General features: G+C 38.9%; 2 protein-coding genes and 1 long non-coding RNA gene across 7 annotated transcripts; 2 read left to right on the forward strand and 1 right to left on the reverse strand.

The window, feature by feature from the left end:
* Positions 1-2,924: 2,924 nt before the first annotated feature.
* C7H4orf17 (chromosome 7 C4orf17 homolog) lies at positions 2,925-32,056 on the forward strand. 2 transcript variants are annotated; one of them, XM_072624214.1, is made up of 9 exons: positions 2,925-3,189; positions 9,626-9,854; positions 13,040-13,228; positions 14,302-14,366; positions 16,207-16,344; positions 24,440-24,521; positions 26,630-26,789; positions 29,500-29,543; positions 31,774-32,056. In XM_072624214.1, exons 2-9 carry the CDS (start codon positions 9,728-9,730, stop codon positions 31,971-31,973), a joined length of 1,005 nt encoding a protein of 334 aa, XP_072480315.1. In that variant the 5' UTR covers positions 2,925-3,189; positions 9,626-9,727; the 3' UTR covers positions 31,974-32,056. The 2 variants fall into 2 exon arrangements, with proteins under 2 accessions (XP_072480315.1, XP_072480316.1); XM_072624215.1 differs by lacking the exon at positions 13,040-13,228.
* Positions 32,057-40,921: 8,865 nt separating this feature from the next.
* On the reverse strand, positions 40,922-54,556 carry TRMT10A (tRNA methyltransferase 10A). Of its 4 annotated transcripts, none has more exons than XM_072624216.1 (8): positions 54,296-54,556; positions 51,653-51,893; positions 50,141-50,303; positions 48,835-48,906; positions 48,107-48,181; positions 43,886-44,035; positions 42,172-42,277; positions 40,922-41,550 (listed from the first exon to the last, which is right to left on the reverse strand). In XM_072624216.1, the coding sequence occupies exons 2-8, from the start codon at positions 51,886-51,888 to the stop codon at positions 41,330-41,332; spliced, it is 1,023 nt and encodes a 340-aa protein (XP_072480317.1). In that variant the 5' UTR covers positions 51,889-51,893; positions 54,296-54,556; the 3' UTR covers positions 40,922-41,329. The 4 variants fall into 4 exon arrangements, with proteins under 4 accessions (XP_072480317.1, XP_072480319.1, XP_072480318.1 ...); XM_072624218.1 differs by lacking the exon at positions 54,296-54,556 and adding an exon at positions 53,651-54,067; XM_072624217.1 differs by lacking the exon at positions 54,296-54,556 and adding an exon at positions 53,480-54,067.
* On the forward strand, positions 54,370-59,755 carry LOC140514138 (uncharacterized). The gene is made up of 4 exons (XR_011970449.1): positions 54,370-54,454; positions 55,787-55,881; positions 58,240-58,464; positions 58,751-59,755. It is a non-coding gene; the product is annotated as an uncharacterized lncRNA (long non-coding RNA).
* The last annotated feature ends 1,193 nt before the right edge of the window (positions 59,756-60,948 follow it).

Below are 60,948 nucleotides of genomic sequence, written 5' to 3' on the forward strand. Positions count from 1 at the left end.
GAAGATCAAAACCTACACATATCTATTCCTACTCTCATCTATATCCTCCCAAAAGTTCACTTCTGCAGATCTAAGCTTTTCTTATTTTCTCCCAACATCACAAGAGTACCGGTGGGGCTATCTACATCATCCTTTCTTATTGACAACTGTCAAATTCATTCAGAGATGTTCAGGAGGCGTTTGACCTCCTGTCGTAGATATCACAGAACAATGCAGAATGATGCCAAAGGCTGGATTCTGGCTCTAAAAGGGTATACCAAGGGGTATGCTGGAGCCAGCTCATAGATTGTTCAATTTTCTCTGTGAGCATTTATACCTTGGAAATTGGCAAACACTACAAATCAGGACTGGATTTATTGTTTTGTGGGTTGTCTAGACTTCATGTGATGGAGACATATTAATAATGTGCATTAAACTTGAAAATGGGTCCTACATTCTTTTTTTTTTAAGAGTCACTTGTTAACATTTATTAGCACACTCCTGGATATATATCCTTATTTAAAAATGTTGCCCTGAAGGTATGAGCTCCCCAGGAAAAAAAGTACTCCAAGTTCCAGGTCAGCTGTGGGTGGGTAACCACTCAAACAATAGCTTATAATTCTATAAGTCCCTGTATTCTGAACAACTACGAACCTCAGACAGTCTCTCTGCTCATGGTCAATGAGCTATGCCTATTTTTTTTTTTTACTAGCCAGTCTAAGGATTAGCAAATAACTTGTCAAGAGAAAATTCCTCCCATGCCTACCCAAGGTATACTCTGCCACCACTAGTGGGTGGATTCTAGTTTCTAAGCTGTTCTGATATCTGGTTCTCATGCAGAAAGCTCACATGACCAGGAAAAATGTATTGAGAACATATGCATGAGAACACATGTAATAGAAGACCTCATAATATCTTTCTGTGTGTTTTTTCCATACAAAAATTCTTTCTTAAAAAAATTCTAGCTCTAGCTAACTAAAATATGTAATCTGGGTTTATTTTCTCTAGCTAAAATATATAATCAGGGTTTACGTAGTTTCATATAGCAGTAATTCGAATGAAGAGAAGACAACTAGTGCTGGACCTGCAATACCTAGAGTTAAGTACTGCCTTTGATACTTACTAGCTATGTGATTGTGGCCATGTCACTCAACCTTGGTTTCTTCATCTGCAAAATGGGGATAATATTATTACCTCCCTTGTTGACCTAGGCCTTAGCTAATGAGCTGTGTTAGATTCACTGGAATACCAGAAGTTGAATCAAAAAAAAAAAGAAGTTGAATCTCCACAGATAGGTAGGGTAAGGTATTAGATTCACAGTTCTATAGAGTTTCTTTAGCAGATTTCCCTTAAAACGAATGTAAGGGCATAAGATCCCCACTGAGGGATTAAGCAGGAAGTCAAGTAAACATTCTAGTCCTAAGCTAAAGAAGGATTTCTGAGACACAGGCCTGAATGTCCAGGAAATACAGTGATAAAAATAGAATTAAACCCGAAAGTACCAAAGAAATAATGCCTGGGACAAAGAATTTAGCTCCATTGCTAAGGAAGGAAGGAAGGAAGGAAGGAAGGAAGGAAGGAAGGAAGGAAGGAAGGAAGGAAGGAAGGAAGGAAGGAAGGAAGGAAGGAAGGAAGGGAGAGAGGGAGGGAGGGAGGAAGGAAGGAAGGAAGGAAGGAAGGAAGGAAGGAAGGAAGGAAGGAAGGAAGGAAGGAAGGAAGGAAGGAAGGAAGGAAGGAAGGAAGGAAGAAAGGAAGGAAGGAAGGAAGGGAGGGAGGAAGAAGGAAGGGAGGGAGGTAGGGAGGAAGGAAGGGAGGGAGGGAGGAAGGAAGAGCAATGACCTGTTGTGACTTCCTCAGCAGCAATCATCAACGGTACCGCATACCCAAGCTGCTAGAGTCTAAAAGCCTAGGTTTCTGAAGTCAAGAAATGATTTTAATACAAACTTTATATAATCCAGTTCAGAAGTTAAGACCTGTCCCGTGCAGGAAATCTTAAAGCTTTTCTTCCTTCTGGATCCCTTTGTGATCTCCCCTAAATCCAGCCCAGCCCAGCCCAGGGCTGTTCTCTGTCTTCTCTTTCCTGCTTCCACTTGTATTCCCAGATACAGTCCCTTCTCATTCCCTTGATTATTGAGCTCTTACTGAGAGGTTCTCTTGGTTTCATTCTCTTATTTCTGTCCTTGTTCAGGCAGAATAATCTCTGGACCCTCCTTTCTCCAGATCTCTGCTCCTGGTTCCTTGTCCTGCTAAGTGATCCATCACTTCATTTCTCCATTATATTCTCACCATATACTTTCATGACTCTAGCCCCTCTGACTCTATTCTGCTTTTATTATTTATCACTAGGAGTAAACTAGGATTAAAATTTGGTTTTTATTCATCCCAATGGCAAGCCTCTTGAAGGCTTCCCCATCTCTAAGGGGATGGGGGGGAGTGGATTAAATGATCCCTAATGTCTATCTGTTTCAACTTTAACATTCTGTGACCTTACGAAATGTTGTAGCTGATAGTGATGGTAGATCTGCTGGGTAGACTGTATTAATTGGGGGAAGGAGGAGGATGCTATTTGTCACTCCTCAATCAACAATCTCTCCACTTGTCTTCCATGAATTCACTAAGGATAATGGAGTGACTGCCATCTATTCAAAAGTATGATTATATTGCTGGGAATGAGTTCCAAGGGAGCTGACACAAAAGACCTCTTGTTCCAGGTGTCCAGGCTAAGGCACCTGGACACCAGAGCCATGGGGACTACCTTTGCTGTGCTCACCCATCAGGTCCTCCCCTGGCCATTTCCCAGGACCATCTTTAGGGAAGACCCAGTAGGTCACACTGTTTATCTATCATGTTCCATGTCTCAAGTGACAAAGGGTTCTCAGAATGTCGAGTGATAGAGAGTTCTCAGAACGTCAAGTAAACAGGTTCTAAGTGTCCTCCCCCAAGAATGTTAGCTTGTTGCTAAGGTATCCTCTCAACTACAGAGCCAAACAGGCTTTATGCAGTGAGAGCCAAGAGGGTAACTTGGAAGAAACAGTTCATTGAGAGACACCTATATTTCTCTGGAAGCAGCTGCCTCTGGGCTGTCCCTACTATTTAAAGAGCCTGAACTCTGAGAGACATAAAGATTTATGAATCTCAGGCTATTTTCATAGAGTGACCAGAAGAAAAGTGCAAGCTGGGATTCCCATCTGCTTTAAGGATTGTCCTCAGGTACTTTTTGAAACTCCTTTCCCATTAAAACTTGTTTTGGAAATTGTTTAGATGCAGTTAAGTGGCTGATCTAAAGGGACAGATTTTATTCCAACAGAAGAGGGAGGAAAGTGAAATAATTTCATTATAAGAAGGTAAGAGGTGGTCTCCATAAAAATTCACCTTTAGAAAGAACATACTTTACTGGAAGGTGATTACGTTGGAGGGAAAGAGAATTCATTCTGTAGGAAGAATATTTTCGTACCCATTCTCTGTACAAGAAATTTGTTTTTACATTCCTGAGTATTCCCAATATCATCCACTTATCATTTTAAACTATTTAGAATTACATTATACATGAGTGGGGAAGAGTAATGCAGGAAATCCCCTCTGCACAAACTTTGGGTTGTGGTCCAAAAGGCTATTTAAGATTGAGTTGCTTGGAATACAGAATGTATTTTCCTATAGAAAGAATGTCATAAATAGCCAATTCACAAAAGATTTTTGTCCATAAGAAATTGGAAACAGAGAACCATTTATAGTGTTTGAAGGAAGATTAACCACTATTTCTGACATTTCTATGGAGAAATGAATTTGAAGTTCCATCACAACTCTCCCCCCACACCCATATACACACATCTGTCCCATTTACAGTAGTAGCAGGTTCTGTTTCAGCATAGCAGAGATGGAATATGCTGTGAGCAGGGGAGAGAAAAAGGTAGCATGAGTACTTCTGGGCACCAATAACCTATTAAACTCTCCATGTTTGCATAAGAGAATATCTAAGTCAATCACTCCCTAAGTGTTCTGAATTGGAATCAATCTGCAGTTACAGGTGGGGGACAAGGAAGTAGGGAAAGTGATGAGAAATTGAAGGTTGCCTTTCCTGTCCCCTCTTTATATATATGCGTATGTATATACATAATATACATATGTATGTATATATATTCATTCATTCATTTATTTATATTTATATGTGTGCATATGTATATATACTTATATGGGTGTATTATATATACACATATATATATATTTTTATATTTGTGTGTATGTATATACACATATATGTATATATATTTATATGTGTGTATATATATGCATATATACATATATATGCTTTCATAAGGTGGGGACTACAGCTACCACCTTCTAACACCTTCCATTTAATGAGTAGTCTTCATAAAACATCAAGTTCAAAGAGAGATATTAGATATTACAGATGTATCATCACCCCACTTTGGGCTCACTCCCCCAATCCACATTTGTATCGATAGGTTGGACCTCCATAAGGGTAATTGTTCCTTCAGGTTCTCAGGATGACTCCTAATGCTACTACCACTGGGTGTCCCATTAACTCTCCTACAAAAACATAAGAGTTGGTGGGAATAAGAGAGTTCCTCTCAGACCCTCATTTAAGGAGTGGTCATCTCTTCATTTCCCACTCAGCTGAACACCTCTGAACTTCATAATGCTCTCTGGAGTCTCATCATCCTAATCCTACAAGATAAAATCAACTATATTTCCTGGGTACCCCCTGTCCCTGGTCCATCTACTTCCCTCTGATTGGAGAAGATAGACAGTGAAGAGTTCCCCCTAGATCTTCCATTGAAGAAGAATATTGAGGATAAACAGCTCTTCATTTCCCAACTGGCTTCATTCTTCTGGACTTCATCATCACCCCCCCAGAAGATGTCCCTTCCTAGCCCTCACTCTCACTTTTCAGTTTCTTATTACATACTGCCTTTCCCCCCTTGTGAGCTCCTCAAGGGTGAGGACTATCTTTTGCTTTTGTGTCTCTAGCATTTAGTGCCTGGCACATAGTAGGCACTTAATAAATATTCGTTGACTGACTGAGGGGAGAATAGGTACAAATAAAATATAGATGTAGTAGGTGCATGTGACCAAAACAACTCATAACTCTGGAAATTCATGATTTCTTCTTTCCCCAGAGAAGATGAGTAGCCCTGTGTTTTTCCTGATGAATTATACATTGGGTCACTGGTCAAATGGTCCCAATACTTCTACCAAGATCTCCTGAGCTTGTGAATAGGTGGCAATATAATAATAACCTATAGCACCAATTCTGAGCTTGTAGATGACCCAGGCTGGCTATCATAGTCTCCTGTGGGAGGGAATAGTCTCCATTACCTTTGGAGGTTCTACAATGAGGTTATGGAAAGTATTGCCTCTGGGTTTGGTTCTCTCTCATCATCCTGCAGAGAAGTTCCCATGTGACTGGAATACACTTGAGTTTCCTGACCCTTTGGTGGGTACCAATATCCAGCCCTCCCTCACTTAAATCCAATTCACTTGCATGTAATGGTGTCACCTTCCTGATGTCATGGTCCTCTTCTAGAACAGAGAACAAACAACCACCAATATCCTACTCTATCCTTATTACAATTAATATCTCCTGAGCTATTTTTATTTCCTTCCTAGGCAGCTAGGTGACACTGGGTCTTGAGTTAGGAAAAACTGAATTTGGATCCTGCCTCAGACACTTAATAACTGTGTGACCTGAGCAAGTCACTTAACCTTTGTTTGCCTTAGTTTCCTCAACTATAAAATTGGGATAGTACTAGCACCTACTATGCAGTGTTGTTGGGAGTACTGAATGAAATATTTGTGAAGTACTTAGCATAGTATCTCACGTATAGTAAGAGTTTCATAAATGCTTGTTTTCTTCCTATCTACCTCTGTCAATCCCTCTGCAACAGATAAGTAGGCCCATTTTCTCAGTCTTATTACCTGATTCTTTGTCATTACTTTTCCCTTTCTCATCAAGAAGCTAACTCCCCAACAGCAGATAGATGGTTCTGGTGTGTTATCCTTTGTAGGGAAGGTCCTGATCATTTTCTGAGTCTACTTTGTAAAGGAAAAATTGCTCAGGGATCTGTCTGTCTCTTTCTCTTTTAAGTGAATCTGGACCAAGATCACACAGCTAGTAAGTTTCTGAAGTCACATTTGAACTCAGGTTCTCCTGACTCCAGGGCCAGTGCTCTATCTACTGTGCCACCTAACTTTCCCCTCTGCTAAGGGACATCTGTCTCTTTATGTCCTTCTTCTATCCTCCTGGTCTGAACTCAGCAGGCTCCTGACTCAGGCTGGGGTCTGTTGGTTGGTGTGTGGTTGTGTTTCAGCAGATTGCTGCTGAACTCAATCAATCTTAGCTCACTGGGAGGTCCTTAGGATTCAGAATGATTGAGTGGCTGACTCTCCTTTGTCCTTGGTCTCCTGCCCTGGTAATTCCATGTGGGAGGCTAAAGGTTGGAACCAAGCTGCCACTCTGCTCCTGGACGCAGATCTAATCAGCAAAGTTTCTGGAACTTGATCCTTGCTGTGTACACAGTTATGGGAGAGGATGCTCAGAGCTGAGACAGCTTCTCTCCGTCCTGGATCTGTCACCTGAGAGACAAAGCTACTAGATGGCCCTTGTAATGATTACCCACCCTAGTGCTGTCCTCCCTTGTGCTGTCCCTCTGTGCCAGAATGTTCCCCAACCCCACCCCAGTCTGATTAGCTCTCCTGATAAGAGTTCAAAGGAGATAAAGATCTCCTTTATAGGAATTTGTAGGAGAACATGGACAACAGCAATCCAGGATAAGGCATGGATTGGTTCTAGCCTGCTCTGTTGGAAGGGGCATCTGCTTGGCTGAGGCCACAAATTTATTAACATATCAGAGTAATAACTAAAATACTTCAAGCAGTGTTCAAATATTGTTTGGTGAGTTTGAAAATCTTAGTTTCTGAGTAATTAATAATTTTATTAATTATGGCTAGCAAATAATAAAAGGATAGTCAATTGGTCTTGCAAACCAAAAGACCCCTCCTGGAGGTCTTGACCTTATAAATAACCTTGAAAGAGTGAGTGTTACCAACAAGCTGACTTAACTGCGATCATTCGGTCTTGGACAAAAAGACTCACATGTGCCCAGAGCACCTCTGCCTAGGGCAATCTAGACAAAGAGGATCCACTTCTACTCTAAACTTTCCCAGTTGGGTGGGATCTGAACAGATTGAAGAGAGTGTTAAATCCAATCTCATTATCATCCCTATTCTTCAGGAGCCATTTGACGTAGTAGAGAATGAGGAAATAGGAAAGGAGAAAATCCTGGATCTTCCCAATAATAACAATTGATTATTTAATAACCATTTCTCTCAATTTTTACTTGTGGAACAATTCCTAAAAATAATTCAGTAAGTTGCTTTAATTTCACACCATGCATAGAATTGTATCCTTATAATTCTTGTATAATGAGGACAAACAGTACAATAGAAAAAGAAAATGCGTATCGTCTTTCAAGGGGAACACTACCATTTTCACAGGACAAGGAAAAGAGTTTCAGTGACTTCTTTACTGGAGAATTTCTTTTGTTAATTCTTTGGTGACTAAACTTTCTTCAAGGCATAGCTTAGGTACCATCCAATATGATAAGCTTTTCATGTAAGCTTTCTTTTCAGGCGATCACCTTTATACTTTAATCCCATGGATGTGACAGATAAGGTCTGCCAGTACCTTCTTTTTCTCACTGGATTGGCCTTCAGTCCGCTCCTCAAATCAGATCCAGGTTCCTTTTTTTTTTTCTGCCCAGAGTGGGGACAGGGGAGCGGAGGACGGTACAGACCACAACCATATGACTATGACTCCCTCCACTGCTCACTCTCAGGATCCTGGAGAAGAAAAATGACTTTTTCTCTCATATTAACCACCAGTTATTGAATTAGGACCAAAGTTTTTTCCCTTTCCTATCTCCCCATTTAGAAATCAACCCCTGCAAGGTTTTCAGGCAATCTTTGAAGTGAAAGTTTGATAATGGGAGAGAAAACTCAGATCTGTTCAAAAAGTAAGGCAATTTTAGTTTAGGTAAATTGATAGATTCCAGCCCATTTTACTCAGACCAGTCTGGGTAAAAATGGATTCCCCTTTTGTCTAGATTACCCTAGAATAGATGAGGGAATATGGGTCTAATAGATAAGCCTCTCTGACCAGAGTCACTTTCCCTAGCCCTTCATTAGAATAACCCCGCCTCACATTATAATATTCATTCTTCTCGTTAACTGTTAACCAATCAGAGCTGACTTCCACCCTCAGCAGTACCTACTCCTCCAAAGGCATATAAGCATTGAGTGGATGTCAGGAGGGGTCTCTGGCATTCGCGAGTACAATTGACCCTTTTGTTAATTCTATGCTAGCATGATTAATAAAATGATTAATTTACCAGAGACTACGCCTCTTGAACTTTTGGGGTAAAGCTGGTGTGTACTACTTGTCCCTGTAGCTCCTGAGCCTCCAGCCATCGACATCATTAACTTTTAAAGAGTAAACGATAAGGCAGAAGCAATCATAATTACATTTACTCAGAAGAAAGCAAAAACGAATAATAAAAAGATAACTGTCCACTAAACTAGGATCACATTCTCCCATTAATGCACACAACGGAGGAAAATAGACACACAAATTACAGAAATTTAGCAGACACATGAGTTTAAAAAAAAACAAAAACAACTCATATGCCTGAGGCAACTCAGGAATTTGAAGAGCATGCATTGATATCTAGTTCTCTTTAGGGAATAGTCTGCACATGTATCACCTGCCAGGCAGAAACTTGTAGATCCAGGTCCAACACAAACTTTACAAAGGCCACTTGGGCAAATATGTAATTATCTAAATAAACCATACTTTTAAACATAATATACCCCAAATCATCATTTCATAAAGAAAGAAGTAAGAAGCAGGGCATTTTACATAACGAATATTGGGCTTGTAGTTGGAAAGCCTGAGCTTGAGCTCTGGTGTTTCTACTTATGAGATGGGTAACCTAAGATAAATTACTCCTCTGGACCTCCATTTACTCATCTGTTAAATGGGAAGATCAGACTTTATGATCTTTCGAGTCAGAATAGTTATGGGAATTCACAGGATCATAGGTGTTTCAACATAGATAAAAAAGATCTCAGAAACGACTTAGTTCAGCATCTTCATTTTCCAGATAAGGACATTGAAGTTCAGAGAGAAGTTAAGTAATATGTCCAAAGTCGCAGATAATATTCCTCAGAGGCAGGATTTAAATATAAGTCCTTTTTATTTAGTCAGTATCTTTCCACTGGATCATTTCCCTTCTGATTATGTAACACTAAAATATAATTGTTTGCAAATTGACTAAATCTACAAAGCATGCTTTAAAGACAAGCATCGCATATATTTCTGTTTTCCTTCCAAATTTCCAAATTTCCCAGGGCAAAGTTTTCTTATTGTTCTAAACTTCCCAGAAATTTTACTTCTCAGATGAGGATTGTCAATGAAATTGTCAGAGAGCTAAGTGCAACTGCAACGTTCCTGTTCCACACAATGTGGGGTATCAGTCATCAAACTAATAATGACAGAAATGTGGAAAAGGAATTAGGACATATCATGCATCTTCCAGTTATGATGACTGTTGGCATTCTGTGATTTCAGTGTCTGATCCATCCAACATGGAAATCCTTTCCCAGTGGGGCTGATCCAGGGTGTGTAGCCCCAGAAGTTTGGTGTTGACTTGGAGAAAGCAAAAGAGACACCATGAACATCAACTTCAAATCCCAGCCTGACCCATTAATTGGCCATGAAACTTCTTCTGTGAGCAGAAATGCAAATTGTTTTCTAGTGAGACACACCCCCCATCCCCGGAGAGTCTGTCACATTAAAGGTAAGTGACTTGATGCCATGGAATCTGACTACAAATTTTTCATTTTAGCTGCCTGATAATTCTGCGAGCAAAACTATGTCTTTTACTGTTGTTTGCCTTTAATCTTCAAAGAGGACCATGATACCAGGAAGGTGATATCTTGACTTGCAAGTAAATTGAATTTAAGTGAAGCAGGGCTGTGCAAAGTCACCAGCCTCACTCTCCCCTGGAATCATCTGGGTCCAGTGACAAGATATAGATCAGGATGATTGGAGATGGCCCCAGATACAGTGGAAGACCGGTAATGGTCTTAGTTTGACTGAGGCAACACCCATTCAGTGATTAAGCCTGGTTAAAAAATGAGGTGAAAAATGGCTTCTCTTACCTAGTCAAAAAAAAAAAAATTAATCTGGAAGGGAAAGATCCTTGGGGTTTCTGACCAAAACAGAAACAATTGCTATTTCATACTCACTCTGAGGGATCAAAATCCAAACAATAAGCAAGTGAAGCTTGGGCTGGGACCTATTGTTGGTCAATCCATAAGAGCCAGAGTGATTTGGGTTCAAGGTATAGTCAACTAGCTTCATTTGAATCCCAGTGGGCTTTATCAAAACATGATATTCCAGTTCTTATTTCAAGAAATCATAAATAAAACTACATGGGGCAAAAAAGTTAATTGTTCTACTTTTTTTTAGTGATAGAATAAATAAGTAGGGAAGAGAAAAAAAAGAAATCTAGCCTGTAAATCCCAAGATATCTTGTGAAGTTTCAGCAATTAAAATTTATATTCTTTTGGGCAGAGCACCCACAGGTAAGGGTATGATTCCCTATGCGGACAGAGGGAAGAGAGGGAGAGGAGGAAGGGAAAGAAGGAAGGAGTGAGCTTCATTGCTCAACTAGAACTGACCACTTGGGTCCCCAGTGGGGAAACTACTACTACTCAGAGACTGCTGATTGTCCTTTACTCTTGAAGAGGACCCATGACATCAGGAAGGTGATGCTATGACTTGAAAGTGAATTGGATTTAAGTGAGGCAGGGCTATGCAAAATCACCAGCCTCACTCTCTCCTCCATTTGTTTGGGTTTTGGTAGCTTGATGATTTTGATTTGACTTTCAAGACAAAAGAAAGCAGTTAAATGCCAACCACACTAAGAAGAAATGTGAACATGCAGCACGAACTCAGGAATCCACACAGATTTTCTTGGCTAAAACCAGTACTTTTTACCCAATTTGTTTCAATGGGACAAATATTGACTAGTTCCTAATATGTTGTGAGGAAACACTTGGGGAAGACAGAAGCATATGAAAAAACTGGTTTCAAAGACTGATGAGCACTTGACTTGAGATAAAGGACCTGGGTTCTGATCCAACCTCTGACTCAAGTGCCTTAACTTCTTTGAACTTCAGCTTCCTCAAATATACAATAAGGTTCTAGTCAGCCTCTGAGGTCCTTTCTAGGTCTAGATCTATGATCCTTTGAGTTACAAAATCAAGCTGATGTCACCACCCACGATCACAACATTTGCACTTAGAACAAATGCCTTCACCTCCTATATCATTAAGAGGATGAAGGTCATCTGATGTAAGGTCCATTCAAATGTTGAAACATTCCTTATAGTGTCTCAACATCAACCAATTTGCTACTTTCCTCTGGTCACATAAAATAAGACATATTGTCCTCCTCACTATGACTAATACGTGTGCCCTTGTTTTCATTCCATGGAAGGTTGGGGGAGGTTGGATTGAAGGGGATGGGAATAAGGAAATGGGCAATGGAGGATGGAAAATGGGATTTGAACAAAGCAGCCAGGACAGTCCAAAATCACTAAGCTTTCCCTGGTTTCATAGCTGTCGTCTTCTAGCAAGGCATAGTTTCAAAAGTATTGACTTTTAATTTTCATATTTGGGTTTAAATTCTGGATCATTCATTCTCTGCATGACCTTGGGTAAGTCACTTCCCCTAATATGGGGTTCAGTTTACTATAAAATGAAGGTGTTGGAATGATCTCTAAAGTCTCTTCCAGCTCTGAGCCTATGTGTTTCTTTCTTTTTTGGAGGCAATCAGGGTTAAATGAGTTGCCTGGGTCACACAGCTGATAAGTGTCTGAGGCCAGATGTGAATTCAGGTCCTCCAGACTCGAGGGCCAGTGCTCTGTCCACTATACCACCTAGCTACCAACCCAAGCCTGTGATTTATGATCTTCCTAGGAAAAGGAAGATTCCATGTGCATCTCAGAATTGTTAAAGATGAAGCTATGAGGACATTGTTGCTTGAGTTGATCCAGCTTTCTTCTCAAGGTGTCCATTCCTTTAAGACTAAAAAGCAACTAAAGTGTCTAGTTTTCATGTGTGATGCATTGGCAGGTTAGTCTTAACAAGATAATGCTACTTGAGGGCATCTTTGTATCTTTGTGTCTTTGTGTTTATCTTTGTGTCTCTAGCATTTAGCACAACTCCTAGCAAATAATAATTGCTTAATAAATCCTTGTTGATTGGCTGATAGATTAGTTGATTGGTTGGTTGTATATATATACTCCAGAACTCCCAATGTAGCATTAGGTAGTCTAGATAGCTGTCTAATTATTTTTGTACGGGCCTGATGATAGAATGCATTTCTTTCATTTGATGTAGTCCTCAGGTAAGTTGAAAGAAAGAATCATCCCAAAGCTTGCCACCAAGAAGTGAAATATTTTAGCCATAGGACCTCATTAAGAACACCAACTAAGGTATAGAGTGGATGTGATCTATGTTGGAAAAAGAGTCACATAGATACAATTTACAGGCTTTAAGTGACCCAGTGGATGAAGCTCTTAACCTGGAGTCAGGAAGACCCAAGTTTAAATCCTACTCAGACATTTATTGTGGGACTCTGAGCAAGTCACTTAACCTCTGTGTGCCTCAGTTTTTTCATCTGTAAAATGTGAATAATAATAGCACCTATTTTTCAGGGTTGTTGTGAAGATAACATGAGATTTATGAAGCACTTTGGAAGCTATCATACTAATAATTATTAATATAACTATTAATAATTGCTGCTGTTATTATCTTTGAAGTAAGGAACTTATTTGTTTACTTAAGCCTACATTCTTTTCATTTGTTTGTTTTGGTTAGAATATTACTATATGGCATTATCCCCCTCCAGAGAAAGCCTGAAAATCTGCATCTTAAAAAGTGACAGATTTATTTTTTCTTTCCACTCATCCAGGTTTAAACAACACACCTATCTGTGCTGTGAATGATGAGAGTTTCTTTAAAGCACTGTATGATGTTAGCCACATGACCACCCCAGATAAGGACATACCACCACTCAGCAAAATCATCTATGCTAACAACACCAACTCTTCCAGTGACCCAGGGTCGAATAAAATGAAAACGCCCCCTCGGCCTAACTCTGGTAAGTCACGAAAGACTTGATGATGTGATAGATGATGGAACTCAAGAGAATAAGAAAAAGAATAAAATCTTTTTTTTAATACTTTGCCAGGTTAGAAATAGACTCTTTAGCGGTTTATGAGGATGATCCCTTTCCTGTTAGGTCTAAGATTCAGTATATTCTGCATCAGCAAAGCCCCATGTGCTTGTCAGCTACTATTAATAGAATATATTTCCTGAATGAGACGTACATTTTCAGATTGCTTTAGGACATTTTCAGCTAATTTCCAGATTTGTTTTGCTTAAATATACATATTTGCTACAAGGATGAGCTTTTATTTGGGAAGAGGAGATACATTCCAAATAGCTGGAAAAAAAAGAAAAGAATGGTAATGAAATATTTTAAAAATACACAGAAGAGAGCAGAAAGAAGGACCAAAGGGAACACAGACACACAGGGCAATGTTAGAATGACAATTTATAGTTTTAATATTTAATATAGAAACATAATTTTAAAAAAAAGCTATAAGAAACAGAACCATATAAAACCTTTTTCTGTTCTGGTTTGCATAAGAAAATCTTTATGTTTGTTGATGATTGTGTGAACTTCATAATAACAGAAATTTTTAAAATAATAATTACTCCAAAAAATCCCCCAACATGTTTACTATTTATGTGATGTTGGCTAGGTTAGTTAATCTCCCTGAGTCTCACTTTCCTCAGCTGTAAAATAAGGTATCATTCCTGTCCTCAGAGAGAGTAGCTTTAGTCACATGGTATATTTAGAAGCTATATTGTGTCTTCTGGCTGAATACTAAAGGTAAACATATCAGTGGGGGCTCATGAGCTATGGATTTTAAGGGAATGAACGCAAAAAGAACTTTGAACCTGGGGGTAGTTGTCTATTAGGAGGACCTACCATGAGTGTTGCGTAGAAGCCCAAGGTGCTACTTATAGACTCCATTATAACCATAGCAATTAGGTACTTGATTTTGTAGTTCACCTGCCAAGATATAGAAATGAAAACAATGTCATATTTGAGCAAAGTTCTTGCTCAGATTGACCTAAAACTGTTTTCCCTCAATTCAATTTCAGAGCCCTGTAAACAAATAAAAACCTTCCGTGAAGATCACTGTGAAGGTGTTTTAAAGATTAAAAAGGTAAGAAAATATTATCAGGTATCTATGTCCAATTATCTCTCTCTGGGTTATTAGCCTTTCATTTGCTCTCACGTATCTTTTTCAAAATTTAACAAAGGAATGCATGATACAGTAATGGTGATAATAAGAGTTACAAAATTAACTTATGTTTACATGCTTAATCTTTTTATAAATGCACTTACTCAAGTCCCCATAGCTATTTAGGTCAAGAGTAGATTGTAGGAACTCATATTTTTTAACTTCTAGCCCACTACTCATCACCAAACTGCCATATGGATGAAAGTATAAAGGAGATACCCAGCATATTCTTTATTCTTATGAAAAAGGTACTTTTCTAATTATAATTTGTAGAACAGCAGTCATTGCCACATATAAATTATCAGCTAGACATAGGAATCGCCTGATAAACACTTAAAAGGTCATATATTTTAAAACTTCATTCAACCAGGCCCTCATCAACATTATTGAACAAGGAGCATTTGCTCCAAAGACTTTGCCTTCCAAACATACAGCCATTATACTTCTCTGTCTTGGTAGGACAATCATGTGATTTGCTTGAGTGCATTGCTGCAGTTGAGCCTTGGAAGTTGGGAGAGGCAGATTAGATTTCATACTTCCATTCAGAATGCTGCCTGGTATTGTGATTTTTCTTTGCCTCATTAAAGGGGCCATGCCCTGGCTACTTCTTAAACAGGCCTATTCGCTGAATGGGCATTACCTCACCCTAAGTAAATAGACCTTGGCCTAAAGGGTCCATTGCATCCTGGGTCATCTCCAGTCATCCTATTGAATATCTGGTCATTGGATTCAGATGACTCTGAAGGAGAAGTGATGCTGGTGACTGGGACAGCCCTCTCTCACTCAAAACAAAGTCAAGTGCAAGTCATGTCATCATTTCTCTGATGGCATGGTCTTCTTTGGCAACAAAGGACAAACATAACAAGGACTATTACTGCATTATTGAAGAACTAAGGAGTAAGACTGAATTTGGGCTTTGGAGACCGGAGAATAAAGCTATCAAACAGAAAGAGAGAAGTGGCATGGTTTATTCGGAAATAACACTAAGTCCAGAGCCAGAGGACTCCATGGTCTGTCTCATTATCTCCATAGTCTACATAGTCCCCACCCATGCTCCCAGTGCCTACTTTCTTTCCTTATTTTAAGAAGTCTTCCTTCTAATTACATACTGGCTCTGTGACTCTGAGCAAGTCATTTGGTCTCTCAGTGTTCTAAACAACTCTCTAAGACTAAAAGTTGAAGAGAAAGTGCAGAACTATATTGGTAGAAGGAATTTTCTCACCTGAGAATTCCCTATATAGGTGAAAACACAGATATCATCCCTATTTCCTTCTATTCTCCAATAGCACAGCCTATTTACATGGGTCATTAATTCATTCTGCTGATTAGTGTGCTGTAGCTGTTTTCTGAAATTTTGCTTGGTTCTTCTCCAGCATAAATGGTTATTGGTTGAGTAGACTCTTGGACTTCAGAAATAGGAAACTTTAGTAATAATCACCATCACTAGCCTTTGTATAGTGCTTTAAGGTTTGCAAACCACTTTACAAATATTAACTCATTTTATCCTCACAATAACCTTGGCAGGTAGGTGCTATTATTATTCCCATTTTACAGAGGGGGAAACTGAGGCCAACTTGCCAAGAGTCTTGTAGCTAAATTCAAACTCGTGTCCAAATAATGCAGCATTCTATCCACCTCACACCTTAGCTGTGTGTACGTGTATTCATACATGTGTATGTTGTTTATCAGCGATGTTTTCTTTAGTCTTAGTATGAATTCTAACTGGAGGAAAAATGTAATGATTGCATTATGTCTGATTTAGGAAGAGCTTCGGGGCAGAGGTCACATTTCAAACCCAAAGGCAAACCAAGTTCCTGTGGTCTCTGAACACATTAATCCCGAAAGGGAAGTGAGAGGCAAGACAATTTGCATACCGAACTACTTGGACCAGGAAATAAATGTAAGAGCCATATTTAGTATTGTTATTGTAATCAAAGAAGGTATAAATAAATCAACTATAAGAAGGTATAAGTAAATCAATTATAAGAAGGTATAAATAAATCAATTATAAATATCAATTATAAATAAATTAATTATTCTATCAACAGTATTTATTAGGTGCCTGCTATTTGCCAGAACCATACTCCCTGACCTCAAGAAGCTTATATTCTAAGAGAGGAGACATTTTATGTATCTATACAGGAATCTATAAACTAGATACCAATACATACAAAGCTCTTTGGAGAGGCAATCACATTTAGGGGGAATCAAGAAAAGGTTCAAGTAGGAGGTGGTGCTTGACTTTCATGAAGGAAAGCAGACATTCTAAGGGGCAAAGATGAGGAGGGAGTATATTTTAGGAATGGGGCATAACCAGTGTAAAGATACAGAGACAGGACATTAAACTCCATCTATAAAAAACAGTAAGAAATTAAAAGTAATAGAAACAAGGAAAAACAGTAATAGAATGTTGCTTATAATATTCTTTACTATGCGCATTGAAGTTTGTGAAGAGAAAGATTCTGGGAGTTGCTGTCTATATGAATATGTTGGAAGATTGGTTCAGTGTGGCTGACAGACTCAAGTGATATGCTTCTTCCTAACTAACACTTTTTAGCAGGATTGGGAGCAAATCAGATAGGGAAGGAAAAGAAATAGGAAGTTATAAAACTAGCAGTTTTCAGGAACATTCTTTGTGAGGAGGGGATCTTTCGGGAGACCCTACCTACTCATTGATGCATAGTTTCCTCAAGGTAACAACATAAGTTTAGATTGGGCAAATAATTTATAGTCATAGTGCACACAGTTATCCTATAGGAATCACTCAGGAGGGACTATGGGTCTCAATTTCCTTGTCTGTAAAATGAAAAGGTTTGACAAGATGGTCTCTGAAATTCCCTTCCAGCTCCGATTCTATGATCTCTACTGCCCATATGAGATGATACATCCACATGGGTTGTCCAAATGACAAGAATAATGGATAATGTCAATGAACAATCTCCACCTCTATCCATAGGAGACTTTAATTCTTTCCTGCAGGGGAGAGGAAACTGAGACTGTAAGGTTGGCACTCTGAGAGAAAGGTTACTAGACTAGAATAACATCCATCTGTCCCTCTAAATATTCAAGTCAATAATTCAATAAACATTTGTTAAGTATGTGCAAGACCCTGTGCTAAGTACTGGGGATACAAAAAAGAAAAAAAAAAGCCTCTGCCTCCCCCTAATGGAGGAAAGACAATACACAAAAGGAAAATGAAAGGGTGAATAGAAAAGCATGATGTTTGTGGAGATGAAACCAAGAAGGGCCACTGATGAAGAATGAGGAATTACCTGAAAAGTTCAGAGCCCTTTATAAAGGAAGGCTATAGAAGCAGTTCACTGCTCTGCTCTGTAGTCCTCCAACTGGAGGGTAGAGGCAATTGAGATACTAAGGAAATGTTGAGCATCAAAAGTTGAGTCAATCTGCATGACGAGATTTCAGGTGATAAGTTCATTTTGGAAGAGGCATGATGGTACTGGCACCAAAATCAGCAGAACTACAGGTAGAAAATGAATTGCTGTCCTAAGGACATTCAAGGAGTAACCCCAGCTTATACCCCATAGGCTTGACTCTTTTCCAAATGTTATTTACACAAAAGATCATCACAAATCATGAAACGTGAATAAGCCCATTTACAAATAAGCCTATTTACAATAGCAAACAGAAATCAGGGAAGTTCTGCTTATTAGGATATATCAGAAAACACTGAGCCAATGAATTCTCCCACTTTGAGGGACTAAGAAAGAGGTTCAGTACTACTACTACTGCTGGTGCTGCTGCTGCTGCTACTACTACTACTACTATTACTACTACTACTACTACTACTACTACTACTACTACTACCCCATAGAGATCAAAGAAATAAGAAAAGAATCTATATATACAAAAATATGTATAGCAGATCATTTTGTGGTGGCAAAGAAATGGAAATTGAGCATATGCTTATCAATTACGGCATGGCTGAATGAGATGTGGCATATGATTATGCTACATGAAATGAGGAGGAGGGTGGTTTCCAAAAACCTTGGCAAGACCCATATGAACTGATGCAAAATAAAATGAGAACTGGGAGGTCGTTGTGCGCAGTAACAGCAATGTTGTAATGATGATCAACTGTGAAAGACTCAGTTACTCTGATTAATATAATGATTCAAGATAATTCCAAAGGACTCATGATGAAAAAAAAATGCTATCCACCTTCAGAGAGAGAACTGATGAATTGTGAGTGCAAATGAAGTATAATCTCAATTTTTTTTTTTGATGTGGCTAATATGAAAATGTGTTTTGCATGACACCACACGTATTAATTGTTTTTTTTTTTCTTCTCAGTGAGCAGGAGAGAAGTAGGAGGGAAAGACAGAATCTAGAACTCAAAATTTAAACAGAAAAGAATATTAAGAAATAAATTAAAGTTTTTTTATTTCAATCAATTAAATCAATCAAATCTAAAAAAATAATAATATCAGAAACCAACTTAGCAAAGTTGAAGAGTCGTAATAATTTCCAAAAAGGGCTGGAACACTTTAAGAGACAATGGAAAATACTGAACACATAACTATTTTCAGGAGACTAAGAAAAAGAAATGGGGAGTGCATTTAGTGTCCATTTAGACAATATATTTCTTATTCTATCACATTGGGTTTAGTCATCTAATTCATGGAGCTTTTTGCTTCTGGGAAACATTTTTCCTAGGAAATTCTGTGTTGAAAGGGTCCATCCTTGATTAGTATTCACAAATTATCCAGTCTAATATTCTTTTTTTTAAAAATTCCTTAACACCTTTATGGAAAGTTTTGAGTTCCAAATTCTATCCCTCCTCCCTTAGCCAGTAAGCAATCAGATATAATTATGTAAAACATTTCCATATTATTCATTTTGTTTAAGAAGACCTTAATAAAAGAAAAAAATGAAAGAAAAAAGTGAAAATAGCACGCTTTAGTCTGTATTCAAACAATATCAGTTCTTTCTCTGGATAGTATGCTTTGGGGTAAGTCCTTAAGATTAGTCCTTTGGGATTGCCTTTGATCATTGTATTACTGAGAATAGCTAAGTCATTCATGATTCTTCATTGATAAAATTGCTGTCATTGTGTACAATGTTCTCCTGATTCTATTAACTTCACTATGTAACAGTTCATGTAAGTCTTTCCAGGTTTTTCTGAAATCATCCTACTTGTCATTTCTTATAGCACAATAATATTCCATTACAATCATACACTGAAGCTTATTTAGCCACTCTCCAATTGATGGGTGTCTTTTTGATTTCCAATTCTTATCCACCACAAAAAAAGCTGCTGTAAATATTTTTGTACAAATAGGTCCTTCTCCCTTTTTTGGATATCTTTGGAATGTAGATCTAGCAGTGGTACTGATGTATCAAAGGGTATTTTTCTCCAGAATGGTTGTATCAGTTCACAACTCCACCAACAGTGCATTAGAGTCCCAGTTTTCCAAGTTCCCCTCCAATATCCAACATTTTTCTTTTTTGTCATATTAGCCACTCTGATAGGTGTGAGACCTCAGAGTTGTCTATTTTGCATTTTTGTGATCAATCAAATCACTAAATCAATAGTGATTTAGAGCATTTCTTTCATATGCCAGTCCAATATTCTTAAATTCAAAAATATGTATCCTTCAGTCAAGATCTTGGTGTCTTTAATCTAGGTGTCAGTTGTTAGCAGTACCTGGAATGGGCCTTTTCACATTATTTCTAGGGCAAGTTTGCAGAAGTATCCCCTTTACCATGTCAAGTTTCCAGATCACTTGTGGTGATTCTCTAGGCAACATTATCATTGCCCTGCTAGGGATAAGACTTACTACTATTTAGTAAGGTCTGAGAAAAACCTCTTTACATTTGACCTTCCAAAATTAGTTCATGCAATGAAAGTAGTAGTACAAGTCTTACAGAGTCAACCTTATGAACATCAAGACTATATATACAGGAACAATATCAGACTAGATCACCTATAATTCATCTGAGGATTTAGAGAGTTTTTAATATTCACATACCATTTGCATTTTCTACCTTGCTTGAACACTGTAAGTAGCACAAATAATGTAGTTTATTTACTACAGGAAAAAAATGCAAACATCCTTGATATAAAATGATGTCTCTTTTCTTTTGATATTGTCAGAGAGAAACTTCAAACAGGAAAAATAAGTTTATAAAAGTATATAAAGTTTATAAAATTATATAAAGTTTCTTTGTAAGTATTAAAACAATTTTATATGTAAAATCCTTAATCCAATTAGTGAATTTATGCAGTCACTAAAACTTAATCAAAATTTATGTATCTTAGCCATTTTAAAATAAAATTCATCTGGGGATATTCAAATGGACCTGAAGGAAGTTCTTTCTTTGCTCTTTCTTTTTCACTCTTGTTCTATATTATCTCTAGGACCAAATACTTTAATATATTATCTAGGAACATCATTTTTACTTGAACATTTGGTCACTAATTTTAATAGGTAACATTTGGGAACCAATCATATATATCCTAGTTCTCAAGTGAAAAGTTTAATCTTGTTGGTTTTCTCAAAGTAAAGATTACTACTTTATTAAAAATTAAAACTTTTACATCCTTATGGCATAATTCTCCCTTTGGGGGATATATGTTATCCTCATATCACTCAGAAAACATGTGATGCTTTAAGAACATAATCTTATAAATAAATATAAAACTACTAAATCAATGAGCAAAGAGATGTCAAGCATAAGAACCGATTTATCCCTGATTGCTTAAGTTGAGAAATTGAAACAAGAAGTAGCTAGAAATTCAGAATGGTAAAAATAAAAGCTTTATGTTTCTATATGCATCCAATTATTGTGTCTAAGAGATGTCTGAGTATTGTTATAAGTATTGCTATAAATCTTTATAATTTACCTGTCATTATTATTATAGAGAAGAGACATAATTGTAATAACATCAAGACTGTTCTCTTAGACCTAATCCTAAAGGCATAGACTGACCTACCATAGATGTAACAGGATAAAACTTCTTTAATTGTGCTTGATTCTAAGTAAGAGTAACAATGAACTTTTCAGAGCAGCCAATCAAATAGCAAAGTTCCATATCATTCACAGGGTATCATAGCCAGGCTCAATATTATCCAAGTGGGAAACCTTCCTTTTTGGAAGGCAAATAGCAAATGGGGAAACTGAATCAAGAGAATCTTATCTTTACCGTTAAGGCCTTTTCAACCTTCTTAGATATCTATAACCACCTGTAGCAACTCTCAGAGATCACTCCCTCTGAGCAACTTATAACATTTCCCTTGAATAATGGATTTCTAGCTTAACAATAATTTAAACAGTTATATCTGAATGCAAAACTCAGAAAAAATCAAACTACAGTATCAAGAAATTTTGCCTCACAAAGGAAATTTCACTATCGCATTTTAACTATATCTTAATATAGTTATTTTTTTGTTGTTGCAATAGCATTCAGTTAAACCACAATTAATTTCAAAAAATGAAACATTTATCCTTAGTACTCACCAAATACATAAAAGACCTTGCTATAAAGCAAAAAAAACCCTTTCATTTGTGAGTGTGTATGTGTACATACGTATACATTGTTCATGTATATATATATTGCCTTCAGATATTCTGATATAATAATTAGCAAAGATTAAGAAAATAATCACTTGCTGAGATTTCATACAAAAAAGTATATGATGGTTCAGTCAAAATTCAGAAAGACAGTAGCTCCTGGTAGCCTGGATAGCTTAAGGTATCATATTAAGTTCTAATGCAAGAAGAAAAATATTTTGAACTAAATTTCAGTGCATACTATTTTAGCTAGGTAGCACAATGGATAGAGTGCTGGGCCCAGAGCTAGGAAGATCTGAATTCGATCTGACCTCAGACACTCACTAGTTGTGTGACCCTGGGCAAATCACTGAACTTCAGTTTCCTCATCTATAAATTGTCATAATAATAGCACCTACTTTGCAATGTTGTGACAAATGAGATAATAATTGTAAAGTACTTAGCACAGTTCCTGGAACACAGTTAAGTGTTATATAAATGTTAATGATTATCATCACCATTAATATCTAGTTTGATTTTCATAATCAATTAGTATTCTAATTTACTATCATAGAGCATACAAGGCTCTCAGCCTCTCATCAGTCATACATTTTTTAGTTACTTCTCCCACTGAGCTGATGAGACTTTCTGACTTTGTCCAAGTAGAAAATTCCAAGGAACCTGGGAAAGCCCCAAAGAATTTTACATAAAATGAGAATTTACATTGTCTTTTGGACTTTTTTGCCAAACACTAAGTATTTATCATTATTATTAATTTAAAAGCAAAATATACCCAAATAACTCCTTAAGATAGTTTGTTAATCATAATGAGAAAAGTCTTTAATAAATGACAGCCCAAACTGATAATTTAATTCAGATCATAAGAGAAGTTCATCTAATATAAATACGGTAGATTCTAGGTATCATTTCAAAATTAACAATTTTTACACAATAGCTTACCAAAATTACAATAAAAAAAACCATTAGGCGCACAATAATAATATGTAACAATATTATTAACTCAAACTATGAAAGACAAAACTATTTATTGCCAATCAAATGATTGATTTTGTTGGGTGAATTTATGAATTGCTGTACATAAAAATAATGTCATCATTTTATCAATTTTGATTCTATACTAGTGGCATTCAGCAACCCGTATAGAGTAATTAAAATGAAACAGTATTATAGTTTCAAAAAATGACATGACGAGTCACTATTCAGAACATATATTAACCATGTTGTACATAGTGATTTCTCTGATTAATTTATTAAAACTCAATACAAATCGAATTCTTAATTTTTCCAATATTAAATTTTGTTACATTTTTATGTAACTTTTATGTAAGAAACAATAATAGTATTAAAATTGCTTTAAAAAATAAGGCTCAGGGAGCATGAGGAATCTCAGAATTCACTGTACTCTTGTGAGGAGAAAACAAATACTTCTCCAATATAGAAGAATAATTTGATAGGTATGACAAATCTAAATGCTTCTATCTAAGTATTTCAACATTTTTATAATAATGTACTAAGCTTTAGGCTTTTCTTTTGACTTATTCTAGACCTTTTGAAAGCTGGCAAAGATGAGAATCTTGTATTATGTCAATGTGGGTAAAAGAAAATCACTAGTTCACATTCCTGCTCTTCAAGAAATCCAAACTCTTACTACTCCTTACCTTCTAATTAAGCTTTACATCCAGTCACCAGTCATCTTTTAATAATTTCTTTCATTTTCTTCTTATGGGTTTTAGATTAACAGCCTTCAAAATGACACCTCTCTTTCCACTTTCTAATTCAGTTACTACTTTCCTTCACTGCTTTCTCAATCCCTAATATCTTTATTTCCCAACCATCTCCCAACCCATCTACAAAACTATTTTTCTTTTTCTCCACTGAAACTTTTCATTTGTAAATGATCAAAATCTTTACTTTTCCCTGGTCAGAACTGAAGCAAGTGTCTTCTCTCAGCAATACTGTGATCTAAATCACAGCATTTCTTAAACTGGGAGGGAGAAAGTTTGGAATTCAAAATTGTATAAATAATGAAAGTCAAAAATTGTCTTTACCTGTAATTGGGGAGAATAAAATACTATCAAAATTAATCAGCAAGTAGTTATTAATAACCTACTATGTAGTAGGCCAGGAGTACTTAGTCTTTTTTTGTGTCATGGATCCCTTTGTCAGCAAAGCTAACAGAGCCTTTGTCACAATAATGTTCTTAAAAGCGTACCATAAAACTAATTATATTGAAATAAAGCTATCAAAATATCAAAAGAGCAAGTTTCCAGACTCCAGGTTAAGAGCAAATGTGCGAGGCACTGACAATACAAAGACAAAAATGAAACAATCCCTTCCAAAGACTTACATTCTGTCAGGTATGTGAAATTCGATGGCTTTTCTTACTGGTAGAACAGCCAAGGATGAATTATGTGAGGACAGGCTGAATATTCCTCACCCCATCCCAAATGTAATTCTTTCAGATTCTGTCCAAGCTGTGTGAAATTCTACAAACAGACTCACTGGCAGAACTCCTCAAGTGGCTACTCCATGCAAGTGTGAAAGGTAAGAGGCAGGAACATTATAATGCCTCAGGGTAGTTCTTCGGAAAGCTCGGGCTGCTTTCTGTCCTGAGCCCAGCTTGGCTTCTATACCATGGCTTTATAAAGGCTGGATGCTGGTAAGGGGTTCCCAGGGCAACCTGTATCAATGAACTTTCTTCTCAGTGGAGTGTCAGAGATAATTCCAGAATCACATGTATATCTGCTTAAATGATGTTCCCTCCTGTTGCTAACTTCTACTGAACATGTCCAAAATGAGCATCTTCTCCTCAAATCAAATTTCCCTCTCACTGTCACTGTCTTTGTCACTACTCTCCCAATCATCCGGATTTGACTAGCCCCTCTCCTTCATCCCCTGACATGCAGTCATCATTTCCTATTGATTCTTCCTTCTAAAAAGTTTGAATTCCACTTTTCTCTTCCATTCACAATGATGTCATTCTAATCCAGGAGATCACTACCTCAAACCTTAGTTACTGCAATAGCTTTATGGCTGGCCTCTTGGATACTGATTCTCCCTTTTCTATTCCATAAATAAAGAGCAAGCATTTATTAAGTACCTATTAGGTATTTAAAGACTGTGTTTAGTGTTAGGAATTATCATATGAATACTACTCCCTTTTTTTATATTTTGTATTTGTTTCCCACTTCTAAGGTCAAGTTGATGACCATATAGACATTACTCAATTTCTGGTCACCTTATTGGATGCTACAGATTTTCTAAACCAATACTTGACTCTGACCTAACTCTACCAAAGTCATTTCCAATCACCTAAAGTAACAATGGTTACCCTATTGTTTTTACCTCATTTCTTGGAGTCACATATGAGTCAAGAAACAAGGCAGGCATGTCCTGAAATGGTTTGATATACACTTCACAATATGGCATCCATAGGATCGTAGGCCAGTTGTGCTTGCATACCTGGGCACATCTGGTCTATGCTTTAAGCATAGATTAATCATTCAGCAAACAACATAGCAAGTCAAATGTTCATAACTCTTATCTATTGGGTGCTTTGGGGGAATATAAAAGATTTCTAAGATAATATTCTTACTTAGAGACATACGCACACACAAAGAAAGGCAACATGTTATAGAACAGTCACTGGGCCTGCAGCCATTAGCAAATCTCTGAAGCTCTCTGGTCCTCAGATTCCTCATATATAAGAATTGGAAGATCAGACTCCATGATCTCAAACTTCTCTTGTAGCTGAAGCATTCGATGATAACAGGAAACTGAGAGACAAGTGGAAATGTTTACAATACAACTGAATTGGGTGGTTGAGACCATGTCAGGAATTGCCTGGCCCCTTACTCATCCATTTGGGTGTAACTATTTGCCCTGACCTATAAACTTGCTCCCACTCATGTGCTAACTTCATTTCCAGCCCTACTCAGGGAATACATGAGAAAGAAAATTTACTTTGGTATCAGAGTTAGTTTTTCTGGTGATCTCTCTGTACCTCAGGTAGGTATTAGACTCATTTTAGATTCATCTTTTAGACTCAACTTTCTGGATTCCTGATCTCAACTGCATCATCCATTTGGATCCTGGTTCAATGACCTACAGGCCCTGGGCTTCTCATTAACTCTTGCCCAGTCCCTCTATGGGAATTTCAAACAAAATGGTAGACTTTAGGGGAGATATTTGGGGACAGGAGGCACCTTTAGATGTGCTTCACGTAACACAAGTGTCGCATTAATATATTATGTGAGGTAGCATGAATCATGAGGAGAATGCTGGACTCGGAGTCTAAAAGACCGAAGATCAAATCTTATTCTAGACGTTTACTGGCTGTGGGATACTGAGCAAGCCACTTAATATTTCTAAACCTCAGTTTCCTCATTTGTAAAATGAAGCAGTTGGCCTCCATGAACACCAAGACCTCTTCCATTTTAAATCTAGGATCTTCTTCTAGATCTAACAGTAACAAATGATTTTGGAGCGTGAACCACTCTCCGCACACTACTACAATACAGATCCACAAAAACTTAAGGTTTGGTATGGTGGTCCGGAAAACAGTTTGCACCAGGGATTAGGTAGAAATAGCTAATACGGTTTGGGTCTACAGCTGAATTATAACTGCAGCTTTATTTCCCCTTTCAAATCAGAAAAAGAGTGGGTATCAGCTTTGATCCATTCTGAGCTCTCTGAGATCAACTTGTTGAAAAACCGAGAGCACACTCCCCAAAAGAGATCTGGAAAAGAGAAAGAAAAATCATCTTCCGCTGTCAAAGCCCGAGCCAAGGAAGAGGTGCCTAAAGTCAACAGGTAATTAATGCTCCATCATAGAGAACCTTGATTACCAGATGATGAACATCCAGGGGAAGTCTGGAGTAGAAATCAGAGTCCAAAGACACGGACCACTTAGTTATGGATCACAAAAGCTATGGACTTCAAAATTATGGGCCACTCTGAGACTCAGTTGTCTCAAAAAAAAATAGTAATATTTGTTACTTATTTCACAGCATGAACTTCTGTTAACTAAAAAGGGGTTACTGATTCCATTTAATAGCTTGATCATGATTTTTCTTTAGGTTTTAATTTAACTTTTCTAAATGAAAAAAATCTATTTTCTCTCCTTTCTACCCCCCGATTTAAAAAAAAAATAAAAAGAAAAAAAAATCCTATAACAAATAAGCATAGTTAAGCAAAACAAATACCCAACGTTGATCATGTGCAACATATATGTATATATGTACATATTTATATACACATACATGTGTATATGTATATGTGTGTACATGTACATATATATTGGACTTTATCTTTCAAGAAGGATGAAAGTCAAGGGTTTAAAAGACTCTCCTTCCCAAAGGGCTATAAAACTGTGCATGGGGCAGCTAAGTGGAGCAGTGGATAGAGCACCAGTGCAGGAGTCAGGAGGACCTGAGTTCAAATCTCACCTAGACACTTGACACTCACTAGCTGTATGACCTTGGGCAAGTCACTTAACCCCAGTTGTCTCATCCTGGGTCATCTCCAGTCATCCTGATGAATATCTGGTCACTGGATTCAGATGACTCTGGAGGAGAAGTGAGGCTGGTGACCTGCACAGCCCTCCCTCACTCAAAACAAAGTAAAGTGCAAATCATGTCATTATTTCTCTGATGGCATGGTCTTCTTAAGCAATGAAAGACGAACACACGCACTCATATCAGTAAAAACTGTACATACCCTTTGACCCAGCAATACCACTTCTAGGTCTATATCCCAAAGAGGTCATAAAAATGGGAAAAGGATCCAGATATACAAAAATATTTATAGCAGCTCTTTTAGTGGTGGCAAAGAATTGGAAATTGATGAGATGTTCATAAACGGGAAAATGGCTGAACAAGTTGTAGTACACAAATGTAATGGAATACTATTGTGCTATAAGATAAGCAGGAGAAGAACCAAGAGAACATTGTACGCTCTTCTCAACAATGCAACGATCTAAGACAACTCCAAAAGACTCACAAAGGAAAATGCTATCCACATCCAGAGAAAGAACCTGGGAGTCAGAACACAGATGGAAGCATAGTATTTGCTCTTTTCTTTTGTCGTTTTGTTTTGTTCCTTCTTTCTTATGGTTCCTTCCATAAGTTCTAATTCTTCTTTACATCATGACTAATGTGAAAATGTTTAATATGAATGTGTAAGCAGAGCCAGAACAGATTGCATGCTGTCTTGGGGATGGGGGAGGAGAAGAAGGAGGAGAAAATTTAAAACTCAAAATGTCATGGAAGTGAGTATTGAAAACTAAAATTAATTATATTTAAAAAAAAAGAAAAACTAAGGTGTCCACTAGACATCTTAAACTCAGAAAAAAAGACTTTACTTAATAGATTTTAAATAACAGGGTTTTTATATTAAAAATTCTTGAATTCCCTCTCCCCAATATTTAGGGAACAATCTTTTTACTAAATTATCTAATCCAGCAGCATTTCATTTTCTATCATCGCTTTCCTAAGTTGATAGGCAAAAGAAGACCTGAAAAGGGGAACAAAAAAATGCACATCGCTCTAAAAATGAAGAAAAGGGAACATAAAAACGACTTAGTTGAAGGCCTAGATATGGTTTAAATTATTCCCACACAAGGAGGTGCTACATTCTGCAAAAAACATAAAGTAAGTAAGGGAATGGAGAGTAGATGGAGGACGAAGAATAGATTAGATCTGTGATTTCATTTATAGAAGGAGTTCCCAGTTGAAGAAATTCTCTCTTGGGTTGGCAATTTCTCTGCAATTTAGAGTCTCAGAGAAGTGTTTAACATATTGAATGGTTAAGTGACTTGCCAAAGATGTTGGATACATTATTAATTAGAAGGAGCACCCCTTCAGCCTAAGAAAACATTCCACATTCCACATGGGTAAAGTGGTACAGTAGGAAAACCACATCTATCCAAAATCCAACTGCAGGAATTACTTATACAAATAGGACATATACTTTAAAAAAATGAGGTTTTAGAAGCTTTATGGGAAAGATACCAATGGAAAAATAAGATAATGTGTGATTCAGAAAGGCAAAGGAAAATGAAGTGAGGGTATGTGAGAGTTCCTTTTTTGTATTGCTGCTTGCCTCATGACAAGGTTGCTTTTTTTAAGGGAAAAATTATCTAATGATGCAGATTTTTTTCTTTGTATAAAACAGTACTGTCACCATTCAGTTACACCTTGCTCTAAGCTTTCTATCCTGAATCCTCTTAAGTAATAAATTGATATTATCATAAGTTGAGATTCCTATGAATATCAGAGGTTTTGGAAACATATTAAAACACTTTCACCTTCATCCTATATAACCATTTATTCACTGCAAAACTATTAGATTTTCTGACTAGAAAGCAGATATGAGTCCATCTAGGACAAAGACCCTAAAGACGGTATTGCTATGTTTTGTAAACACTGAGACTTTTGGTGATGATTTAATCAATAGAGGATGCTTGTGTAAGCAACGTAAGATGTGTGTGAAATTCACTGTCCTTTTCCTCTATCTGATTTAGAGTTCCAAGCCAAAAACTGGAAAAAAATAAAGAACCAAGACAAGGTTAAGTATAATTTGTGCATATTAATGATAAAGACACATGAGTCCTATCAATGCAAAGCAGAACCATTTTTAATACTTAGTTTTGAAGAGACAGACACTGAAATACAATACTATTTCAAGAAGTAAAGAGTTGCAGATACAATCATCCATCGAATTTGCCATAAATAAAAATGTTGCATTGATTATTTTCAAAGGCAAACCTTAAAATAGGCCTTGGGGAGACAGCAAAGGCTATAGGTTTAGTCTTAAGATCAAAGATTTAGAACTGGAAAGAACTTGAGCTTTCTAACAGGTCTAATCTCTTCATTTTATAGATGAACACAGGCCCATGAAGGTTAATACCTATGTGCACAAAATCACACAGGGAGTGTCAGGAGAATTGAAGGTGTCTGGAGCTCTGGACCTGGAGTCAGGAAGATCTGAGTTCGAATCCAGTCTCAGACACTTACTAGCTAAGCAAGTCACTTAACCTGTTTCAGTTTCATCGACTGTATAATGAGGATATTAATAAATGGGCCTTATTAATTAAATATTGATAAATTAATAAAAGACAGTAGAGCTAAGCTTCAGAATTTAACTTTTTCAATGAACAAAAATCTATTTTCTCTCCTTCCCACTCCACTTCCCTTTTAAAAAATAAATAAAAAGAAGGCAAAATCCTGTAACAAATATGCATTTTTAAGCTGAACAAATACCCACTTTGGTCATGTCCAAAAAATATATATTTGATTTTTCTCTCTCAAGAAAGATGATGAATGGCAGGGATTTAAAAGATTCTCCTTTACTCAATAAATGGACCTCCAAGGGTGCCTTCTGGGGCTAATGTTCTGTGATTCCCATGACTATGATTCAGAAAACTCCAGAAGTACCATGAAATGGAGCACAAAGAACAGAATAAAGTGAGAAAAGCAGAGGCTTGTGCCTCCCCTGGCTCCCATCCAGAGACCAGCTCAATTTTAAATCCCACTTAAGGGTATATTCTGAACCAAGGCATAGGAAAGAATAAAGAAGTCCAGCAGAATTGTCAAAGAAATCCAGCTCTGATTCTCACAGAGGTGTAGTGGGTTCTAACTCTGAACAAACTTGTATGATGATAAAATAACAAGATAAACCCATGTACCAGAAGATATGTTTTGTTTCATAGTCCACACCCAAGAGAATGGACTCCAATTTTCATAAGGTCCTTTATACTAATATCAAAGATGTCACAAGGCCCAAATTAATATCTCCTTGGATCTGTCTCAATCCAGATTTTCTTGGACCATCCCAGGTTTGACCCATGTTCCATATATTATATTCCAAATGTTACCGGAATACACTCAGATCAATCCCTGAGATCCATCCCCAATCAGCTATTTCCATAAGTGGAAGTAGCCTTACAAGGTATAACCCAACTGATGAGTCTGTCAACTTTAGAGACAATATTGGAGGCAGAAGACCTAGGTTTAAATCTTACAGAGGACATTATCTGTGTGACCTAGGGTAAGTCACTTAACTCCTCCGGGACTCAAGTTTCCTCACATATGTAAAATCCAGATTGACTTTAATGGTTTTTAAGGTCTCTCCTAAATCAAAATCTGTGATTCTATACTCTGTTCTTTCATTCTAAACTCAGTTGAAATAAAAGCAATTAGATGAGTGATTCACATAACATAGAAATCTTTTCAATATAGTTGGAAATCAAAGTCACCACTAGACTTTCTGGAATGCTTAATAAAACTGAAAAATTCTAAGTAAAGTCAAGCACATGGACCAGAAAATTTCATAATAAAAACCAGCAACATTATTTGCTAAATTATAAAAACATAATTGTTTTATATCAACATTACGTTGGAGAGAGACAGTTGGCAAAAAAAAAAAAAAGCCAGCTCTTATTAACTCAGAAAAGCTGACAAGTTTTCAGTATGAGCATTTACACTTTGGAAATCAGCAAAAGCTGCAATAAATCAGGGCTTGATTTATGGATTTTCTAGACTTAAGAAAGTGATGAAGAAAATGTTAACAATGCAGATTGAACTTAAAAATGCATCATGCAAAAGTTTTAGTGTTTTGTTTTTTTTTTTTTTTTTGGAGAGTCAGTCGTTAAACACTTAACACTAATTCTCCAGGGAATTCCCATTTAGCTCAGTTTCATGGAGTTCTATACTGTGTAGTTCCATATTAGAAGCTCAAAACTGAATTTACAAAGTCTCAATTCCCATGTCATCTTATTTGGGCTGTTCTATTTCAGAGGCTGAGGATAAGTCTGGATTGACTAAAGAAAGAGACAAACTTGAAGAGGCCATTGCAAAATATTTCAGCAAAACAAAGCCTCCTGCCAAGAACCTGAAGATTTGGGAGAGAAATTACTGCCCTCACTCAGTAGCAAAGTCAATGGGGAAGAGAAATCAACAAGGAAACAGCCAGCCTATGTTCCCAAAGACCCACTAATTATAATCTTTTAAGTTTTAAGTCAAGGAAACTCTACAGAATTAAATATTAAGAAGATCTGTTCTTTCTTTCCTTATCAGAAACGCCAGACTCATCCATTCTTACTCTTATTCAAAAAGTTTTCAAGGTAGCCTGTAAGAACCAAGCACGAATTAGTTCCTAGAGTAACAAATTTTAGTTCTCAAACACTAGCAAATTATACTTATAGATAAATCTGAATATTGAACATTTATTATTTTTAGTTGGTTAATTTTGAATGTGTATGAAATAAAGCTTATATATGCATGCATGCTCTATTTTCATGGTTTGCAGCCTCACTGCACAGAAAGAGGACACTGATCCATGCAGCAAGAGGCAGGCCCATTAGAACCAGGTCTGAATCAGTTCCACAGACCTACCTATGCTCAGTGCCTTCATGAAAAAGAAATGGTGAGGAATCTCATGGGGTTGATTGGTCACAAAGGGTTTCTTTCCCAACCCTTTCCTCCCCCCTTTGAACTGCATATCATTGGAGACGTTGCATATTGATTGATTAAGAGCACAATCGGAGCATAATAAGGGCACAACCCACCCTCCTCAAGTCAATGACCATTTTTCAGTTTTTCTCAGATTAAGTGGATAATAAAGTACAATGAGACATAGCTTGATAACAATTACTTGGTTATCTGCTCTCCATAATCTTTAATTTTCACACACCTATAATGTAGCAAGTTATAGGGTGTAAATATAAAGTGACCTTTGAAATTAATAAAATATCTTTGGCAGATCAAAGTAGTCTTCTATTAAACAACTCTAGGAAAACATCTTTTTATCTGCCTAGGCCTCTCCTATGTTGGCCCAAACCAGGTTCTTTTAAGGCTCAATAGAACTATTCAACATGCGTACTTCCCAGGGAGATTTGGAGGAGCAAATGAGATGTTTGTATTAGTACTTAAGCACATAGACACTTAATCCTTCCTTCCCTATTCTTTCTTCCTCTCTCCCTCTCATCCTTCCTTCCCTCAAGGGTTAAATCATTTATCAGAGAAAGTAGAAATAGTTTTCTTAAGTATTTGAGCTGTACCATCTTGCTGATACCCTAGGCCTCAGACTTGGCATCATGCTATCATACAAGGGGAGCTAGCAGGGGCTCTAGAGGACATTTTGTCTAATCCCCTCATTTTACAAGTAAATAAAACTCACTGAAGTTATGACTTGTCCAAGGTCATGCAAGGTCAGTGAGAGAGGCAGCTAGGTGGCACAATGGACCAAATTCTGCCTCAGACACTTAATAGCTGTATGACCCTGAGTAAGTGACTTAAACTGTCTACCTCAGTTTCCTCATCTGTCATTATGGGGATAATTAGAGTAACTATTTCCCAGGGTTGTTGAAAGGATAAAGTGAGATATTTGTTGAGTGCTTTGCCAACCTTAAAAGTAGGAATCCAGGCCCTCTGTCTCCAAAGTCAACATTCTGATTCACTTCCATCATACTTCTCACTTCCTCCCAACTGGGAGGTACACAATAAGACCACATCAACAGTAATTGCTTCATATCAAGCAAGACAATAGCTATTACTGCAAGAAATCTATGGATCACCATCCTTAAGGAATATTGATACAAAATTAGCAAATAAAAGCAAATAAACTAATGTATTTTTAAAAATTGCTTTAGCTCAATTGGACTTATATCCAGCATGTAAGAATGCTTTAATATTAGGAAAATTATCATCACATATTAATAACAAAATAAAAATCACGTTTCTAACAATAGATGTGAAAGAACTATTAGGCAAAATAGAACATTTATTTAAGAGGGCCTTTTCTGAATATAATCAAAAGAATCTATCAAAAACTAAGCACTAGCACTGGAATACCATAGTAGGGAATCAGGGGGCAGCATAGTATATATAGATGTAGACCCCAGCAGAGTAAGGACGGCCCTGGACAACTGAGAAGGTAGGTCTGCTTACCGTAATATGGAACTAATGAGGTGGTCACTCATTGTCACCAGTAGAGTACACAGTGGTCATTGGACACTCGCAAAGAAGTTATGGGGGCCAAAAGGCAGTGCTATTGCTTTTCAGTGACAGAGGGAGATAAAATTGCTTACCCATCTCTACAAGACGGCAGGCCCTCGGCAGATTTAACATCTCCTATTCCCCCACCCCACCAATTATGGAACTCTCAGGGAGAGAGGAGCTCAGGCTGGTGGCTCAGAACAGAGTGATTCTTGGTTTTGACCCTGGCATGGACAGGATATATGCAAGAGGAAAAGGACCCTACCTATGATGACTGGGGAATGGGTCAAAAGTCCAATCATCTGTACTGCAACCCTGGTGCTGCTCCCACTCCTGCTAATCCTCCCTTTATACTTAGTGAATTACAAAGATCTGATGCCACTCACTACATGGATCTGATAAGACTGAAGATTCTCTCTTTCTGAAGTGGGGTGGCAGAGTCTGAGGTTCCTGGTCTTTGTTCTCCATACTCTGTCACTCCTTACATTGCTTGTTTTCTTTTTTTGGATTGTTTTAGTTATTTCTGTTGTTTTCATTACACCATTGCTGCAAGGTTAGGGTTGGTCCAATAATGGTACCAGAGCCGCTAAAATGGTGGAAGTAAGTTGTCTCCAAGAAGAGTGGTGTGTAGGAGTAACATCTGATATACAGGATAGGCTAGTTTTCCCTTTAAAAAGGCATTGAAGTCATCCCTGAGATTTAAATGGTGCAGGGACTAAAATTCCTGTTGGCCTAATGAAAAATGTCAGCACTCTGAGTCATTGGCTTTTCCTTCAGGCTTTTGATTGGCAGATGAGCATGGCCAACAAAGGGCCAGGAAGTTATGGCCAATAGAATCAATTCTGTACCTTTGCTGAATAGTCCTTTCTCTTCTCAGGTAAGTAAACTTCCTTTGATTAACTCATTTCATGTCTCTCTCAAACCTGATCTACCACACTGACCTGTCTGGAAAACTCCAAATCATCCCTTTCAGAAACAAAGAATTTGAAAGATTTTTGCTTATTCATGGTTGAATCACTCCCATAGAATTTTAAAAAAATATGATTATCTAATGTAATTTAGAGACTCTATCACTCAAATTGTTAAATAATTGTTAAATAACACAATTCATTTAGAGTAACAAAAGGTCTAGAAAATCCCAAGGGAAATAATATGGGAAAAAAGAAATGCACCACATTTCAAACTCTATCTAATCTCTCCACTCTACATCTTTCTCATAGACAGAAGCTGACATTCCTAAGGCACAAGTATGAGCCTGTTTCTCTGCTGTTTTAAGTCTCAGTGGCTTCTTATTACCCCAGGTAAAATACAAACTCCTCTGGCATTTCAAACCTTCCACAGTCTGGCTATCTCTCCAGACTGATTCCATATTGTTGACGCACACATATTCTCTATTCCAATCAAAGTGGGGAGCAACATTCTCTGCATGATGTTACACTTCCTTTGTCCCTTCACTTGCATTGGCTATCCCCCACGCCTGGAAAACTCAATCACTTCTTGGAATTCTCAGTTCTCTTCATGGCTGAACTCATACCACCTCCTTAGAAGAGACCTTTTTCATTCCCCAGTTGTTAGCACCCACAAATTACTTTTATTTCACCATGTTCTCCTTTTTCAGTTTTCCACCCCGGTGGAATAGAACTTCCTTGAGGACAGTCAGGGACTGTTTTATTTTTGTCTCTGTACCCCCGGTCCCAAGTACAGATCCTGATACCCAGTAGGTTCTTAACAAATGCCTACTGAATTGTTTTCACTCCATCAAAATTTTTTCCTACTGGTTAAAAAAGAGAAGTGATCAGTGTAATAAATTAGATAAACAAGACCCAGAAGCAACTCAACACAAAAGCTCACTATTTGATAAAACTAGAGACCAAACAACTGTGAGAATTTCTTATCTACAAGAACTATTGGGAAAACTGGGAGAAAAGCAGGTTAGCAGAAAATAGAGTAAGAACAACTTCTTACAGCACATGAAGCTGAAAATGACTAAGTGACTCAAACATAAGATACCACTTTTTAAGAAAGGAAGTGGTACCTTTTGGATCTATGGCTGGGGGCAACTTATAACAAAATATATAGGGGATCACAAAAGGTCACCTTGGTTATACAAAATTTAAAAAGACTTTGTATAAACAAAATAAATGCGGTTAAAATAGGACAAGAAATTTTTGAATGGGGGAAATATTTTCATCAAATATCTTTTATAAAAATGTGATATCCAAGATTGAGAATTGTTACAAATATATAAAATCAAAAACATTTTCCCAGTAAAGTGGTGAAAGTTTTCAAGAGTGAATAGTTTTCAAAAGAATTGCAAACTATCAAAATCACATGAAAATAATATTCTAAGTTACTAATGAAGAGGAATGATAATTAAAACAAACTCTGAGATTTTACCCTACACTCATCAAATTGGCAATGATGGTAAAAGTTGGAAGTCGTTGAAGGTTCCATGAAAAGATATAGAGCTGTCAAATGGTCCAAAGATTCTGGAAGACAATTTGGAATTAGTGAGAAAACATGTTTGACTTGGTGATTCTACTACTAGGTAACGTATTACCAAGAGGTTGAAAGCAGAAAAATTCCATCTATACCAAAAATATTGATGGCAGCATGTTTTGTGGTAGCTAAGAACTGGAAACAAAGCAGAAATCCACTGAATGGGGAATGTCTGATTAACTGCTGGTGTGTAAATATAAGGGAGGAGGTAGTGTGGAAAGGTTTTGGAGTTAATGGATCTGAGTTCCAATCACATCGTGAATATTTACTATTTGTGAGACATCGGCCAAGTTACGTAACCTTTCTTGCCCTGTTTTCTTCTCTGTAAAATGAGATGGCCTGAGGTCTCTACCAGTTCTGAATCTGTATTTCTATGGTCCTAAACTCAGAGAAGCATAGAAAGACTTCTATTGCACTGATACAGCACGAATCAGGTAGAACCAGAACCATATATAAATAATAAGTATAATGACGTACATGAAAGAAAATCACGAATAGGCAGGTGAACTGAGATTAATTTCAGTGATCAAGCTTTATCCTGGAGAACAGATGGTGAAACATATTTCCCTCCTTTTGGTAAAAAGATGGGAACTATAGAATGTTCGATACACTGTCAAATGCAGACCCAAACTCCCTTCCCTGACCACACCTTACCTGTATGTCTAGTCTTTTCCTATTCCAACATAAGGTCCTCAGAGAAGAGGCTGTCTTTTTTCATGTTTTCATACCCAAGGCTGAACATATAGTCTGGGCACATCATGCTTAATCGATGTGGCTTCATTCACTCTAGAGATGATTAAGAAGTAAAGAGACTTTTCTAAGGTCACACTGCTAGTTAGGAGCAAAACTAGGTCTACATAGAATTTATAGAGGAAACAACTGGGGAGTGATTCATGAATCATGATCTCCCTTCCCTTTTCCTCCCCAACACCAATAAATACTATGGAAAGAAACAAAAGGATGGAGCTGACAAACTGTTAACTTTTGAAATAGTTTTGGGCAAAAATCTACCAAGTCAATGAGCTGTTCAAAGGCCAAAGTGTTGGAGTCTTGCTTGGGGAAAAGTTAAGACATAAACTGCTACGTAACTGGCTCCCCACAGTTATTTTCCTACATTGGGATGTAACCCCAACTCATTTGGGAAAGTAAGAGTGGCTAGATCTGGGTTAATGGGTGTTGCCTCAGGAAAGACCTTAGCTTAAAAAGGCCAAGGTCTCTCACTGCATCTGCGGCCATCTCCAGTCATCTTGAGCGATGTCCTTCCACTGGACCCAGATGACAGGCCTACCTCACTTAAATCCAATTCACTTGCAAGCCATGTTATCACCCCTCTGATGTCATCAGTCCTCTTCAAAAACAAAGAACAACAGAAATGCTGGACAGACTGCAGAAGGGAGTGTCTATGAATCTGAATACTAACCTGACCAGGACTTTTAGTGCTGGTGGTAAAGTATGGCTGAACTTTCTTTTCCCCTCTTTGTACAAGGGTTAGCTCACTGGGGAAAGGAGGACACATCAATCAATAACCAATCAACCTTCATTAAGCCTTCTATGTTACAGATGCTGTGCTAAGTGCTGGAGATACAAAAACAGGGAAAAGACAGTCCCTATCCTCAAGGAATGTATAATCTAGTAGGAAATGAAGTAATGCGAAAGCAGAATGCAATTTTAGCCTTCTTCTTTCCCTCTCCCTTTCCTTTCTAGTTAAGGCCCATTAAATACAAGGATTCTTAAACTCTTTGAGTATCATGGACCCTTTGGGCAGACTGTTGAACCCTATGGGCTCCTTCTCAGAATAATGTTCTTAAATGCATAAAATAAAATATATTGCATTACAAAAGAAACTTATTATATTCAAAGTTACTTTTTAAAAAACCTTCAAGTTTATGAATCCCAGGTTAAGAAACTCGACACTAAAAGATCTGAAAAAAAGCAGATCCAATATATGGGAAGGATTATCAAGTCAACCAGAAGGGAAAACTATAAAAACAAACACCAAATCTCATTAATTTTTTTTCTCTTTCAAAGTGTTGTATATAGTTTAAGAGAGCAATGAGTAGAAAGGGCAACTATATTATATGGGATTAGTGTCATCCAGCATCACCTGTGAGGAAGATGAGCACTTTAAATGTTTGAACTGTCCACTTTTGTCCTCAATAATGGGAACTTCTACTGATGCAGCTTGTTTAATTTCATCCTCAAAAAAAAAAAGCGGCTCTCCCACATAAACAAGCATGTTTTAGCTATTTATATCTGGAACACTAGGAGATTATTTCATAGATTTTAGTAGAGACATACAAGTTAGTTTTTAATTGTGAATTATATGTATGGCATATACACACGTAACTATTGTCTTTGTATGTAATACAACACCTTCATTATATTAATAAGGTTATAAAATATAATTGTATAATTAGGTGTATAAACGGTTATTTGTGTATTATCCTTCATATGTTGTCTGTATATACATATATTTATATTAGCCAGCAACGCTGACAAGGTGATCTCTATTTAGACACATGTGTATCTAAATGTGTCTAAACATGACATGTGTCCCATACCCATTTCAAATGTGACCAGAACTTGGTGGCAGAATTTATAAGAAGATACAATGGAGGGAAGCAAAGATGGTAGAAAAGCTGCCAGCAGAAGATCCTTTACTTTCTAAATCTGGTAAACCAAGTCAAAGTCAAAATGAACCTTTTGAAGACAGATGTCAAAACTCACAGCCACATCTGAATAAATTTAAGTAATAACCAAATGTACCCTAGTAATTCTCACTTGTAGCAAGAATGAGGAGACCTGAGATAGCTCTGTTACTCATTTGAAAAAACAAACCAAATAAACTGTGAGCCTTTTGACCTGCCAACCTGGCACTTTTTGCTAAATGTCTTGTAGACTTCTGAGGAAGATGTCTGAGTGAAGCTTCCAGGGAAACCCTGCACTTCCACCTCTACTCAACACCTCAAAAACAGGGCCCCTTAGGAGAAAAGCCAGGAAACCTAACAAAGCAGTGGTCACTGAAAAATACCATGGAAGCAATGGGATTCAAAAACATGAACACAACAAAACGTACAAAGTCATAGGACAGAAAAATTAGAAGAATATGTGAGAACTAGTCAGAAAGAGTTGAACTGGAAAATGGGATGAGAAGACGTGATATAAGAATAGATGTATGCTCCAAAAGGCACAATGAAACCAAAAAATCTGAACGTGATATTTCATGAAATCCCAGGTGAAAGCTTCCCACAAGTATTGGCACCAAAGTGCAAAGTACCTACAGAGAAGCCACAGGTTAGAAACAGAGTTAGCACCATTAGAGAGAATTATTAGAGCTATTTCAACATGATTTGGTGGTGGGAAAAAAATTCCTTTTTCACATGCATGTGTATGTGTGTATCTGTGTGAACATACCCTGAATCTGTGACTGTGAAGCTCCCCAGAATTCCCAGGTCAAAGAAGAAATCTTACAAACAACTACAAAATGAAATAGGGCATATGATAAAGAACTCCACTTGTAATGTCAGGATTTATCAATAAGAAAAGAAAGGGATTAAAAAACATCAACTAAAAACCTAAGAAAAAGACCACACCCAATAATTAGTTATCCTATCCAGATGAGTGTTCAGAAACTGACAACTTGCAAGCATTCTTCCTGAGGAATCCAAGGTTGTTTAGGGCCTTTCAAAGGCAAACCCAGCAAAGGAAACTCAATTGGACTTCAAAAGGGCAAGATCACAAGGCAGAGGAAGAAAAGACCTAGGACCCTTCAGAGCCCCAGTATCTCTGGGATCAAATAAGGGAGAGAAAGAAGTCAAACTGGATTGCAGATTGAAAAAGCATTAAAAAAAAAAAAATTCCTCAAGGAAGAAGATGGAATAAAGCTATTCAGACACTGAGGCGAGGGGTAGATTGAGTAGGGATCCCACGAGCCCCCCTCTTCACTGGGCTGGTCAAACAACAATTTAAAAAATGATACTAAAAAGACCAGTGTGGTACAAAGAAAAGGAGGGAAGTGTGGCAGTGGGTTGGGTCAGGCAAGGGGAGGGGGAGGGTTTTAAACATAGGTTAGAAGATACCGAGGATAGGTTAAAGAAAGAATAAAAAGCGCCGAACGTGAGGAGCCGCATCAGTGATGGGAGAGGAAGAGGAGCAGCCTGCGACCTATCATCCCAAGCCACAAACACTATAAAGACCTGGGGACAATTTTTTTCCCTTTGAAAAAGGGTGGGAGGAAGAAGGGAAGAGAAGAATAATTACATCAGGATTTGATGGAGAGAAAGGGAAACTCAAAAATTCTAAAAAGTAACCCAAGGACATACAAGATCCCAGATGAACCTAAGCCCATCCCCCAAGCAGAGCATCCGGGGGCTTCCCGAGGGTTCCCAGATTACTCTGCTGCCATGGCAGAACTTAGACGACAGACAAAACGATCACTGAGCACTGAGGGAGTGATAACAACAGTCACAGCTGACATTTATACAGAGCTTGAAGGTTTACAAAGCACTTTACATCTGTGGCACAGGAGCCACTGCTACAGCCATTTGACAGATGAGGAAACAGAACCAGACCAAGGTCAGAGGACTTGCCCAGGGTCACAGAATCAGTAAGGGTCTGAGGCAGGATACAGACTCGTCTATTCCTGTATGCTCCGTTTGTATAATGATCAATCATTAAGTATTAATTCTTTAGGCACTCATTTTCTGAACTGTTGAAGATAAAGGGAAAAATGTGCCATCTTTCAGTTAATCTTCAAAGAACTTTCCAATTTAGAATCAGTAGTATAACTAAATAAAGAGTGTAACAGAAATGCAGGCTTCCTTTCTGATGCCGGATGCCAGTTGCCACTGTTCAGGGTTATGTGCCCAGGGCCTCTCCTTGTGGTGGGTCCTGTACATTTTCAGGGCTTTCCTCTGCACTAGAGTCGCTCTCCTCTTCATCCTTGGTGCTGGCGCACTCTTGTGAGGAGCTTTTGCAGACTTTGTCTGCAGGGACGGCACCTTTCCGCTGAGGAAGGATGCTGAAAAATGCTTCCTGCCAGTCTCTTGTCTCAAGATACTCCAACACGATCTCAAAAACTATAAAGGAAGAAAAGAACCCACAAGTTTCTTAGAGTGATCTAGAATATCTCCCACACTCTGTAGAAATGCATTTCTTCTACTGTACTCTGTCAGGATATGCTGACTTCTATAACCTCCAAGTCAGGGTCCAAATACAGCATGGGACCCTCCCTTTTCTTCTCTATTACTGAATTCAAGCAGTTTTTCCAGAAGTTAATCCTCTTCCCCTATCAATTAAACTAATATAAAAACAGTTCCCTTTTCTTTCTTTCCCTTCCTCCTTCTGTTCCCATCACATTTCTTGACATGCCATAACAAATTAGATTTATTGTGGAACAAAAACTGACAGGAAGCAGTTGTCTATGTTTCTCCCAATGTGACACCAAAAAAGAAAATGGGGTTATCACCTCCACAGCCCAGTCTTGTTAACAGTCACTCGACCCTGGCACATGCTTTTATACCCTGGAGAGCTCTCTCTTAAAAAGACACTGGGTAATAAACTGGGTCTCAGAGCTAAGAAATGCATGCCAAGGATATCAGAACCCAGACTGAAAGAAACTTAGCCCTGATAGGGCTAAGTTTTTTCCCATAGGTCTGTCAACACTGGAATGTTTTCTGCTTAATCATTTCAGAACTTACCATGATTAACAGCTAAAACTTTTCGACTATTCATTTTCACAAAATCCCCAAGGGGAAGCTGTGCATGATGAATTCCATGCTCTGATGCTTGTTTATACGTGATACCCTGTAAAAAGGACACTGTAATTGGCATTAGAATAAGCTACTTCAAAGCAAGGTCTGTGATACTGGAGAGAGTTAGGGGAGGACCCTAAGTAGACCCTAAGCAAACAAATAAGGCCTTAATGCAGACTAAAAAGAAGGCTTTCTGGGAAAACTTGTCATGATTTTCTTTTAATGTGGTTGGAATACTCTTCCTTCCTATAACCATCCTTTTTAGAAGGTCATGTGCCTCCCAAGCTCTGATCAGACCTGTGTCTCTAAGAGAACAAATCAGATCGCTTCCTTCTTCTGTACCCTCCTAGTTATTAATTAGTGTGAAAGCTGAAAACTTCACCAAGATGTTGGGGATACTTGCTACATAGTCTAGCATACTGGATTTCTACAGAAGCATCATTAACTTTCCCTAAAAGAGGATATGGAGATAATACGTATTTGGAATACAAAATGAACTTTAACCTTTTATTAGAGAAATAAGATGTAGAATATGATGTAAGAGGCAAACAGCTATAGTTCAATTATATAGGATGTCCCAAGAAAGTTTTAGTGTGGTTTTAACCTATGAAAGTTTTAATAGATATTAAAATAATAGTATAGCTAGTAAAACTTAAAATAGGACTAAGACTTTTGGGACACCCTGTATGTCGCAAGGAGGAGAAAAAAAAATAGCATGAAAGAATGAAATATACAAATCACTTTGGATCCAAAAAAAATTTTTTTATCTTTTTGTTTTCTTCCCCAAGAAAATTTTATCAAAACTACTGGCCAAACTCACTGATACGAATTCCAACTCTTCTCTCCTCCCTGATAACCCTTGAGGCAGGAGTCTGAAAAGTATTAAAATGGTCAAAAAGACAGAGCAGATGGAAAATTGAAGCCAAGTCCCTGAATTATCCACGTACTGGATAACCAGCATAGAAATTATTGAGAATTAACTTGGTAGTCTGTTATAACATATGCTATAAATAGACGGATTCAAGCATTTCTTAACTGAAGAAGATGTAACAAATAAATATGGTCACAGAAGAATAACAAGGATTATTTTAATTTATGCTTAAGGAGACAGCACGGGAAGGTGTGAGAGAGTCTGAAGAAGCTCACTGTACACACCTGTTGAAAAGTTACACAGAAGTAACTGTTTCCTAATTTTTTGGACACATGGCCTTGACAGGTTACTTTCACTTTCTGTACATACATTCCTCAGTCAATAAACAAATACTTTTTCTCAGTTAAATGAATTTTGGTATATTGGGAAAGTACTGTATGACTCCCTCTGGAAAAAAGCAGCTCTACAAGTAAGTAATCATTCCGATAGAAGACACAGTTAGATCAGGACAAAGCAAGAGAGAGGAAAATGCACTAGATCATGCCAACAAAACCAAGGACTCCAAGATGAGACGGACGCTGTCCTCTACCAGACCCATCTTCTCTCTTTCATCATCAAGTTCTAGAAGCAGATTTGGCAGACCCTACATCTGTGATCTCACAATGGGGTAAGGGGAGCTTCTGCTGAAGAGAACAGTGCTGACAACTCTGCACTCCCTCTCCTCTCCCCATCTGAGGGCTCCTATGGGGGCAGGGCTGCCGCTGGCCACCCGGCCACGGGCATAATCACCTTGTGATGATTGTGATCGACCAGGCCTCCAATCACATAGGCCTTGGATTCATCCAGTTCCTTTAGTATGTTAGGTGAGTCTGATGTAAGGTACACCAGGTCTTCTTTCTTCATCAGTTCACTATAATGCTCTGGTTTGATATGGATATCCTGGAAGACACAAAGTTGGAGAACCATTAACCAAAAAGTCATCTAACGAGAACCTGGGAGTGAGTGTTGTCTTCTCCTTCCTGTCCTAAAATCTAAAACTTGCTTTATGATTAAAACAATTCCTGTCACAGTGAGATGAAAGTCCTTATAAAATGTAGGTCACATTCCATTCAAGTCCCAAACATCTAAATGAACACTACAGACTTCTAGCTGCTTCCTACTCTAAGCTATCCTGTATCCTGATGGCCCAATAACCTTCGGATCTAATTCTTTCATTGTTTCACTCTCCCACTCAAAAACTTCCAATGGCTCCCCATTATCTGCAGGGTAAAGTTCAAGCCTTTTAACTTAGCATTCACAGCAGGAATGGGTCTTTCCACTCTCATCCTCCATTAGTTCCCTATACAAGCCCTTAAGATCTTGTAAATCCTTCCAAATACGAACCTGTGCCAGTGGGCAGAAAATTTAAAGTTTTGACATGTTCAAAATGTGTCCAAACTGCTAGGAGGCTAAAGGGATCACCTTCTAAAATTTGTCTGAGCTGAATTTGGGAGAGATAAAATAAGGCATGATGCTTCTTCCTCCCCTAAGGCTTTAAGCTGTGTAATTATTATCAGTGTGAGCATTCCCTCTACCAGACATCCATCACACCGTAATTTAGAAGACAGTCTTCAGGATGAGCTCAGCGATGAGCTTCTCCAAACACAGCAAGGCCAGTCCTTGTTAAACAGACATCACAGAGTCCACTTGTGAGGCTTCTCCTTGAAGGTTTTCAGGCTAGTAGTGCTCATGCTCTGCTAGTATAGCCTTCAGAAATTCAGCGCCATGCCATAAAGAGGCACTGAAGGAGGACTTCGGTAGATGCTAGTACAGTATCCTTTCCACAATGCAACTTTCCCCACTTAGGTTTCAGAATAATGCAGGTCAGCATAAGAAATTCAATGGGAATTTGGGGGAAGTTTTGCAGATGCCACAGACAACACACAAAGGTCGGCAGATAACACAGAGGAAGTTTAAACTTGGAAATGCATAAAATATATGTCTAGTATTGTATAATATCAACATATTTTGTCTTTTAATACCATAATAATTCAGACTTCCTTCTCTGGTACAAAAGGAGGGTCAAAAAATTTTAAGCAGATTTTCCAGATCATGGAAGTGCTGCACCCCATACCTCCATGATGTAGAAGTGAGAACAGCAATACATTTTTCAATTCATTACCTCCAGAAAAGTGCTATGCTATCAGGAAAAAAATGGAATGATCCAACAAGATTTGGACAAATTTATGCAAGCTAAAAGCCATAAATGGGTAAAAAGAGGGGACAGACTTTAAGTCTGAGACACCAGGGAGGATAATTGGGGCCTCTTGTTACATCTGTACTGGCCTCTGCAGGCACCTTTCCTGATCATGCCAGCTCTCTTCATCCTCAGAATTAATGTATGATCTTTTCCTCATAACTAAATTTAACCCTAATTCTGCATCTGCCCTCAATGTCTGTAGTCATGTTCTACACCTAGAGTGGTTGGCTCCCTCAATCCTCGAGAAACTGAAAACAAAAAAGAATCCCATATGAATATTTCTTCAGTTTTGTAATACAGATAACGGGAATGAGGTCCTGAAAGGTCTTACCTTTGGTTTCTCTCTCTCTCTCCATATGTGTGTGTATGTGTATGTATATACACACATATATACATAAATGTACATATATATACACATGTATATATATATATATGTACATATGTATATGTATAGTCAACTCTTAAAATCTGTCATTTTTTCCTATGTAACATTTTATGATTCTACCTCTCCCTCTTAATTCTAACAAGCTCAGTCTTAGTCCATTATTGTCACCTTTTGTCTAGATGTGACCTCTTCCTCACACAACTTACTAATGAAAAAAAGGTTTCTGCTGAAAAAAATGCCATATGTATAGAATACCCAAACTCCACAAAATGTTTTATGAAGTCACTCAGGGCAATTCTTGTGCACAAGATGGGGAGATGCAGGCCAAAAGAAAGCACAACAGACTGGGCCACTCCAGTAGTGGCTCCAAAGAGTAATCATCAATAGACAATGTCAACAAGTTTGTAGCAATGTCTCTAAAATGACTCCGTTTTCTGCTGGCCCCAAACTGCAGAATTACATATTACAAGTGGAATTTGCAGAGGCAGATTTTGGCTCAATGTACTGAAGAGAGCTGCATAAAATTGGAATGAACTGCCTTGGGAGGTGGTGGCTGCTTCTTGCTGGAGGTCTTCATGGAATCAGGAATTTGAGCAAGTGCTTTCCATTAATGTGAATATGCCATAAGCCCTTGGTAACATCCTGTCAATTTAACAAGATCTTCTGCCTCTGCTGGAGGTTCTTCATCAGACACCCCAGATGGTCTCACTCATTTCCTTGTCACTGCCTATCATCATTATCAAAAGGCCTGAGTCACTCAAATAAGTGAATCAGGCACTGCACTAAGCCTGGCCTCTGTTCCTTACTGGCAAATTTATTCAATTTCCCCTTAATCTGATAAAAACAAAGCTTCTTGAGAGCCTTCTCTCACATCTGTCCTAGAACAATATTCAACTTCCAGTTTGCCAAACTCCCTCCAGCTGCTCAAAGATAGCTTCTCACAACAGTTCTCATGACTAACTCATAAATCATGACCTTTTAAATCCCTTGGATCCATTAAATTCACTTGTCTCACTATCTACAACGTAAATAACATGGAAGCCATAAACTTGGGGGAACTGTGTCACAGGTCAAAGTGTTCTGAGAATGAATCTTTTGATGAATGAACTCCCTTGAATGTGGCCCTAGACAAACATTACATGAAGGTCTACTTTACTTGGTTACAGACTTACTTTTTGTACTGGCTTTTATCCTGCACATGCATCCGCTTCTTTGTGAGATAATGATCTGTATTAGTTTTACATGACTGATTTTAAACTTCTCATAAAAAGAGATCATATTTATTACATCTGCTTTGTATGTTGCCCAGAACGCAGCCATGTGTGTGCACATGGCGCACAGTTAATGTTTTGGAAAGATGAAGGGGAAAGGAAGAAGAATTAAAAACTGGAGACCAGAGGCAGAATCAAAGCAGATTCCTTCATGATTCATTTGACAAATACGGTAGAATTTTGGTGAAGGGAGTTTTCTAACTGGGAATCAGAAGATTTGGGATCCAGTTCTGGCTTTGCCACTTACTATCTATGTAAGTTTGGGCAAGTCACTTCAGCTTTCACGTCACTCAGCTTTGAAATGCATTTTTACTCAAATCCGGATTTATTTTAGATTTAGTATTTTTGTATGAATTTGTAGGTATTTTGTATGAAAATAATATATCAGTCTCCCATTTATTACCTAATGAATTCAAAACATTCTTTTAAAGTAAAATAATTTATATATAAAAAAACAGAAAAGTTAAATAGCTGACTCAGAGTTACCCAGCAAGAGGTAGGTTTAAAAGTAAGGTCTTGCAGCTTCCAAGGGAGGCCTCCATCCAAAAGGTCAGGGATATCGCCATCTAGTGGCCCCCCCACCGTTATACTTGCTCTGCATTACACCTATCCTCTTGCTCTGATCTCTCCCTCATCTGTCTATTCCAGAGGAATGTAATCTCTGTGATTCAATATAGTTCTTGTCAGGACTTGTTTCGTTTTTGTCTCTGCATGTGCCGCATCTATAAAGCACTTAATAAATATCTCGTGCTTTAAATTCTACTCTCTTACTCACTTTGTTCTAGAAAGGCAAGATGACGGGGGAGAAAAAATACTGGATTTGAAATCAAAAGACCTGGAGTCAAAACCTTTCCCTGCCATTAAAAACCTATGTGTCTGGGCAAATCACGTAACTTCTCTATGTCTCAATTTTCTCATCTCTAAATGAGTGGTGTTCCAGCTTGAAATCTTTGATTCTGTGATTCCTGATCACTAAGTATGTGGTTGCCAAAGACAAAGTTCATCCCGTTATCAGGCTAAGCTCCAGCATGATGTATACAACAACTGAGGCAATAAAATGTAGAAATTTAAACACACTCATGTATGAAGCAAGACATTTACCCTGGGTGAATTACCTTCCAGTTGACCCATCCTTTGTCATTTTCATCCATGATCTTTTTCAGTTGACCTCCATGGCTGGTCAAATAATACTAGATGGAGATTGTGGAATGAGACACAACAGGTTGGAAAAAAAAGAGGAAACAGAAAAATAACAGAGTGAATATTTAGGTTCCATATTACAGTTCTCAAGCAAATATTTCTCCATCAAGGACACACAGGAAAAAATTCCTATTTGTAAAAGGGGAAAAAAATCTGAATTATGCCTCTTCACATTCAATATTTTTTGGATGCTCCTGATAGATGCCTACTACCACCCATGTGTACTCCCACCCTAGGGAATTCTGGGAATTGAGTGAACCACACTGGCTCCACCTTGTGATTCAATGCTGGAGCTACCTAAGTTCCCTTTCCATTCAATTATGAGTTCTATCTTGAAAAGAAACTTTATTCAATTATGAGAATTGTGAGAAAACCTTATTGCATTGTTTGAACCTGTGAAGCTGGACCACCTCTACCTGCTGCTTGCAGCACTAAGGACCTACGTCCTTTAATTTATCTTTCCCTTCGAACTACAGCAGACATCAAAAAAGATGAGATTTTAAATTTGGAGGGGATATGCCCAAATACATCTTACATCAAGAGTGACTAGAAATAGCACGAAAATGTCATCAGACCCTTCTGACATTAAAGCAACAATGGCACGACAAAAGATGAAAGCTTATTTTAAATTACTGGACCTTACCTGCACAGGATGTGATGCTCGACGGTTTTCTGCATAACATCTCTGAATCTGTTTATGAAGCTTCTTAATATCCTATGAACAAAAATGTTCATTTTCACAACAAAGTTCCCAAATTCAGCTGTCCACTGTGGTCATACCCTTGCTTTAGGGCAAGAGAAAAGTCTACCATCAAAACAAGAGTTGGGGCAGCATGTGAACTCACCCAAATAATTCTCACAAAATGCCCTCAATATTACCTAGGTAGTCCCTAGACAAGTTATGCTACTCTGTAAAGCCGTATTAATTTATGTCTGTTTCTATTTAAGACAAAATTAACCATTAACTTTTCCCCAACTTTTCTACCCTTCCTTTAAGTATCACTGTGGGAAAGTTCTCCTTTATTTTTTTATTTCCAATATTTCCTCCAACATCCTAACCCTCTCAGTCCTCCATTTGCTCACTTCCCTTAACCTCCTCCTCCCTCCTACTACAGCTACACAGAGATGTTCATAATCTTCACCTTGCCCCCCTCCCCAAATGTTCCACTGCCATGCTCATAAACTCTGAAATTTCCTTAGCCATTCATGACCTGCTGTCAATCCAACTCTCCAAAACCACATCTTCCTCCACACTTTGATGTCCAAACCCTTGACCCCTGACCCCTCAGTTCTTGCCAGGCCATGACCCCTGCATTAGCTACGTTCCCATCCCTTCTTCATCTTGACACCTTGGTAGGTCCTTCAAGGAACTATGCAGTCCTCTTCTCCCGAATCCTTTATTTTATCGCCAATCTTGCCCTGATAAGCCTGTACTCTAGATCACCTCCTCAGCCTTCACTCCTACATACATGCTGCTGTAGAATGCCAGGGAAAATCACAAAACTGTGCTGACCAGATGCACAGACTCGTTACACAATCTCAACTACAGCAAGGTCCCTTTTACACCTCACTAATTAACTCGCTGTCTTACTCACCACATCAAGTTTTCCAAACCTGTCCACCCTTCCCCTCAGATCTCTCATAGCTTCCCTATGCCCCTCCTGCCCACCTGCCCACCTTGGCTCACATTTCATTGAAAAAAATCAAGGCCAAGCTCTGAGAGCTTTTTTCTTCTCTTCTCCTCCTTGCCTCATCTCACAGACTTCCAGTGCCACCATATCCACCCTCACCCTTGGTACACATAATGAGATGGCCTTTCTCCTTGCCAAGGCAAATGCCTCCTAGAGGAGACGGGAGGGGAGGAGATGAACAGTTCATGTAGAGACATTCTAAAAAAAAGTCAATTCCAAAGATTTGTATATGTCAAATCCGACATCTGCTCACAATACCTTTGAGACCATTAAGTTGTCAAAACTGCAGTCAACAATAAGGCGGAGTGGACTGGGAACAACCTCACTTCGAAAACGTTTCCTGTCATGGCCATCTGAGATGGACTCTAGGTGAGACTGTCGTTCCAGTTTTCTTCTCTGGCGTCTTTCCTTACGTTTTTGCCTAAAGTTGGTTAATGAAAAGCAATTTCTCTTGTCATATAAGTAAATAAATAAGGCAAGGACAAGAAAACAAGTGAGCTAACATTTGAGAGCTTTTGTTGACAAGGATGTGAAGCGATGAAAGAAATCTAAATATTTCTACACAAATACCATCTGTGTCTAAAATTTTGTTTCTTCTTAATACTACTAGCTCAGTGGCTATTCTACATTAAATGTTCTTCATTTTACCCTTACAGACACCTCAGGTTGTGGTTTTCCCACACCAGTCAGCAGAATAGTGATATTCTCTATAATGTGTACAGGGCTTATGGGAGAAATTTTTTATGATAATACTTTCCAACTAAGATATCAAAGATAAAATCACATATATTTCAGGTCAAAAATAACTACATGTGACTACATTAGGAGGACATAAAATGAGCTCTACTTCTTTTATTCCATTGCCCAAACTTCACACAGTTCTCTATTCCCTCAGGGGCACTCCATACCCCCAGATTACTTAAGCCAGAATTTACATGTTCTTAATGCTACATTTCAAATGTTTTGCGGCCAAATTATCTTGATAAATAGTGATTTGGAAATGGAGGAGAAAGGCTGATTTTCAAACAACTGTCTTTTTCTTAATTACATCCAAGCTATCTGACCGATTCCTGACTTCTATCAAACTAACCAAATATCACGGCATTGTGTACTACCAGCTCCAATATGTGACTCTAAAAGTTCTAAACAAGCCTTGTATCAAAAGTGTGACCTGCATGCAAGGCAATTAAATTTAATTTTATGCAAACAGAATACAGCCCAATTCCATCAGTCACTTCATAAAGGGGCGATTAGGGCTACTCCGTGGTATTTAAGCAGTACATATAAAGCATTTTACATATATTTATATCACCTAATTACATTTTAATGGGCACTATTTGTTACAGCGATTTACATCACCTAATCCTCACAACAACTCTGGCAGGTAGGAACTTTCATTACCCCCATTTTACAGATGAACAAACTGAGGCTGAGTGAGAGTAAGTTTCTTGCCCAGGGTTACATGGCTAATAAGCTCCTGAGACAAGGTTTGAGCCTGGCACTCTATCCACTAGGCCACCTAGCTGCCTATTTGGAGGCAGATGACAGGAAGTGGATGCCTGTGCAAAACTATGGGGGAAGAGAAACAGCAAACACAGCCCGTCCTCACGGGGGATCAGTGCGGGCCAGCGTGTCAGAACTGCTGTGTGCATGGCTGCCACATCCGATCTGGTAGCAGTCCTCATTTCCCTGGGGCTTGCATCAGCAGGTCATGTAGGCTGAAGCACTCAAATCTTACGAGTGCACTCTCAAGCGACACAAGAATCATACTTGCGCAGTTCTCGCTGCTCTTCCCACTGTTTCTGCCTCATTAGCTTTTTCATCTGCCGCTTGGACATGTGCTCTGGTGCTTCTCCTTTGTCAAAACTTGGCTTCAGATGCTCTGCTTGATCTTCCCTGGGGCCTGGCTTTGTTTGCACAGAATCTGACTCGGGAGGTGTCGGGAGCACATCAGTGGACATATTTATTAGTGGATGTCTTTGTACAATTGAGAGGTAATCTTTCATCAATGCTAAGGAGACAAAAAGATGTTAAGTCAAAAATGCCACTTTTTTGCAAGAATTTAATTTGCCAAACATTTCTGTGCTAAAAGAGATACAAAGTTTAGACAAGACCTAAACTTCTCATGGTGCTTCCAGTTTAGTATATAAATCGAGAGTAGTTAAATACAAGGTAGTTTGCAATGTTTACTGAATATTTGGTCTGAGAGGTGGGTATGAAGTTCAGGAGGGAGATGATTCAGAACTGGAAATTATCTGCAGAGAGGCTAATTGAATCCACATGAGTTACTGAGATCTCCAAGCGAAAGAGTACATCTGGGGAGAAGAGAGTGCTTCCCTCTGCTACCTTCCATTCCTTAGCAGACATGATCTGAATGAGGATCTAGCAAAAGAGCCTGAGCAGTGGTCAGACAGGAAAAGAAGCAGAGCAGAGCATCACAAAGACATGGAGAAGAAGCATAGGCAGGGAATCAGGTGATCCACAGTGTCAACCATGGATAACATTAATATGGTACCTTGAGGTTTGCCAAGCACTGAAGTGTCATCTCTTTTTTATCCTCACAATGACCCTGGGAGGTAGGTGCTCTATTATTACTCCCATTTTATAGATGAAGAAACAGGCTGAGAGAGGTTGAGTTACCCAAGGTCACATAGCTAATAAGTATCTGAGGCAGGACTGGAACTCCCACCTTCCTCACTTGCAACTCCTGCATTCTTAACTCACCTTGCCACCCAGCTGAAGACTGAGAAAAGGCCATTCAAATTCGTAATCTTAAGAGAAAAGCTTCAGTTGAATGCTGAGGTCAGAAGACAGATTCAAAAGGATTTTCTGAAAAGCCTGAGACCACAGCAAGCAAAAGTCCTGAGTATGGCGGACTTTCTCAAATTTAGCCAAGAAGGGAAGAAAAGATGTAAGATACAGTGCAGGAGGCATTTAGGATCAGGGGTAGGGTTAGAGTTGGCTAGCAAGGATGGATGGCTGAAGCAAGTGAGAGGACGTTTTAAGGACAGGGGAGGGATGTTTCTAGGCAGCAGTCAGACCAATGCAGCTAAGTGAGAAAGTGAGGAGGATGGAGGGAACAATCTGGAGAAGGGAGGTGCAGAAAGGGGTTTGCCCTGGTAAAGAGAAGGGCAGCCTCTGCCTCTTCAGATGAGACCCATGAAGGAGGAGATGGTGGGGATGAGGAGACAAGAGGGAGCAAGGGGCTCTGAGGTGGGGGGCTAAGTACGCAGCAAGCCCTGGACAAATACCTCAAATTCATAATTCCATGAGCTACCCAGAAATAAAACCGATTCCTGGCCCCATTTCCTGCCGCTCTGCATCATCACAGAAGCAGAAGAAAGCCACACAGGAAAGGGTACCTTCACGTTCTTCCCTCACAGGTTGCTCTGGTCAGTGGGTTGGGCTGGGAGGACATCACCAATGCCAATCTAAGGGAGGGGACAAGCCAATAAAAATGTACAAAGGAATACGGAATAGAGGAAAAGATGACGAGGGTGGACCCCAGAACGCAGAGGAGCTGCAGGGGGGATTCTAATTCGGAGATGAGGAGGGGGAGGAGACTGCGGGGTTGGAAGTCGGGGTGTGAGCACCCACCTCTGCCCTCATCCTGACAGCCTCGGGGATGCTGGGAACATCTCTCAACCTCCCTGGCCTCAGTTTCCCAAGCTGTAAAATGAGAGGGGCAGGACCCTACTCTGGATCTAGGGATCCTCCCCAACCTCAGTTTCCCAAGCTGTCGAATGTAACCCCTTCTCCGGTCCTCACGTCTCTTTTCCCCTCCGGGCCTCAGTATTCTGATCTATAAAGTGGGCGCTGGAACCACACGCCCATTCCCGGCCACACGTGCAGGGCAGAGAGCACGTGGTACGGGAGAGGGCGGGGCGACGGAATGACACGCCCTCTGGAAAAATCACTAGTCACGGCCGGCCTCTTATCCCATTTCCTGCAGGGACACGTTACGTGAAAAGGGCAGAGCGAGAAAAGTCGCATCTCATTGGTGGACTCGAATCATTACGCAATGTGTTTGGGGGGGCACGGAGCGCAGCACGTAAAGGGGGTGGGGCGAAAGGGAACGTGCAAAACCTGCCTTACGTAGAAGGTGGAACCGCGGAGTGCGGTCCGCTCCGGGGGCGGGGCCTTCAGGGCACGCCCCTTAAAACCATCTCCCCATCGCCGGTCCCACCCCCTGTAGGGGGCGGAGCCGAAGAGTACGTTACGCTCCAGGCACTAGGCGAGAGGAAACTCGCGCTCTCCAAGCCACACCTCCCATTAGCGGACCCGCCCCCCCAGGACGCCCCGCCCACCGGCCTCCCAGAAGCCTTAGGCCTATAGTAAGCGCCAGTTGTAGTAGAGCACAGCTGTGTGGAGGGCGCCCATCCCTCCCCGAAACCTGACTACGAGCCATCTTACCCGAGCCAGGCGGCAGCCTCCTCTGACCCGCAGATCGCCTCACGATGAGTTTCGCTTCCCCTGCACTTCTCTCTGTGAAGGGACTTCAACTCCCAGAGGCAGAAGCCTCGAAGGCCGCGGCGGCGGCTTGACGTAGGAAAGCTGCGGCGGGCGCTCTGGGTGCGTGTACGTGACGTCGTCACCGTGCGCCGGTTCTAGTCCTTCTTCCTGGTTCCCCGGAAGCTCTTTGCGCGCATGCGTCCCGGAGCGGGGCAGGGTTGAAGAACGTAATTGGGCGTGGCTGCCCCGGAGTAGGCGGGGCCCTTTGGACACTTGTATCATTCCACTGTAACCCGAGGTCACCCAGACGGAGCTTGAACCCAAGTCGTCTGACGCCAAAACCTGTCTTGTCCGCTGTTCTTTATAAGGGGAAAAATAAGTAACGATCACACCTTAGATTTCCTTGTCAATTTCCGTTATTAACTGAATTATTGAACCCATTTATGAAATGAAACACAGTTACAATGTATGTATTTTTAACAAAAAGATTGTCCTGACCAAACTTCATGAAAGCACATCAGCATCAGCACGCATCATTTTCTTAGTATTTTATTACGATAATATTAATTTTATACCATAAGGGATTAACAAAAATAATTCTTAGTATAAGGGATAAATAATCCTGGACCTTTGGTACAAGGAAATCCCAGATGAGGAAGCTCAGAGAAAAGCACTCATTAAACTAAAATAAATTAAGTAAAGAGGTACAGAGAGAGGCTGCTTCCAGAAGGTGGGGAATGTCCAGGGTCACAGCCACTACGGGTCAGAGATAGCATTGGAACCTTGGTCTTGGCTTTACAGCCAGGAAGCTCTTTCTCCATTAGGCTGCATTGTGTTCCCAACAGAAAGTGCACAATTACTTATTTATTCACGTGTTTCAAATTCAAATCCCGCCCTTAGCTTCAGACAAATCGTCTGGGCCAGGAGCTTATTATTTCATCCTTTCAAGGCCTTGCACTCCTTTTCGGATGCAGTTCAGTAGTGCTAGCTCAAATAGGCATGTGCTAGGTTAAATAATCACAACATCCCCTTCCTTGTAAGTTGGAGTGTCTCCTCATCAAAGCATGCCTCATGCTCTGTGGATTACTAAAGCTGAGTTACTAAAGCCAGGATGCAAATTCAGCTCTGTTGACTTGAGGTCTTACCATCATTTCTGTATGCTGTAATAGAAGGTACACTGGATTTAAAGTCAGGATCAGATTTAGAGCTGGAAGGATCTTTAGAGATCATTGGGTCAAACTCCCTTGTTTACAGACTAGGAAGTTGAGGCCCCGAAAAGTAAAAATGACATGGAAGGTCACACCCATGGAAAGCAGAGAGACAGGATTTGGACCCAGAGCTTAGTAGAAATGTAGAATTCCTTCCCCTGTAAAAACTAATTTCAAATCTCAATGGTGCCACTATCAGTTCTAAACCCCATTGTCCTATGTTGATGCCTGCATTCATTCACAGGTATGGGCATCCATGAATGTATATTATCAATCAACCAAATGTATTGAAGCCCTACTCATTGAACAAGCATTCATCAGGCTCCTACTACATCCCAGGTACTGTGAGAGATGCTGGCAATACAATGTCAAAACCTGCAAGTGTTCCTGCCCTCTAGAAGGTTCCCTTCTGTTGGAGAAAAACATGTACAATGAAAATTACGTATAAAATATATACAATGTAGATACAAAGTAATTTCTGTAGAGGAGGTATTAGCAACTGGTGACAAGGATAGGCTTTCTAGAAGGGGTAAAATTTGAGTAGTGCCTTAAAGGAAAGTAGGGATTCTATTAACAGAAATGAAGAGGAAATACTTAAGGCCTGGGGGAATGCCTGTGCAAAAGTGCTACCTAATCAGTAATAATTGCTACCTAGTATATATGACTTTAAGGTTTGCAGAATGCTCTACAGATACGGTCTCATTTTATCCTTATAAGTGCTATTATCTTCAATTTTGTAAATGAGGAGACTGAGGCATACCATGGTTTAGTGACTTGCCCAGGGTCACAGAGCTAATAGATCTCTCTCTGTCTCTCTCTCTGTCTCTCTCTCTCTCTGTCTCTCTCTCTCTCTGTCTCTCTCTCTCTGTCTGTCTCTCTCTGTTTGTCTCTCTCTGTCTCTCTCTCTGTCTCTCTCTCTCTCTCTTTCTTTGTCTCTCTCTCTCTGTCTGTCTCTCTCTCTCTCTGTCTCTCTCTCTCCCTTTCTGCCCCTCCTCTCTTTACACACACACACACACACACACACACACACACACACACACACACACACACACACACACACACACTTCCAAAAGTCTAACTGCTTTACAGAAAAAACTATTAATTTTAAGTTATTAAAGCTTCACTAAGGCTTTTGGGATACCATGTTCTAAAGAAGTTATCATTTCTAAGCAATTTATGGTTTGTACTATTTCCTCTTATAGTTCATATTGCTTATCTATTTGTTGGTGGAATTTGTTTTCCCTGGGTGATTGTGCAAGATTTCAGAAATGACTGATTATATATATTGTCTTTAATTCTAACTGAAACTTTATAACCATAGCTAAGAAATAGCATGGTCTTCTGAATTTAGATTTTGGGCATTAATTTGGAGTAAATTTTATTAGACACTACGCAGAATTAGGAAAGGAAGAAAGGAGGAGGTGAGGTAGTTTTGCATGTCCTCAGTTAACTGGCAGGTGGCAACACAGGCCTGGATTTACTCCTAGTCACTTAGTAGGTGGCTTTCTTCAACTGCCTCCTTGATCAGCACAGGGAATGCTAAATGAGGATTAGTAATCAGATACCCAGCCTTTTATATGTAGGTCACTGAATTCAGACTGGAACTGTAGTGCCCCAAAGCTGTTTCCCTTTGACAGCTGCTCAGTTGCATGAGGAAAACTGATAGGTTCTAGTGCCCATGTGGGATCTAGTTTATGGAGAGCTGTGTATTCCTTTCCAAAATCAGAGGCCCTTTTTATCTCTCTGTTTTGCTTTTGTCTTTATATCTTCAGGCCTAGCATGGTGTCTAGCAAATGACAGGTGCTTAAACACATCTGTGGATTCATAAATTTCTTATTCTTGTCAAGATTTAAAGGTTTTTCTTCTTCCTTTTTTTCATCACTTTCATTTGTATATTGTCACAAAGTGCTTTTATATACATTAAATAAATTGGTTCCTTACAAGAGCCCTAGAAGCTTGGATTATAGCATCATAGATTTAGAAAGGGAAGGGACCTCAGAGGCCTTCTAGTTTAACCCTCTTATTTTACAGATAGGGAAACTGAGACCTGAAGGTTGAGTGACTTTCCCAAGACACACAGGTAATAAGAATTCAGTCCAGGATTTGAACCCAATTACTATGACTTCACAGCTCATTCAGCAGTATTATTCTCAGTAGCAGTCTGGATAGTGTGTTTGTCCTTCGTTGCTGACGAAGACCGTGCAATCAGAGAAATGATGACATGACTTGCACTTAGCTTTGGTTTTTTTGAGTGAGGGAGGGCTGTGCAGGTCACCAGCCTCATTTCTCCTCCAGAGCCATCTGAATCCAGTGACCAGATATTCATCAGGATGACTGGAAATGACCCAGGATGAGGCAATTGGAGTTAAATGACTTGCCCAAGGTCACACATCTAATAAGTATCAAGTGTCTGAGACCAGATTTGAACTCCAGGGCCAGTGCTCTATTCCTAGCTGCCTCAATCAGTATACTTTAAAGGGAGAAACAACATCTACTCTCACAGACATTCCTCACTTCTAAATGTGTGGTTTGGAACTCAGCTTGCTCTTGGACTTATTCCCTTTCCTCCTCTACCTCCATATCTCCCCGCCCCAGTTACTCATTCTTGGCAGGCAGAGCATATGCTTGTCTAAATGGGCCTTAGACTAGTTCTTAAGACCCTGGCTGCCTCTTTTACTTTGTGTTTCTTTCCTTTAGTGCAGGTGACCAGTCCTGAGATGGACGTTTCCAACCTTGGCCAATACCTCATAGACTCAAGAGGTCTGGAGTCATTGGAAGATTCAGGTGATACTCCCAGCAGCAACTACATCTCCTCGTGGAGAAATGGATGAATATCAGAGGGAGGATAATCCCAAGTCATGCCCTGGCTTTCCAGATATAGGTGTTCAGGGAGTTGCTTCAGAAGTAGAGAATCCAGATGAGGTGAGATAGCTGACCAGCAGTCCCTCCAAATAATTCATATTTAGGCATTTTAAGTTTTAAGCTCCTAGGAGAGTACAATAGGAGTCAAAACATGTTTATGAGTATTTTGTGTTTTAAATATTTCTTTTTTGGTGGAAGGAATAAATAGCAGCCTTATATCTTATTTTATACACTGACCTCCTTTCTAGAACATACCTTGTTAACCCATTTGGGGGATACACCAGACCTGACATTTATTTCTGTACAACATTATATTATTCTGTTTTCTCTCTGTGTGTCTTTACAGGCTGTCCCTGGGAGCCTGCTTTCCTGGTTAGTGACTTCCCGATATGGATTTCCATTTCTGAGAGGTCCTAGGCATGCTGCTCATTCAAGCCCTGCTCAACTCATTCTCTGGACTTGGAATCACCTCCCTACCCATTGCCAAGTGCTCTCCTGCTCTCCGGTACCCACTCCCCATAAGCTCACAGAGAGTAGGGATTGTCTTATTCTCTTATATTTGTAACCCAGTACTTAGCGCAGTATCTGACATATAGTGGTTTAAAAAAAAAGTTCTGTCTATCTTTAGGTCTGTCTGTCTGTCATCTCCCTTTTTGTAAGCTTCACAGCTTGTGTCTGTTAGGGTTATAAAATGTTCTGTTTTGTTTTACCATTCTCTGAGCTTACATTGTTGGAGTCATTGTTATATAGCTTTCTTAGTTTTGCTTGCTTTCTTCTGTATCAGTTTATGCCTTCCCATGTTTCTCTGAATCCTTCATATTCATCATTTGTCCAATAATTACATTCATCTATCACAGTTTGTTTAGCTATTCCCTAAGTGATAAATAAATATTAATTAAGCACCTACTATGTGCCAGGTAGAGGAAACCCTACTAGAAATTGATCCTATCCCACTGTCTTTGTCCTCCTTCAGGTATATATGCCTAGCAGTGAGATCTCTGAGTCAAAGAATGGACATTTTAGTGATTTTTGGGTGAGAATTCTAAAATGTTTTCCAGAACAATTAGACAAGTTCACAGCTCCACCAACAATGTATTAGTATACCTATCTTTCCACAGTTCCTCCAATACTGTTTCTATTTTTTGAAATCTTTGCCAGTTTGCTAGTTATAAGGTAAAAAGTTCAGAGTTGTTTTAATTTGCATTTTTCTTCTCAGTGATATGGAGAAATCTTTCATGTGGTTATTAATGGTTTACAATTGTTCTGCTGAGAATGGTTTGCTTATATAGTAGCTGTACTTTAGCAAAGCACAAATGTAATGCTGGAGACCTTATGGATTCCAATCTTATAGTAACTGGTCTCAGTGTCTTTTGTTACTAACACGGTAAGAAGCTCACTATCGTTGCGTTTCTTTGCCAGGTAGCCTGAAACAACTAAGACAATGGAGTTGTATCAGCTGTAAGTGTAGGGGACACCATCCAGAGTGACTTCCTGCAGTTGCCATCTCAATGCCAGCCTCAAAAAACCATTGTGAGAACCTGGCCGACCTTAAACACAAAATCCCTTCACAGTATTGAAAATAGGATTTTGATTGACAAAAATGCAATATAAACCTTTTGAGGAATACCTGTTGTAAAAAGTGGGCTATGACTGCATATTATAAATTTAAGACTATATGCAACTTCTCCAGGACAATACGGGAGAAAGATCTTGATTCTGCATTCCAGATCCTTCCCTGCTACTCTTATCCCAACTTGGTATCATACACCTAATTTTCTTGATCCATTTCTAGGTCTATGATATATTCCTGTCCAAGGTTAACTCTTTTAATGTGCTAAAGTTCATTAATCTTCTAATCTAGCAAAACGTCTTACTCCTGCCAACCTCTAGTGATAAGAATAGAAGGAAAAATGTACTTTAGAATGAGTCAACCATCTTTAGATATTTCCCGAGCTGCTTACAAAACCCTCCCTAGTATGGTGATCTAAGAGATACTCTTCAGCGCTAGGTAATAGGAAAGAATCTCATTGCCATGACTTCTTACCGTGTATTTGCTTTTGACTTTATATGAACAGAATTAAATGAGCCCCCAGATCTTTCTGAGGTCTTTCTGTTGAAAAAGCCAGGGAGATCTGTGTAGTTTTCATTTTTACCTTAGAACAGTTTTCACCACAAAAATATCTATTAAGGTTAAAAAAAAAATCTGTAAAAGACCATGCCAGTGAAAGGGCTGGTGCCTTCTTTGTAGCTGCCTCCAACCTCCTGCACTCAAGCCTTCAATTCTGTTGGAAGCTGAAGGCCCCACCCCAGTGACCCTGGACCTTGCCTGGTTTCAAGACCATCACTGTCACTTCCTGGACCTCTCTGTGCTTCGCTACCTGCACTTCTACCCCACTCCCCACCCTCTTCCTGCTCTCACTGAGAAGAGCCATCAGATGAACACCACCATTCCTACCAAGTACAGGTCCATGAATCCAGCTGCAGTCTTGATGACTCCCCTCTCTAAGGCCACCACTGCCCTTAGAGGTGCTGTCCCCTCCTGTT

The sequence above is a fragment of the Notamacropus eugenii genome, chromosome 7 (assembly GCF_028372415.1).
Source record: "Notamacropus eugenii isolate mMacEug1 chromosome 7, mMacEug1.pri_v2, whole genome shotgun sequence".
Taxonomy (NCBI): Eukaryota; Metazoa; Chordata; class Mammalia; order Diprotodontia; family Macropodidae; genus Notamacropus; species Notamacropus eugenii.

What these genes read in the sequence shown, in the direction of transcription:
- TRMT10A (XM_072624216.1), bottom strand. Translation starts at nt 51,888, where the DNA reads ATGAAAGATTACCTCTCAATTGTACAAAGACATCCACTAATAAATATG. An exon ending in GAGCAGCGAGAACTGCGCAA is followed by an intron (nt 50,304 to 51,652) that starts GTATGATTCTTG and finishes AACCAACTTTAG; the next exon opens with GCAAAAACGTAAGGAAAGAC. An exon ending in TCGATCACAATCATCACAAG is followed by an intron (nt 42,278 to 43,885) that starts GTGATTATGCCC and finishes TCCTTTTTACAG; the next exon opens with GGTATCACGTATAAACAAGC.
- C7H4orf17 (XM_072624214.1), top strand. Translation starts at nt 9,728, where the DNA reads ATGAACATCAACTTCAAATCCCAGCCTGACCCATTAATTGGCCATGAA. An exon ending in GTGTTTTAAAGATTAAAAAG is followed by an intron (nt 14,367 to 16,206) that starts GTAAGAAAATAT and finishes TGTCTGATTTAG; the next exon opens with GAAGAGCTTCGGGGCAGAGG. An exon ending in ACTCCATGCAAGTGTGAAAG is followed by an intron (nt 24,522 to 26,629) that starts GTAAGAGGCAGG and finishes CTTTCAAATCAG; the next exon opens with AAAAAGAGTGGGTATCAGCT.